This window comes from Amborella trichopoda, chromosome 10 (assembly GCF_054954075.1).
Source record: "Amborella trichopoda isolate Santa Cruz 75 chromosome 10, AtrichopodaSantaCruz75HAP2 v2.0, whole genome shotgun sequence".
Classification (NCBI taxonomy): domain Eukaryota; kingdom Viridiplantae; phylum Streptophyta; class Magnoliopsida; order Amborellales; family Amborellaceae; genus Amborella; species Amborella trichopoda.
In genome coordinates, this window is record NC_142345.1 from 26,138,379 (window position 1) to 26,210,467 (window position 72,089).

The window sequence follows — 72,089 nt, forward strand, 5'->3', positions numbered from 1 at the left end:
CACTCACAACTTCTACAAGCTCAACGACACTATCGAGTCCCTTATCAACAAGGGCCAGATAAAGCTCGAAGAGTTGAAAACGGCATTCGAGACAGCTGAGGCATCTCATATAGTCACGATCCAAGAGGACGACGGGGCACCCTCTATTCTTCGTGCATTTTTCTCTATAATGCTCAAATAAGGGATCGCCACCCCAAAGCCGACAAAGTAGCCAAAGTTCCTACCTCCAGGGACCGAGAACCTCTACCATCAGATACGAGGTCATGACATCAGCGAGTGCACCGGCTTTCATAAAATCTTGGCGGAAAAGATGCAGTAGTGACTTGGCAAGACACCCTCAAGTCCCTCTCCCGCTTGTGCAAGAAGACCCCTTGACGCAAGCCCAACAAATTATTGAGCAAGACTCTTTGCAGGAAATGCTCCAGCAGGGTCCTGTCACCCCTTGACGCAAGCCCATAAAATGCTTCAGCAAGGTCTTGTCACCCCCAAGTCAGCCAGACAGCCTAAGTGTCTTGCCCGGGGCACGGAAAAACTCTAGTGACCCTATCACCAAGTGTGGGGTCATGAACTTAAAGAGTGCACTGGGTTCGAGGCCATAGTCGTGGAGAAAGTTCAGCAAGGCCACATCGTTTGTGCGGTTCTCTCAGGACACGTCCAAGACCTCGCTCCCATTCAAGAGGAAGCCTCGCTACAAGCCCTTCATGAGCATACATTGACCCTTTCAGAGACCTCAGCCTCTCAGCCCTGGGAAGTCTACCATGGGTGAAGTAGGCTCAAATCCCTGAAACGTGAGGCAGTCTACCATGCTAGGGCCACTCACCAGCCTGATAGGGCGATCCAAACACCCCCTCAGGAATCCCGAAGGAGACAACAAGCACCTAGGTGAGCCCGCCGAAGGAAGCATCTTCCTTAGCCACTAATCGAGGGAGAATTCCTCAGGCCCCTTCCTCCGCTGCCGACCTTGCGAGATTTCATCTTGGGTACAGCTCGCCTCATCTTATCATCCAATCAGGAAGACGACCTTGAGTTATCAATATCTTAGGAGTCGACCAAAATGGGTGATGATGTTAAAAGCACCCGACAACGGTCAAAGCCGGGGCATGACCTTAAATACCCCCTGCAAACGTCCAATTCCAGCAACGACGTAAAATCTGTCCGGGACGTTCTAACTCTTCTTATCCTCCCTCATCTTCTATTTCTCCACAGGTGCATCTCGACGATGCCCAGATTTCGACACTCTAAACAAAGAGTTCGGAGGCACCAGCTTCACCACGCCACAACAAGAACGCCTTAGAGAAATACTGGCCCAGGCAGCGGGATTCTCTATAGTCAGCGATGCCGTGTCAACTCGAGCAAAAGTTGGGTCATCTTCAGACTCCTGTTCCAAAGAGGCCTCCCACAAGGTGCAAATCTTAGAAGTACCAACTAGCATGGGGCAAATGGGTCTAAGATCGGGAAAGAATCTACATCCCACATCTCAAAAGCTAAAGGTCCTCAAACTTCTTGATCCTTCACTTTCCCCTAAAACTAAACCTCAAACCTCCACAGTCCTAATACAAATTCCTATTACTATCTCATCAACCCAGACCGCACCGGTTGAACAAAGTCAGCCAGTGTCACAAACTAGAACTCAACAAAAGCTTGTTCCTAAGACTACCCTACCACCTACACCAATGACTGGATCAGGAACACTGAAGACAAATGAGGATAGAGTGAAATACGGTGTAATTGGGAACCTGAGAAAGCTTGTAGCCCTTCTAAGCATCTATGATGCTCTCTTGTTGTCTAAAGATTACTGTATGGCCTTGGTGCAAGCTCTTTCTAACCCAGAGGTATACGAGACCGAAGTGGCACCCGCCATCCTAAGTGAGTGCTTAGCAATCTCGTGTTTTGAAGATGACCTTCAGTTGGGAGAAAATTTCCACAATCACCCCCTCTTCGTGAATGGTGAACTGCACGCCTGCCCTCTCAATCGGATCATGCTGGACGGAGGGTTAGTAGTTAACCTGATCCCAAGAAGCATTCTCACCCGATTGGGATTAGGGTCAGACAACCTCACTCCTACCCAAATCATTGTGCAAGGGTTCAACCAGCCAGGAGAAAAGCCAGCTAGCAGAGTGTGTTTTCGCCTCAAGATTGGTGATCTCAACAATTACGCTCAGTTCCACGTAATCGACATTGATATCTCTTACAACGTCCTGCTTGGTCGTCCTTGGCATCACAATAAGGTGGTGGTTCCTTCCACGCTCCACCAACGTTTCAAGTACAACTAAGATGGAAGGCAACACATGGTCTATACTGACAAAAGACCGTTTCTCGTAGCTAAAACTCACTACGCCGATGCCAAGTACTATTTCACAGACCTTCCAACACCAGAAAAGCCAAACGATAATGATCGAAAGTCTGTGAGAGAGACAGGACCTTCGTCTCATGATGACGTTGAGGATCTGAGGCGAATGATCGCGGATATGTTCAAAGAAGAGGAGAGACAAGGCAAGACCCTCCCTTTGACCCCCAGTCACCCAAGTATACCTTGCCACCTCTCCAAGGTCATGATATCCTCTCCCGAAGAAGAAGCTTATCCCTTTACTTTAATTCATCAGAACAAAACAATGAGTCAAAAGTATCCCTTGAGCCCGAGGAAGCCCTAAAGGTGCACCCTCTAGCACCAAGGGTCACTTATACATCAAACCAGCAAAAAGTTCTGCATGTCCATCGCTCTCCTAGAGGCAGAATTGGCGCACCAACTGCAGCGAAAGGTGCTCCAAATTCCATCCTCCTTGAATAAGGAGATCACCGGCAGCCACAAGAACATCCTACACTTCTCTGGGGTTGTCGAGGAAGTGCAGGTTGACAAGAGTCAACCCTCTGGCTCTTAGAAATAAGACCCCATGGTGGAGCTAAGAAGCGGGGTGTGTAACCTCCAGAATTAGCTAAAGGCTATGCGCATCGCTTCAAAGCACTTAAAGGAGTTTGTCCCTGAGACTAAGACTTATGACGAGCTCAAGACCAATGCACCTCGAATCGAAGCCAAAGCTCCCTCAGACTGGAGCATTTACAGCAAGCAGGCTCATCGAACCATGAGAACCATGAATTATGAGCCCCTCTCCAATCAAACACTCAGCTCTACTACCAGCCCCGCCTCTTGCTCCATCAAGGTGGTCGCTTCTCCCAAAGAATGTTGGAAGGCCAAAGCATTATCAGAAAGCACTTTATGCTTTGCTTCCCAATCCGCAATCTCTTTCTCCATCTTATCAAGCTTTTGCGTCAGCTCTAATATCTGCGCTCTCAGAGCCATCACCTTGTGATGGCGGATGATGGCCTCATCAGCAAGTCCTGATCTCTGGAATTTCACGGCATCCAACTGTTGCAATTGAGTGTTTACTAATTCACGATAGCGTAGAAGAGAAGACTCCAAAGGGGGCAATCGCAAGCTTTCCAACCGTTACACAGTTGCTTCTTCTTGCTGGTCAATCACCCTCCATCCCTCCAGCTCATTGACAACTCTGTCAAAATAAGGAAGGACTTCGGGCGCATTCCCTAGGGCAATCTCCCTCAACCATTGGATCGTCGCTCTAAGCTCTTCAAAAGACAACTCCTTCAATTGTTGGAGGCATGTTTGAAGCATCACAAAAATGATGCCTAACAACTCGCCAAGAGAAGGCTTGGGCAATGCAACAAGAGCAACCATAGCAGGAGGCCAGCTACAACCAAGGTCTCAGGTTCCTCAGGACCAACCTCAAGCTGCTCTGATACCTTGGCAACGGCTTTATCGCTTTGGCCCCTGGACATGACCACGTCGAGCTCGATCCTTTCATGTCCAGGTACCTTCACCTCATCCTCTATAAGCACTGCAATCGTAGTTGGGGCAAGGCTGGCCTCCTCACATGGAGCCACTTCCTCAATCTCGGGTGGCACCTCGGTAGTCTCCTTGCCCGGGGCAGTGACCTCTCCTTTTGTCCCCTCCTCCAGAGCCATCTTCGCCTCGAGAGGTTTGACTCCTTCTCCCTCTCCTTCTTCTCCCTGGTCTGCCACAACGACCATTTCATCAATAGGCTCTCCCACGGTGCCTACCTCCTCTGCAGTCACAAGTGCCGCCTTAGGGCCCGGTGAGCTTGATCCCTTAGAATGTCTTGCTTCTCTACCCCCCCCAGATCTATCGCTCGAGGCAGCCGTCTACTGCTGCTCGGATGGTCCCTCTTCAGCTCTTGGAGGTTCGTCCTCTTCTATTATCACAACCTTTATCGAGGTTTTCCTTTCCTCGACAGGCACGATGACTGTTAGAATTCCAGAGGCCCTTGTTGCCTTTGCCGCCTCGTCAAGACTTGCATCACGTGCCTCATCAGAAGGCTAGTGTTGCACGCCCCATCAAGACATTTACCAAGTGCCCCAACCAAAGACTATCACCACACATCTCGTCTAGAGATTAATACCGCACGTCTCATCCAGGGGTCATCGCCGCGCGCGTCTTGTCTAAATATCATCGCCGCATGGAACATCGGAGCCTACTGCCTCGTGCTTCACCAAGGGACCTAATGCATCACCTAGTTTTACTGATGCATGTGTCACTTAGAAGTTCATTCCTTGCATCACAACCTCACTCCTCAGGGAGCTCAGTCTCTAGTGACGACTCTATTCCCCATGAAGTCGCACTTCCTCACCACATACAAGGTCCATGCTGCATGACCCTAAACTGCACACCCATAGTTCTTATCACATGACTCAAAATTGTACGACCATGGTCCGAATTATATGACCTTAAACTGTAGCGGAGGTCTAGTTGCACGACCTTAAACAACAAAGTCATTGTGACATGACTTTAAACTTATGACCATGGTCCAGCTATGTGACCTTAAACCATAGTACACGTCCTGACTGCATGACGATAAAAGGCTTAGCACCATGGTCCAAACTATACGACCCTAAACTATAGCGGAAGTCTAGTTGCACGATCACAAACTGCATGGCTCTAGCTGTATGACTTTAAACTTCATATAGTGTGACAAATGGTCCATACGCATAACTACAACTACACCCCAAGTGGAGTTAGATTTATACAAAGGTCATACTCACCCCATCATCTACAGAGCTTATCCTTTCAACCAACGGTGGGGTTCATCCGTGCTCTAGCCTGTCATAGTTCTATGTACATCGGTATTCATTATCCCCATGAAGTCGTACTGGCCCTCCTAATCCCCATCGAAGTCTCTTCTGCCTACCACTTCTCGAGTGCCACCACCTTCTTTATCTCTCTATTGGTGCGTAGCCTTAACTATCCTTATCCCTAGGGAAGCAGATGGCTATCCACAAACCAATCCCTCGTGGAGCTTCATCTACATGGCGATCCACACTCACGGTCCAAACTATATGACATTAAACTGTAGCGAAGGTCTAGTCGCACGACCTTAAACTCCATGGTCCAGGTGCACGACCTTAACTACATAGCCATGGTCCAAACTATATGACCTTAAACTATAGCGACGGTCTAGTTACACGACCTTAAACTATAGCAAAGGTCTAGTTACATGACCTTAAACTACACGGTCCTAGTTGCATGAATTTAAACTACATAACCACAGTCCAACATATATGACCTTAAACCATAGTGCACATGCTGGCCACATGACATTAAACTGCTTTGCCTTGGTCTAGGAGGCATGACCTTAAAGACACCCCCACATATGCGCACACCCCCTTTTACATGCATCGTCATTCATGTCCTTCCTAACCGCCCGTTTGTGTGCACACACCACCTCCATTACCTCCCCAGTGAGACCACACATGCACACACCCTTTTTACGTGCATCTTCGTGCACATCTTCCCTAACATACCCGTTCGTGTGCGCGCACCACCTTCATTACCACTTCAGTAAGCCCATTCATTATTACCATCTTTCACCATTCCCTAGTGAGTCTTACCCATGCTCACAAGACAGTGAGCCATCTCGCCACCATACTTGCTGTCAAGCTAGTGGGTCACCATTATTCACCCACCATCCATTCATCATCAACTCTTCATAAGAAACCTCATGCCATCTTCCCATGTGAGTCAAATCCATCTCCATACTCGCTCTATGGCCTCTACAGATTGCCATTCACTTCAATCACAATCCAATTGTATGACTCTGAACTATAGTGTACGCCTTGACCGCATGACGTTAAAAGGCTTCGCACAGGTCTCAAAGGCACAACCCTAAAACATGCCTTCTCTAAAAAAAAAATGGGCATGGTGTACAGTTGGACAAGGGAATGCCATGAGCAAAAATAACAGATGGGCATGGTCACGAAACCATGAGTAAAAGAGTTCCATGGAAAAAGAAACCCAGGCTTGATGAAAACCCCAAAAGGGCACCGTGGGTAAAAATGAATGAAAAAGGTGGACATGACCGCAAGGTCATGGGTAAAAGAGCCCAGAAATAATAGAAGTTGGTGAAAACCGTCTTCATAGTGCCACTTCCCTTGTTCAAGTGTGAACTCGTGAAAGGGCACTTGGACCGACAAGAAAAGCTGACACATGACTACAACCTCAACCGACAAAAGCCATCATCTAGTCGCAGGCTAGATGGCTCATCAAGGAGTGAGAGCCTCACAAGATCTCCCTGATTTCATGGCTCATCAAGGAGTGAGAACCTCACAAGATCTCCCTGGTTTCATGGCTCATTAGGGAGTGAGAGCCTCATAAGATCTCCTCTATTTCATGGCTCATCAGGGAGTGAGTGCTTCATAAGATCTCCATGTTTTTATACCTCATCAGGTAGTGAAAGCCTCATAAGATCTCTTCGGTTTCATGGCTCATCAGAGAGAAAGAGCCTCATAAGATCTCCCTAGTTTCATGGCTCATCAAGGAGTGAAAACTTCATAAGATCTCCCTAGTTTCATGGCTCATCAGGGAGTGAGAGCCTCATAAAATCTCCCCGGTTTCGTGGCTCATCAGGGAGTGAGAGCCTCATAGGATCTCCTCGGTTTCATGGCTCATCAGGGAGTGAGAGCCGCATAAGATCTCCCAGTTCCACAACAATAAGAGTCCTTGAGGGTGAGGACGATGACCAAAATATCCCTCAGTAAATGCTAAGAGCCATCGTAAAGGCAAGAAACTGATGAATCCAGGGTCTAACCTACCACAAGCTTCAGCGTAGTCTTCACAAAACCCCTTAGCCTACATGGGACCAGACTTTCGGGATGGGTCAAAAGCCCCCGACTGGACCCCGCTAGACGGGACCTATAGGAGATACTTTGCGCATCAAAAGCAAACCTGGTGTAGCAGCAAACAACTCCAATCGAAGGTTCGTAGCTTTTAGCCTTCAAAAAGGCCCGGTTCTGTACGGGGAGGTCTTGACAAAGGCCTCATGGTCCAGAACCACAGATTGTCTCTTGAGGGTGCAGACTTTGACAAAGATCCCTCAAACTTCCTGAATTATTGTACTTCTCAATTCTCTCGAAGCACAACATTCGGCGAGACATGCTGTTGGAAGGCATTTTTCATCAACATGGGGCCCTTGCTCAATAAGGGCCTAGCAAGTAGTGGAAATTAGGACAGCCTTAGAACTGGCCAAGATCTTCATGAGGTCTCTCAAAGAGTCTCCTGCCAAGTTTCATCGCATTCCGACATGTTTAAGCCTGTGCAGACTGAGAAACAATTCCAGCAGAATCAGCCTCTAACACCCTGAAACGGACCCCTATAACTAGAGCTACATTTTCAACATCTCAAATTAATGTGGGACAACCACCATTGGATCCAGTACAGTTTAAAACCCCCGAGGGTTAAGTTTTAGCTCAAACAGACATTCCAGGAAGAAGTTATAGGTGAAAGAGTGAAACATAAGAAGCCGCACGCTATTCCCGTGCGGCCACCCTGCAACTCTACACCATTGAAGGGATAGTCACGACCAGTGACTTTCGACACTCATTTCTCACTCGTCCTAAGTTGGATCACGCTCAAAATTGGTAAACATGTTCATTTAGCTAAGACGAGCGATTCAATATGTGGAATGCCTCGTGACAATACCCGTGCGCGAAGAAAAGCTAGAGAGAAGTTGCTAATCCGTGAAGAAAACTGCAGGAAATTAAGCAGTGTCGTGCCTCGAGTGGCCAAATCATGCCGCTCGTGAGCCCGATCGACAAGAGACCAATTCCATTGCGGGTGTAATGTCTCGGGCCATCTCTAACCCAAACCCCGTACATAATCTAAAGGTCGGATTCTGCACACGAAGCCGATGAACATAGTGCAAATTCCGTCACTGAAATCCTTGATTCCGGCAAAAATTCCAAACTTGCAAAATCATTGTTCGCCCATGGAATCGAGTTGCATTTGGTGCCCCGCGATAGTAGTGGCATACTCAGTGTGATCCAGTGAAGAAAACATAGAAAAATATCAAGGAACGAACACACTATCGATCCAAAGTTTCAAGATCTACTCAAATTTCAAGTCACGTGATCGTGCACCAAAAACACGATCCATGGCTTGAAGTTGGTATCAAATCGATCGCCATGCCATGCCATATAAGAAAACAATTATCTTACGATTAACTAGGTACCAGAATGACCCTGGATCAGCCATGCAAGATCACGCAAGTCCTAGGGCAACACAGGGACTGTTCTGAAATTCCACAACTTGTTAGGAAGGAGCAAATCTGTCATTTTGCACCCTATTTTCTAATTTCTTTTAATTCAATTTAATCTAAATTTTCAGCAATTAGGGTTACTTTTGATCATCCACCCATGTTTGGGGCATACATTTATATATATGTACCATCATTGTACGCAAAAAAAGAGGCAGAGGCATACACACAGTATCTAGATTCATTGAATATGTTTGGGAATGGGCTGGAAGATGGCCACAACTCAAAATTCAGGATTTGGGCCAATCTTGCTTGTGCCGCCCAGACCAAATCTGACTAAAATAAAAAATTTCGATAATACCTCCTAGGGGAGGTGATGCCAGAGGTTGTTCAACTGTTGAGTGAGCTCTTTTCTCTCATTTCTTCTTCTTTTTTCTCTCTTCCTCCTCCCCTCCTTTTTTTTTCCCTTTCACTCTTCAGTATTGCTTTAATCACCTCTCATTTCTTCATCCACTCTTAAACTATTCTTTAGGAGGCTCTTTTGAGGCATATTTCATCTGGTTTCAAACCAGGCTGTCTAGCAACCTTAAGAATCCTCCGAGGTACTTAGGCTTCACGCATAGTACCCTTTTGTTGCCTCTGGTAATACGTCCTAGAGGAGGTGACACTGGAAGGCTGTCCGACTGTTAAGTGGTCTCTCCTCCTTTCTTATCTTTTGTCTTCTCCTTCTCTCTTCCCTCTCATTCTCTTCCTCTTCTTTTCTCTCTCTTCTCTTGTTCTTGTTCTCTTCTTAAGCCTTTAACCCTCAAACCCTCATAATCCCAATCCTTACCACTCTCTCAAAACATGAAGGATGAACCCTCTTTAAGCCATTCTACAACGTGTGTGTCAAGGCATAGCGTAGTGCAAGGGAACTGGAGCCAAACCGAGACGAGAGGCCAAGGGGCTTTCCAAGAGGAAATCTAAGAAGTCTTTTCTTCAAATACCCCTATGTGTCACAACCCCATCACATGAGGTAAGTACTACCCCGCCACAAAAAATCTTTCTTTTGTTGGTTCTAGCCGCACTCTACTCCCACACGGGTGTGTGATATTTGAGAAAGGGCTCTCCCCCAAGCCAGCCCCCCTGGGTTCTTGGGAAGGGACGAGAACCAAGGCCGATCAATCACGAAGCCGCTCCTTTCACTCTATGGTTTGGACTAGGGGCTAGGTTTGGTGTCTTACCTTTGGTTATAATGACTAGAACTCGAGTGTCTCGCGGGAATCTTGTCTGTGATTTTTAGGTCATCCATACATTCTCCCTTATGAGCGAGACCCCATGTCCCAACGCATGGGATCAAAAATGAATTTTGTTTTTTATTTTTAATATTTAATTTAAAATGATATTAATATGAAATTTGTGTTTTAATTTTATTTTTAAAGTAAAATTGAATAAAAATAATAAAAATATTGATAAAATGAGTTTAGAGGTATTTCAGTCATTATTTATTTAATAGTTTAAACTATTTTATTTAAATTTATTTACAAAAAATAACCTACAGCCCAAAATTTAGAGAAATATCTTATTTAAATAAAAATAAAAAATGAAATGCTGAAATTAATTTTTAGCCATTAGATATGGCCGGTAGAAAGTTAACTATTGGAAGGGTGCATGTGCACCCTCGCACAAGTCCAAATGATGTGGATGTGATACTTTTCGTTTTGAAATTATATAAAAGGTATCGGTAGTTCATCTCTTCGTGAGTAATTTGATAAATTTCCGTATATTTAGATTAAATATTATAACTCTAATTTTGGTAGAAATAATGATCGACACTACGTGATGTAGAAGCTCACTAGCCTGCCCATATTCCCAAGCTAAATTAAATAATCTCGTCAGTTTTCGATAAATACTTCCCCTCAATGTATGTGAGGTCATCACATTCTTTTTCCTACTTTAAGAAACAAAAAGTACATAAAGAGGCAACCTTTTTTAAGTGCTTCATTAGTACTTTGAATGTTAATATTGGGACCTAGCAAAAATTAAATCTAAAGTAACATTATGGCACCCCAACCACCCTCTGGAGCATTTCCCCACTTAGAAAAGGAAAAACGTATATAAGGTTGAGGCTCTAACAATAAAAAAAGCTCACATCAAAAATTCCCTAGAAGAAGTTCACATCAAAAATTCTCTAGAAGAAGTTGTTTTGACACTGAAAATTTCTCAAATCCAATCATCTCAAGTTTGAGATACATGGACATAAAAAAAATAAAACATAAGTCATGAAAAGCCACGAAAATAGTGCAACTTTTTAAGCTTTAAATTTTATAATTAGATATGAAATTAAGTTTTTAAGCCATCATAAAGATTTTTTATATTGAAACATTATTCGACACTATTTGAAGATGTGCCTTACTTTGATTGTTTGGTGCTTCAGCTTTATATAAATCTTACGAGTTAGGCGCATCGATCTCGCCCTCTGGATCTGAATGATCTGGCAGCACGCGTCTCAGGTTTTGGGGGAACCCAGGACTTTGAGATCGCTCTCTCGGGAACCTTGATAAGAAGCAAAGGCAGGTATACCAACCGATGAGAGAGGAATTTAAGGTGGGTTCGAGACTTACTCGGGCTGGCTCGCGTGGGCGCCCTCTTAGATCACGAAGAAAGCACCCCAATCCTACAACTGGTTCGGAATCGCCTCCCTTGGCCTGTATTCCCTGTTTCTGCAATCACATACATATGGTTAATTTTATAAGAAGTGGGTCGAGGGACCCCACCTTGTCTTTGAGTGAATATACACGTGTGAACATTCAAAGGATAAAAGAGAAGAGATGATGAGATGAGGGTTGGAAGAAAGAGAGAAGAAAAGATAAGAGAGAGGCCCTTGACTGGGTGACTAGCCTAGCATAGTGGCTAGATTGGTATGATAATTGACATGTCGGGGTAGCAAGACGGGTACGGTAACTTAGACCAGCACAACGGCAATACTACTCGATGACAGAACACCGACACCGATCAAACTGGCACAATGGCTAGTTCGACATGGCAGCAAGACGGGCACGGTAACTTAAACTGACACGACGGCAATACTGCTTAACGACGAGACTACTGTGACAGTGCTAGACTTGTCCCTCGATCAAATGAGAGAGGGAGAAGAAGAAGAAAGAGAAAGAAGAGAGATAAGAAGAGAGAGAAGCATGGATGGCGATGGACTTCTGCTGTCCATGACAGAGAAAGAGGAGAGAGAAAGAAATATAGACGGCGATGGACTTTTGCCGTCCATGATAGAGGAGAGAGAAAAAAAATGGACGACGATGAACTTACACCATCCATGACAGAGAACGAGAATGAGAGAGAAAGGAACATGGACGGTAATGGACTTCTGCTGTCCATGATAGAGAAAGAGAATGAGAGAGAAAGGAACATGGACGGCGATGGACTTCCGCCGTCTATGATAGAAAAAGAGGAGAGAGAAAGAACATGCATGGCGATGGACTTCCACCATCCATGACAGAGGAAAGATGAGAGAGAAAGAACATGGATGGTGATGGACTTATGCCGTCCATGATAGAGAAAGAGAATGAGAGAGAAAGGAATATGGATGACGATGGACTTCCACTGTCCATGACAGAGGAAAGAGGCAGGAATGAGAAATGAATGGCATGCGCGGCGATGAGCATCACCGTGCACCACATGAGAAAGGGGAAATTTAGACAGAGGCCCTGCCCACCACTCGGGTTAAGGTACGACTGGAGAGGAGAGAGCAAAGAAATCAGAGTGAAGGCAAGAAAGATAGGGAGGAGGAAAGAGGGTTTTAGTAAACAGGAAGAGGAAAGTAAAGTAAAAAGAGAAGAAAGGAAAGAAGAGAGGGCAAAGGAAAGTGATGAGAGAAATTGGGGAGATGGAGAAGAAAGAAGGAAAGACAGGGAAAGAGATTAGGAAAGAGAAAAGAAGAATAAGGAAAGAGAAGAGGAAAGAGGTATGCACGATGTTGCCATCACCGTGGGTGTCAGAGAGAGAAGAAAATAGAAAGAAAGATTCGTGCACAGCGTTGCTATCGACATGCTTCTTCTCTCCCCTCTCTCTCTCTCTCCAAGATGTACCCACGAACTCAAAGAAAAAACGTGAACTTTATAGATCAATTGAAAGTCTGAGGGGAATTAAGCCAGCCCTTTACAATTAGGAAGGACCTCCTTTACAATTATGTTTAGCACGTATTTATAGAATTGGGCCAAAACATGGATGGATGCCCAAAAACTATCTCAATTGATGATAATTACAATTATTTTGAATTAAAATATATTCTAAAAATGGGTGAAAAATGAATGTTTTGCCCTTACCTAATAATTCATGGAATTTCAAAACAGTCCCTACTGCTGCCCTAGAACGTACGTGATCTTCTGTGAATGATCTGAGGTTAGTCTGGTGCCCATTCATCCGAAAGATGATTGTTTTCTTGTAGGGCTCGACATGGCGATCGATTTGATACCAACTTTGAGCCATGGATCGTGTTTTTAAGCCATGATCATGAAACTTGAAATTTGGATGAATCTTGAAAACTTCGAATCAATGGTGTGCTCGTTCCTTGATATTTCTTCGTGACTGGATTATACTAAGCATGCCATAGCGATCGCGTGGCAATAAATGCAACTTGATTTTGTGCTTGGACGAAGATTTTGCAACTTTGGAGTTTTGGTCGGCATTTGGAATTCTAGCGTCGAAATTTATAGTCACTTTATTGGCTTTGTGTGCGAAATCCGACCGTTCATCATGTACGGGTTTGGACCAGAGATAGCCCTAAACCTTACACACACGATGGAAGTAGTCTCGCATTAATCCGATGCGCGAGTGTTGTGATTTGGCTGCTCGAGCAAGGCGTGTCACTGCTGATTTTCCTGCAACTTTATTTTCTCCTTGTTCGGGCGTTGTCATGGGGCGTGCCAGATATCGAAACGCTCATCTTGACGAGATGAACACGCTCACAAAATTTGAGCACGATATGACTCGGGACGAATGAGATATGACCCTTGAAAGTCACTGTCTAAGACTATAAAAACAACTACTTGTAATGGTGATTTGGTGCAGGGAGGGCGTACGGGAATAGTGTGCGACCTACCCTTTTATCGTCTTTTACCCATAATTTTGTCCTGGAGTGCCCGATTAAGCCGAAACTTGACCGATAGGGGTTTTCGATTGTGTTGGATCCAATGGCGGTAGTTCCACAATAATTTGACATACTGAAAATAAAGCTCTAGTTATGGGGTCCGCTTCTTTGTCTGCACTGCCTTCGACATGTCCGATTGCAATGAAACTTGGCAAGTGGCCTTTTGAAGTGCTTAAGAACATTTTGACTTGTTCTCGAGTAATTCTGAGACTGTCGAGAATGCCACTGTATGTTAAGGCTTTATTAACTGACTTCCTCTTTTTTATTCCACATAGGGGACCTAAGGTGCTGGAAAATGTCTTCAAACACTCACTCATTTAAAATAATTCCTAAAATAAGTAAGGAGAAATATCACTGTACACTATCTTTTTAGGTTTTATTTCTCAACAGACCCAAGAGATCGTATAAATTATATCTTTTAAACGCTAAAATAACTTCACCCCTTTGACCCCATTTTTTTTAGCCCAAACGAAAGCTTAAAAGACATTATTTTTTTTATTCTTTTCCAAACCACTTCTCTCTCTCTCACCAATCCTCTCTCCTTTTTTTCAATATTAAAAACAAAGAAGATATTTTTCGAATGATATTTTTTAATATTTAAAAAAGGAGAGAGGTTTGGTGAGAAATCCTAAATGAGAGAGAAAAGGACGTTTAAAAAGGAATAAAAAAAGGAACGAGGTAAAAAACAATAATTTTCAAATTATCCAATAAAAAGGGATATTTTCAAAAAAATCTCTGTTTACAATAATCCCATTTTTTCAAATGATACACAGGTTCTCTATGCGGCCAAATATATTTTAAAATCTTGTGTCTATTGAGAACGGGATTGTATACAATGAGACCATTTACCTTTTATATAAGGTGGTCACAATTTTCTTACAACCATTTGATGTGAAATTTGATAGCTTGGATGTGTCACAAAGTTTGAGAAATTTTCTTTTGAAATTTGAGCTTGGTCAATGGAATAATTACAGCCACCCAACTTTACATCCAATGGTTAAGATTATTGTGACCACCATGTATAAAAGGTAAAGGAAAAATTACAAATAACCTTCCCAAGACTAGACTTTCTATGCAATTTACACTCAAGCAAACTTTTTTTCTCACTTTTTACCCCAAAATATACTTTCGTAGTAAACACCCCAACTCCGAAAAAAAAAAGTCTAAACTACCCTCCCTTATTTTTACCCACGTCACTCTCTCCTCTTTTCCATGAAAAAGCGGTCTGACATATTTTTAGGCGGTCTGGCAGTGTAATGTCGGTATGGTAAATAACAGCAGTGGTCTGGCAACAGGCTTATGCAGTTCAACAACAGGCCCATGCGGTCCAGCAATAGGCTCATGCGGTCCAACAACAGACCCATGCGGTCCAGCAGCATGCCAAAGTGCAGCCCGACAATGTCAAATATCGTTCGACACTTTTTTTAGTTTAAAGAGGTCTAACAATGTCAAAGAGAAATTCGATAGCCTATGTAAGCCCACGTAAACGTCCGGCTAAAATTAAATTTTTATGTATGAAAAATGGTATTTTTGTAAAAAAATGTATTTTTTTTACTTTGGGGATATTTGTTTGAAAAATATATTTTAAAGAAAAAATGAGAAATAAAGCTTCATTGAAGATAACTTGCATATCCAATCCTCGAGGTTATTTGTAATTTTTCTGAAGGTAACTCTTTTGGGACTTCATTAGCGCGGGTTAGGGACGAGTACTAGCGATTCTTTTACGAAAGAGTAAGCAACAAAAGGTTGAAGATTTGGTCAAACATTCAAGATAAAGAATATCGCTGGTTGTTAATGACAACCGTTACCGTCAAAATCATCAAAACGTAAATTACGAAAAAAGAATTTGAAATATAAAATGACACACTGATAAATAAAACCGGCAAAGAATGGGAGTGGGGGCAATGCAAAAGTAGGCTCGACGTGGGACGCTGCTGCCCTCACAAGCACCGTCCTCTCTCCCTCTCTCTCTCTCGCTATATCTCTCCACAAAGCCGCCACCGCCACCACCACCACCAAAAGGAAAACCCCAAACTATAGAGAGAAAGTGGAGAGAGAGTGAAAGAGAAACACTGACGCGGGAAACTCTAGAGAGAGAATAGAGGAGAGAGAAAAAAATCAAGTGGCAGCGTCCACGAGGCCCCCCGGCCAGACGCCGATGAGGAAGAAATCTGCTTAGCGAGCGTCCATGGCGGAGGGCTCTCTCTCTCATCACTCCACGGCGGGGGGCGCGCTCGTGCCCTCGGTTAAGGGCGAGCAGAGGTCTGGCTCTGCATCGGCACCGGAGGCCGATGAGGGCTTGGGAGTCGGGTCGGGGCCAGGGGCGGGGGCGGGCTTGGGCGTGGAGGTGGATAAAGATTTCCTCTGCCCTATTTGCATGCAGATGATCAGGGATGCCTTTCTGACGGCCTGTGGGCACAGCTTCTGCTACATGTGTATTGTGACGCATCTCAATAATAAGAGTGATTGCCCCTGTTGTGGCCGATTCCTCACCAACAACCAGCTCTTCCCCAATTTCCTGCTCAATAAGGTTATTTCTCTCTCAATTCTCCACTTCTCTGCTCAATAAGGTTAGTTCCCCTCTCTATGAATTCTCCAATTTCTTGCTCAATAAGGTTATTTCTCCTCTCTCTCCACAATTCTTCTTTTTCTCTCTCTGCTCGATTTCTTTCTCCAATTTTTTTCTCGTTGTCTGCTCAGAATGAGTTCAGTACTCTCTCACGCTCTCTCTTGTCCTTATTCTATTATTAGGTTGGTGCAGGCGCTCATTGGGTGTTTGTGCTTAATGGAGTTTTTATTCATGCGTAAAAATGGGATTATTGTAACAGTGTTGGAAAAATGGGACCAGTGGGTTGAACAAATTATCCGGTTCCGAGTCGAACTGGCTGACTGACAACTTGGTTTGGCTGAATTAAAAATACAGAAAAAGACGAAAATTGTAAGCAAAATTTTAAAGTTTGGAATGTTTAAACGTGGGTTTAAAAACCCGGCAGTTTGACTTGTAACACCGCAGTCGAACTGGAACCAGCATGTAGCCGGTCCCATTGTTTCCACAGCTCAGGACTTAGCCTAATAAACCAAAAATTCATATTTAAAGAAGCCTTTTATTTATATTTTTAGAATGTTTTTGAAGTAATCTTGGTTGAACATTTTAAACTTTTAAAATTTCATGTAAATTTATTTTTCTTTATTTATTTTGGCAATGACTGGCACTGCCTGGGCTGGTTGGATGTGAAACCTCCTGATGGTCCGATTTTTCGTACATTGGTTTAAACAAGGTTAAGGAACCATAAAAGTCGAGATTCCTCAAATAATAAAAAAAAAAAAACAATCCAAAAGTCGAGATCATTCTAAAAACAATAGTTCTAAAATAAAAAACCCTTCCACTTTGGTGTATTAGGCTAAGTCCCGAGTTTGGGAGAAAAATCGGGTCAGTTTTTTTTTGAGAAACGGTTAACCGAAACTTGGGCCAGTTAACTTTCGGTACCAGGTCACAGGCAGTTAAGAGGCAAACCACGAACTTTTTAACACTGTTCAGTATTGTAATATATGTAGCTCATAAATAACATGCTAAACAGATGCTCAACTTTCCATCATATCTCACATGTATCCCCAACCTGCTGTTTTCAATGAATGGGGGTTTGAGATGAGCTGGTTGTTTCTATTCTTTGATTGTGAGAGTGTTTGTCTCAGCCACTTGTAGCTGACAGTGACGGTTGGGGATATATATAGCACATACTTCATGTACCATGGTACACTTTATCCTTATATTTTTCTGTTCTATACTCTGCAGTAGTCCTCTGCTTAATACATGAGATTGTCTAGTACATTTTCTACTTTGGCCAAAAAACAAAATTAGTTGCCGAAGCTTGCATAGCATGTCAGTGCAATTTGATCCAGCAAAATAGTCTTACATGTTTATTTTCGTGAAATTGGGGACCTAAGTTTCAAGATCTCCGAGTCGACTCAGAACTGCCCGGGGACAGTCCATTTCCCCACCAAATCAGGCGAGTTGTCCAATTATTGTTCAAAACACCTTTTTACCCTTTTGGTGTATTATTTTTCATTCGTAAATGCCATATTTGAACCTATTTATATCCAAATTTTCCCAAATCAATTTCCTTGGTTTGGGATTGTCGAGTTTGGTGTTGGAAACTTTTTTTTACCTCCAGAAAGCACTCGCATAATGACTCCTTTAATCAGTTAATATACCTTGAATCTACTTCCTGAAATCTGCTGTCTTTATTGCCAACCATGTGTGCATTTAATGAGTGAGCATTGTAGTATAAGTTGGGGTGAACCTAGCAAAATGTAATGGTATAAGTTGGTGTGGGCTAAGTAGTATCAAGAAAGCTTATTTATGCTTTTTAGAGAATTAGAAATGAGTCAATGTTAAGAAGAGATAGATGGGCGGCACATCGAAATTCATCCCACAAGTTTGTCTAGAGCACTTGTTAAATTCTCAAATGACCTATTGCTTGAAGGGAGCATGCTGGAATTGTATGAATTCATTAGCTGGAGTAGACTTTAGAGTGGGGTTGTCTATCATAAGTTTAGGGGAGCATGCTGGAATCATATGAATTCATTAGCGGGTTGAAGTTTGTTATGTATTTCCTAAGTATCCAGATTTGGTTATGTATTTCCTAAGTATCCAGATCAATGTCATGTTGCTTATTTTCATGCAAGTCGAATTTATTCTGGACTGTAGTTTTAAGCTTTTGAAGTTGCTTCTTATGGTTCTTGGCTTGCTGTTGGATTTTGTCTTTCTGCATTTTGTAAATTGGTATTGTAACTGTTGTTCCAACATGTGGTTGTTGAGCCAACTTAGATGACAGATAAACTTTCGGGACAAATTAGCCGAATTACACCTTTCTTTTAAGTGTTTCTAAATTATGCCTGGCAAATGTGTGGAATCTTTTTTTTCACCATTATTAGGAGAAAACTTTTTATTCATCAATGTAGTGATAAATGTTATGTGGTAGAGGTAGCTCTGTCTGTTCTATATGCATTTTGGCGGAGACTTGGTTAAGGGATTGCCAATGAGTGATCTTATGGAAGAATAGTAAGTATATGTGATCATTAATAGAATATATACGTTTCTGTTCTTTTGTCCTTTGAGTTGCATGCTATTCAAGTCAAAGGTGTACAGCAATTTTTTGGAATGTGACGCTGGCCATAGTCAAATGACATTTAGAATGGAGTGATTTGACTACTACTTAGACAAATGCACAAATAACGGAATTTCGATCACTCAATGGTGATTTGTTGAGATCCACTTAGTTTGAAAGGTATTGTGAAGGAACCGCAATTAAAATATCAGATACATATAAAATCCTGCTCTCATCTCACTGGTTAGAAATGTTGATCATTCTGTATGTTTAGAATGTGAGGTTGTGTTTTGTCTTGGGCAAACATTGAGGGTGAACTACTCATGGAAGGGCGAAAAATTTAAGTTATTTTATGTTGTGTATTCATTGTCATGGTGTATGCTGAGTAGATTCTTGGTAGGTCATGTTGAACTTATGGCTTCTGCAGTTTCTACATGAAGCCTTGTCCATTTCTTGAGTCCTTAATATTTATTTTAACTGTAGATGGTTACTGCGCTTAGGGCAGTGCAGAATAGAGATCACAGCATCTATTGTTGTAAGTCATGATTATGAAATAGAGCTTGCTCTTTTAAGAATCATGATCACCATTTGATATGCTCTCTTTGTCTTGGTTAGCATCATTCACATGGCTTTCTGAGACATTATTGTTTTAACAGACATATATGTGGATGGTGTTGGTATATATACCAGGGCTAATATTGATGGCATATTCTCTAGGGAGATTCTGAATTTTGTTTTTTGGATGTTTGAATCTGTTCTACAGCTCTTAAAGAAGACATCCGCATGCCAAATAGCAAAAACAGCTTCTCCTGTAGAGCATTTGCGGTTGGCCCTTCTACAGGTTAGTCAAAATTCTGTTGAGACTTTGTATGGAGTTTTTGTAGTCTTTTTATAAACTTTATGAGACATGTTCTAGTTGGGTAACTCTGAGTGATGTTATGTTGAAACTTACATTAAACGCAATGTTTTTATTTTCCGACTGCACTAATTAGCTGAATTACGTTCTCTTTGTTTTGTCTATTACTCCTTTGATAATGGATTTGGAGTTCAAATAATTCAATGCTATTCATTAAATATATTGGCAAGAAATTCTATGAAAATATTCAGGTGCCATATGTGAAGTATTAGCAGCCATCTCAATGGGAGAAATTTGATACCATTTCTTGAGGGGCATGTAGACAAAGATGTGTGGGTTCTAATAAGGAAGGTGAGTCTTAAGAAGTAGAAACTTTTTGAATGCGGGATACATCGTCCGTGAAGTCTCCTTTGGCATTGATTGTCATAAAATGAAATGTGTTACATCATCATCATCATTGTCATCATTGTCAAAACCTTTTCCTAACTAATTGGGTTCGGCTACACGAATCTTGGTCTGCCATTCTGCTCTATTAAGGGCCATACCCTCAATGCGGCTTTAAGTCCCTCATATCATTTCTCACATAACTTTATATTCATTTATGTTGAAAGCTCCATTTTTTTGTTTCATGGGAAATTCCCCTGCATAAAGGGGTGGTCTTTTTTTTCTTTTTTGGTTTGTTACCCCTGCCTAATTGCCTTATTTTGGGATTTCAATTACCTATTTCGATTATTTTAGTTTTTCATTTTGTTGATTCTACTTCCTTTTCGATGATCTTACAGTTATTGTTACTACCAATTTTCTAAGCATGGTCTGTTCCTGCCAAATTATTTTCATTCCAAAAACTTTAATTTTTACTTCTTGTTGATTCAAATAATATTTATCTGCAATCTTGCGGTCTGCGTGGACCTTTGGAGTATTCGTAGCCATTGTTTGCAGTTAGCAATTAAGTACAGCAGAAACATTCTTCCTCTTACGCATGAGTTACTTGGATCGTCATTCTTCTTGTGCTTTCTAGACATGTTCATGTTAACTTCTTTAAAGCTATATTACTTGGACATGGATATGGTATTGGTGTGAGATACTAGTCTAGGGTGTCGGATTCTCAATTAGATGCAAACCAAGATACTCTTAACTCTCTCTCCAAAGGAGTATAGAGTTGGGTATTGTTTTTCATAGCACAGTTTTCGATCATTAGTGGCAACAAAGTACAAATTTAGAACCCAAGGCATGATTGTTTCCGTATTACCTCGTCGATATGTGGTTTACTTTGGTAAGGTAAAATAAAATGTTAGTTCATTAATTTATGAAAAGTAAGCATGTATGAAAGATGAGTTAAGCCAAATGATCAAATTACCTCTCCCAATTGAACTAACTGCGATTGCCTCTCCTATCGAAGATATAGAAGTTGTTCTTGATTGTGAAACAAAAGGTTAATAAAGTCCAAAGGATCCACATAGGTGTTGGAAGTATGGCCTTTCAAGGCCTAGTTTGCAATGCCAGCACTATTCAGAGTCATTGTGGAAGTGACCAGGAACATAGTGGCTACCGAAACCTTTGCATACTGGGGTCCGGATAATCCGAAATAACCCTGATTGTATGAGGTGAAATTCTTGGACCATATTGTGAAGTGAGAGGATTAAAGGTTTTCCTGTAGTCAGGGTTTGTATGTTTGTGTTTGCCTCGTGTTGTGAGCCAGGGCTTAGGGATCAGTGGATCCCGGATTGTGTGAGATATTTTGTGTATAAGCCCTATGTGAGCAAAGCTAGGCTCTAAGAGGAAATAAGCCCAAATCCCTAACATATGTAGCTCGCTCACAGTGTGTGCACGGACAGTCGCATTTGGGAAGTTGTTCTGATGAGGTAAGATCCACTTATTAGAAATGTGCACACGTGTTGAGAGAGGAACCCCACATCCATAAGAGTGTATGTCCTTGGGGTGCACCTGTAATCCACTGAACACCTTGGAGTCCATGCACCTATTGGTTAGCTTTGATAGGTCCACTAATGTCCTGACTGAAGTATGTGACTCATAGGGGCATGTAGGGTTGGTTTAAGAAATTGGATTGGGTTTTTGGATCTAGCCTAGTGGAGTACCATGTAGCCCGACCTCTTGTGGGATCCTGTTTTCCCTATCGAATTTATGAGAAGTGTCAGTCCATGATATTTTGATGGAAAATAGTAGAAAACGATATCTTTCTAGATCATTTATAATATCTACAACCCCTTCTCTCTTTACAACCCTCCCTTGCTTATCTCCTACCCATTGGACCTCCAAACCCATCAAAACAAAGAGGATACAAAGTACTTACTGTCTTTTCAAAATTTTAAAGATAAAGAACATTGAGAGAGATGTTGCACATAGAATTAGAGCTGGGTGGGCGAAGTGGAGATGTGCAACTGGAGTTTTATGTGATTGCCGCATATCAATGAAGCTGAAAGGGAAGTTATATAAGACAGGTATGAGATTAACATTGCTTTATGGGGTGGAATTTTGGCTGTCAAGAACTAACATACCCATAGGATGAGTGAGATGAGGATGTTGAGATGGATGAGTGGCAAGATAAAAAGGGGTAGAATTCGAAATGAATACATTCAAGAGAACTTAGGTGTGGCTCCAATAGGCGATAAGATGAGAGAAAGTAGACTTAGGTGGGTTGGGCATGTACAACGCAGACCCAGTGCAACACCTGTTAGGAGGTGCGAGTTGGTTTAAGTAGAAGGTTAAAAAAGGGTAAGGGATAGGCGCAAAAGGACATGGTTGGAAGTAGTGAGAAAAAATATGGGGACTTATGGTCTCATTGAGGGTATAGCCATTGATAGAGCAAAATGGTAGACTAGGATTTGTAGCCGACCCCAAATAGGAGGGAAAAGGCTCTGATGATGATAATGAGAGATGGCGAGATCTTTGGAATCTTAGAGTCTACTTATCCGTCGCCTCTTAAGGCGGAGAGAGGCCCAAGATTACATTTTCCCTAAAATCAGAGTCCCAAGTTTATAATCTAGAGAGCTCCAAAAGCTTAGAGAGACCCAAGATTGCATCTTTTCTTGAAACCAAAGGCTCAAAGCATAGAAACCTAGAGAGAGAGCTGCGAGAGAGAATTATGGCATCATTCTCCATTTCCCTTAATGCAACTCTTATCTCCAACCCGAAAAAATAGATCAAAGCTTAGTTCAAACAGAAAGAATTTCTCAAAAGATTGAAGAAGTTCATTAGGGTTCTACCGGTTAACACTGAATTTATTTTTAACTGAGTCCCATTTTAAGAATCAAGATCAAATTGAAGATTTAGAAAGAGTTTCTTAATGGCTTTGGTAGTCGTCAATCAAAATATTATTAATCAAATGACATACAGTCCTGAACTAGATTGGCAATAAAAAAGTGTATAATATAACAGTCCATGTTTCATTAATAAACACAAAATAAGAAAAAAAAACAAGAACTTAACCAGATGGGAATCTGAATCAATAAGAAGAGAAGTTTGATTCCTGTTTGAATTTGGGTTGCTTCACCTCTTATCATCCCTTCCATTCTAAATCAGACAAGTAGGCTCACTCCTATCATTGGGTGGAGTTGGAACCAAACTATAAATTGCTTCTACATCTGAACGAATTCAGACAAGCAGGCTCACTCCTATCATTGGGTGTAGTTGGAACCAAACTATAAATTGCTTCTCCATCTGAACGAATTGTAATCATGCCTATGACTTAACCCCCCAGTAAATTCATTTAAAAAAATAATTCTAAAAAAATTGCCTAATTAGTCGAATTCTTCCCAATTACAATTATAGGTATAAGTAGTACTTTCCTTGTCATAATTTACCCAATTTATCAAGAAGATCTTATTTGCCTAATTAGTCGAATTCTTCCCAATTATGATATTGTTAGATAATTTCCCATGTTAGAAGATTTGCAAGGGAGAATTTAGAGAGAGAGAGAGAGTGGAGGGTTTTAGAGAAAGGGAGTGTGGAGATTGAGAGGGAGAAAAGAGAAAAGTGGATGGTTTGAAGATTTGCAGGTGATGATTTTAGAGAGAGAAGGGGAGGGTTCTAGAGAGAAAGCATGGAGAATGAGAGGGAGAATAGAGGAAAGGGGAGGGTTTCAGAGAGAGTGCAAGAGAAAAAGATTCACAAGTTTAGGATATGAATAGAGTAAGCATATTTAGAAGGGAAATTTTGGGAGAAAGAAAGTGAAAACGGGATGGGGTTTTATGGAAGGGCCCCCCTAAAATATTAAACGAAATTACTGGGCCTCCCGAAATGAAAAAAGATGGAAGGTTTTGTTCTAAGATAATTTTTGGGGGTTCAATATGAAAGTTTCCCTCTTTTTTTTTTTTCTTTCTTCCTTTTAAACTCTACTTTTTAAGGGATTTTACAATTTGTATTTTGTAAGAGCCCTTAAACGTAGGAATTCAAACCAAAAATACAAAAAAGATATGCAAACAAATTTTTTTTCTTTACTTTTTCTGTTTTCTAGGGGATTTTGCAAATTAGAGGCCCTTATAAATTTCCAAATTTTACAAAAATTTGTAGAATTTGACAAATATTATGAATAGTTTGAACACTGAAAATGAAAATATAAGAAAAAAATGCTCAAAACAAATTTTTATTTTTCAGGTATACTTTTTAAGGGCGTATTTAAAAATTGTAAAAGCCCTCTAAAAGAGTAAAAAATAAAACTTGAATTTGGAAAAAAAATGCCCAACTAATTTTTTTTTAAAGCCCTAATTTCCTAAACTTCAAAAGGTAAAAATAAAAAAAATTCAAATTTTTTGCTTCTCTAAATTCCTATAAACAGAAAAAAAAAAACTGAATCGGGGGTTGAATATTGAATATTTCGTCCTGTTGCAGGATTTTGTTCAGAAAAGTGTTGGGATCTGACTGCAAAGCTTGCTTTTCTATTGATTTAGTGAGGGGGGGAGGTGAAAAAATCACAGCGCCTGTCTCTCTCTATCTTTGAAATTGTGTTTTATACTTCCAGAAACCATAAAGATTGAAATTTCCTAAAATGCCCCTGTAGAAACCCATAAGGCTAAAATCCCTCCCTAAATACTTATTTTGGTTAAAGAAAGCTCCCCAAAAAAGGCGAAATTGACCTTTTCTTTTGCCCTGTTAGGACCGGCCAGTTAGGTCTTGGACTGGTGGAACCGTCAGTCCAGATGCTGGACTAGCTGGTCCACCGGTCCATGACATGTTTGATGGCCGGTGTAGGAACCTGACTGGATTGGAAAGATTACCAATTCACTGGTTCTTGGTTCGAACCAGTCGGTCTGGTCCTGTTCTGAGAACATTTTGACGTAGAAATTGCTTTTTTACCATGCCGATTCTCTGAACATGATGTGAGTCTCTTGCATTTATGTAAGTATTGTCTACCCGTTTTTTGATTTATGATTAGGAAATCTTGATAAGTATATGATAAATAATGGACGTGATTGAGCTTTCTATGGATGACATGGAATGATTGCAACATGTTTATTGTGTTCTGCATGGTAATCACATTCCTCTTATCATTTGACAGTGATTTATGTATTGCTAGTTGAGGTCCAAATGATCTGCAGAGGACCTTTAATTGTGATGATTCCCTAAGATTTTTAGACAGGGTGCAGAAGTCTCAGTTAAGGAGCTAGATGGCTTGTTGTCTCTTCTGGCCGAGAAAAAGAGGAAGATGGAGCAGGAAGAGGCTGAGACGAACATGAAAATTCTGCTTGATTTCTTGCACTGCCTAAGGAAGCAAAAGCTTGAGGAGCTGAAGGAGGTGAGCATCTGAACTTTCTTATTTATGTGCAATGGCTTTAAATGTGATTCTTTTGCAATTTCTATCCTTTTTTATTTTATTTTATTTTAATTTTTCTGTTTTTATTGTTTAGAGTTCCGATCCTATCCAAATTTTATTACATTATGCTATGTAGAATAAATTGCAGAATACCATGGGGGTTGGCATTCTTTTTTATTCTTGAGGATTTGTGATTTGTGATTTGTTCTCGTGTATTTTCACTATTGTGATTCACTTTCTTTGTGTTATCTACAGGTGCAAACTGATCTCCAGTATATAAAAGAAGATGTAAGTGCTGTGGAGAGGCATAGAATTGAACTATACCGAGTCAAGGAGAGGTATTCGGTGAAATTGCAGATGCTTCTTGATGATCCCATGGCTGCAACAGGCTTCCCTACCTCAAGTGACAAGCATAATAATGGCCTTTCTTCTAATGTTCATGGCACCCAAGGTGTGGCTGTCTCTGAGAGTTTTCAGAACAAGAAATCTGAAGTCAAGGGACAAGGCAGTTCTCAAGGAATACAAAGAAAGGATACATTTAATGGGTCAGATTCTCAAAATGTTCTTGGTCAATCTGGTCTGGCTGTTGCAAGGAAGAGAAGAGTTCATGCGCAGGTCTTCTTTTGATTTTTGATGACCTCCATTTGTGTATGGGTGGAAAAACGATCCTCAACAGCTTATCCACCCATTTGAAACTTATTCACTGGCTTCGATTTTACTTTTAGTGGTCGTAACTCTCTTTTTCTATACTTGGGAGCTGACTTCTATTTTCGTTTCATTTGTGATAGTTTAATGATCTCCAAGAATGTTATTTGCAAAAGAGGCGTCGTGGGGCTGGCCAATTGCCTAAGCCAGAAGAAAGGGATGGGAGTGGGGTAAATAGAGAAGGTTACCATGCAGGTCTGGAGGATTTTCAGAATGTATTGACCACCTTTACTCGATACAGGTAATGTTATGATGGAAATGTTCATTCAGAACATTGCCCTAATTTCATTTACAGACAGATTCATAAATAAACAATGGAAACTATATCATGCACATTCTGTGTAGACTACGTCGTACATGTCTGGGTAGCTGCTGTCCATCCTCCATGCTGGACGGTGGTGGTTAACTTTAATTGGGTGAATTATCTTCTTTAGAATGTAGACAGAATGCCCTGCTTTTTGTACTATGTTCATACACAGACTCTGTGTGACATAGATCCCTATTCTTAAGTATACAAATTTGGATACTAGACCTCTCAGATTATTCTGGTTATGCACTGATTTGACTATGTTCGTTTATCAGTCGTTTGCGTGTCATTGCGGAGCTTAGGCATGGGGATCTTTTTCATTCTGCAAATATTGTATCAAGGTGAGGAGTTCTTGAAATACCTCCACTTGAGTAGACACATTCATCTTGTGTATGCGTGCATGCGTTCATCTATGTTGCACACAGACATACATTATTGAGTGTGTGATTGTGTGTGTGTGTGCATGCGTGCATAGGTGCATTTATGTATTTTTGTGTACATATAGTCAATGTAATATCTGTTTATTCATCTATCATGCACCGATTTATATGTATGTGCGCACCTGTGTGTGCACGTGCACACAGACACCTAGACACAAACTCACTAGGGAACATGTGTATGCTTTGTATGTGTATGATTTTTCACTTTTGTAATACATATCTTGTAATCTTGGATTCAAGGTCAAGAATTTTGCAATTTTTCCTTTCTAGTATTTTTATGTTCATTTTGTGGAGTTCAGTTTGGAATTTTGAATAGTTTAGGAGCTAACATCCTCATGGTTCAATATTTTTTTCAGGGGAGAGTTGATTTGATGCTATATTTTATTAAATTGATCTAGTGACATGAGGAGAAAATTGTTGGATTACTTTCATACTAGTGTTTTCAAAAGTTTTTTGGCCATACACCCGTGATGAAATAAGGAAACTTGTCTACAGTGAATTGAGGTTTACGGCATTTTGAAATAGTTGCACCAACTAAAGTTCCTTTCTTGATGAATGTGTGTATGCACACGTGCTTATTTGATAAATCACATGTTGGTAATGAGGCCGTACTATTTCATTCGAAGACAATTGACTTATTATCCTTCATTCAAAAACTGTCATTTATCTGAAGATATAACCAAGGTTTGGGGGATTTGCTCCATGTCGCATTTGGCTTGAGGTAGACTTCCATACCTCCTGGTGGGAAACTGTGGGAGTATGAGATTCTACTGCATCACAGGGGCCCCTATTAAGGTGGCCGGAAACCTTACTGGAAAAAACTGTCAGCAGCCAAAGAATAGCCATAAATAAAAAAGCATTTTGCTAGAAAAGGCAGAGGGCTCTCCTGCCATCACGCATTTCCCAGCAGCTGCCCATAACCATCCCGTTCATCCTCCATCATTGACCAATGATCATGATTTCCCTCCTCTTCTGAGCCTTCAAATCGCCGCGTACTCCAGCAGAACCACCTCGTTCATCTCTCCTACCGCTCAATCATCTTCTTCCATCCGCCATCACCTTCCCCAAACCCGAACCTTCTAGAGCCTCAATAAAAAACCACTCCAACATCGAGATCTTCTTTGGAGGCTTAAATCTCCCGTTCATCCTTTCCCTTGCCTAATCTAGTCCAAGGGAAGCTAACAGTCCAGTTAGACAAGGAAGAGGTCCTATAAGCAAATACTGACTTGCAGAGTACCTTGATAAGGATCCTCGTAGAATCTAGACTTCACGGTATTTATTAGATACAAAGCTCAAGAGCGTTTGGGGAATCAAAGGGAAGTCAGACATCATTTTTTTTTTGGGTAATTCAGTGGGGAAGACTGGACCCTACCCTTTTTTTTCAATAGATTAGGGAGTTACATTTTGAAGGTTGTTAATTGGGGGTGTTAGCGGAAGGAATGGATACCATGATGTGGTAAGGATGCTACCACCACGACCCCAGCCCCTTTCCGAAGTTAGACATCATTTTCAAAAGTAATAATTACATCCTCTTTAAGTTTGAATTAGAAGAGGATGTGAACAAAGTCAATGGAGGAGTCCATGGTACATAGGGTGAAAATCTCTATGCCAACAAAGATGGCAGGGAGGCTGATTGCCAAAAATCGAGAAGAGAATCGGTCGCACAATGGGTAACACTACCAAACTTGCCATTTTATTACTGATCTATAAGTCGCTTCCACGGTTCCACCATGGGCTTATCAATCTCAATGAACGGTGCCACGAGATCGGAAGGAACTCAATTGTGCAAGAATCTGTATGGATGTGCAATCAGAAAATCTTCCCAAAATAGGTTTTTATTGATGGTTTTGATGTTGAAGAGTTTGTCGGTCCAGTTAATTGAGTTTGAAAGAATTCCACTTTTGTTTGAGACATGTTGGTCTGTTCGACATGATAGCTCTACCTGCAAAAACCAAAAGTAGAACCAAGTAAACCAGGGTCTAAGCAACACTTAAGTGCTGAGAAGGGGAAAAGAGCTTCAACATCAATCGGGATGAGCTAAATATCCAAATGAAATATTCTTGGGTTGAGCAGAAATGGAACACAATGAAAAAATGGCTGAAGCAAAATAAATGGAATGAGGTCAAGAATCAAGCTACAAGTCTCAATCTATACGAAACGCACAGGCCTTTTTGTCTCGGTTTCATTAATTATGGTTTTCGGTTTCTTAGTAAAGCGGATTTCTCCCTTGACTCTATCTATGAAGTATGGAATTCTCTCCCGAACTCACTACTACCACAAATCCTCCAACAGGCCTTGAAAGCGGACAACATAGGGGATTGAATCCATCAAAAATTGATCAAGAGGGTCAGCAAATGACAATGAAGAATATGGATTAAATGAGAAAAGTCATGGAAACTGGGAAAGTGGTCAAGATCCTAAAATGGGAAACAGCTGAAAACAGACCCAAAATTTGAAGAAAATAATGATGTGGCAGAAAGTACTGACATGGGAGCTGAGCACAATAGGAATCCATTGAAAATGTCCTACTCCAATGAATTGTCTCAGGTTGGTAGAGACAAGAGACGGTATTTTTGATACGGTTGAAGATGGTAAGTCAAATGACCAACTTGCCATGGAAGAACAACAAATGGATGGCCCTGTTCTATTGGAAATCTGACTTCAAATTTTCAAATTTTCTTTTCCAAATTTTTTTTGTATGATGTACTATTACCTAAACTTGGGTCGTTGAGTTAAATTTGAATTCAAATTTTCTGTAGAGCTAGACTTGCTCATATCTGAATGTGAGTACAATTGTAAGGTGGGATGCTTTCGTATTGTTCCATTTTCTTTGGTATGTAGTACTTTGCATGACGCCATTGTCCTTTATCATAAGCCCTTTACTATCAGTTCTAGACTTGAATGTTCTTTGTGAACCTAATCCACCTCATTTTAATTAGGATTTTTTCATTGGCTTCCATCTCTCTTGTCAGCTTTCACATCAGTAGTAGGATCCACATCAGTTCATTGGCTATGCCATCAATTTGCTCTGCAGTTTGGGCCTGTTTATTGGTGTTTCCAGCTTTAGGACTCTACTAAACTTTGCCCTTCCTATTTTTTTTTTTTGGAAACATTTTCCTTCATCTTAATAAGCTAGGGAGCTGAATCTTGTGTCCTATTGACTAGTTTTGTGTTTGTTTGTTGTCTTTGTTTCCCTACTGCTTGTTTTAAGAGTTCTTTTGAAAGGCCTGATTTCTTCATGTATAGCCTTTGTTGTTCTCTTGTCGAATGTTGTGATTGATCTATTTTGTTGACGGAGTGGTGGTTGTGTTTTCCACCTTTTTCTAAAGCTTGATTTGCCTGCTTGCTTCTATGATTTGTTTGTTGCAGTTTGATCTCTTTTGCCCAGTAGACCAACAAGTTTCACTAGATAATAGGATTCCTTCATATTCCATCGTGTAAATAACTCATCATCACCTCTATTGATGCAAATCTCCAATATCCTTGGAGAGCTTGTTTCTGGGTTGTACATCCATATGAACTCATTTACATTCAAACTGCTTCTAATATCTAGTGGCGCTATCCATTGGGATTGAATTTCCAATAGCGGAGGCATGTCGGCCTAAATAGTAATGGTAAATTTGCTATGCTTACCTAATGAGCATTAATCTTAACTTTGAGATTTCAGGTTAAATTTTCGCCATTACTATCATTGAACATGTGGAAAACCAACCCCCCCCAACCCCAACAATAAAAAACAAAAACCAGGGTCGTCCTACACTGACCTCGATTGCAGCTTTTTCTGATTCGAATCTGAAAATATATACATCCTATCTTTAGAAATAACATCCATCATGACTCAGATGCTCTTGAGATGTTGAAACTCTATTTAGGCCCTGGTTCTGCAAAGTACCCTATCAATGTGTTTTGGAATTCCATTTTTGTTTGTAAGGCCTCTTCCGTCTCAAGCGGTACTGTTAATCTTCCTTCATGAACATTATGTTAAAGGTAACATACATTTGGTAAAGGTAAAGGTCTCAAGTTAGTGGTCACAATCTCTGAGAATGATTTATCTTGAGGCAGGTTGTTTTTGGATCTTTTACGTTATTGTCACTGCTTTGAGGAGGCAATGCAGTATGTTGAGTGGGTTGAGCAATTTCTGAGGTAGGGGGGTTGAAGAAAATGGTGGAGTTGGGCCAAAGGAGGATGTGAGGGATGAGAAAAATGGAGTTAAGGTTTGGCAATGATGGGAAGTCTAGGGGGTTTGCAGGAGCGTGGGAAGCGGGTTTCTCCGATGCCCATAATTCCCTACCTTGAGAGCGCATTAGATTGCTCTTCTGGGAGCACCCATGCACGCACATGTGTGCGTATGGCTTATAGCTATGGTATGCCCTGAGCTCCAAAACAGTAAGCTAGTGGGGTTTTTCTAGGTTGAACTTTTTCACATGATAGATTCAAAAAATGAAAAACAGAAAAAAAAGAAAAATCAATATTGAGTTCTTTAAAGGCTAAATCTGCTATCCACAGTATGAATGGCCTGTGTTTAGTGAAAAATAGTGTGTACTAATTTTCCCCCTTTTTTCGAGTGAATTCAGTTTTTCTTTTCAATCTTGCTTGCCAATTTGAGATATAAAAAATTTGGGTTCTGATGGAACCTTAAGTTTCAAAATTGTTTATGCTAATTTGTCAAAAAAAAATAATCTTATGCTATTCTATAGACCTGTTGGCGTGTAGATGCGTGCTTGTGTATACTTGTGTGAGTGCATGTGCATGTGTGTGTATAACTGTGTATGGGATCTCGCTGCTGTATGTAGAGAGGTTGATGGAGCATTATATGCCCACGACCACGACCCAAATTTAATTTTGGCTAAACAGGCGACCACTAATCATTTGGTTTTTTATGTTTTAACTTTTTTACAAATGCTTTCTACATAAAATTTGGTGCGTCCTACATCAAGATAGGCACACAATTAAAAAATAAATAAATTCAAATAAACAAAATCAACTAAATACTTAAATTATAATGGTTATTTTGGTCAATTTGTTTTATTTGAATTTTTTTTTTTTTACATAGGGTGTTCCCTATTTTGATATAAGGATGCCTCAAGTTTCATGTAGAAAGCATTTGTAAAGAAGTTAAAAAAAAAAAACAACACATCTAGGCTATCGAACAGCCCAAATTCAAGTTGGGTTGTTGGTTCACTTGATAAGATAGCCCTAGTGGGTGTGTGACTTATAAAAGGCGTCAACCTTAAGGAATCAAAGTAAGGAACACCTCCAAACCATGCTAGAAGATGCAATTTTGGTGCATGAAAATCTATTTTTACTTCCAAATCATGCTAGGAGATACTAGCAAACCATGCTTGAAAATCTATTTTCACCCCTGATTGTGGAATGTAAGGCTTCAAAAATGGTGTCTAGTGATTTGATGTATAAACACTTGATGCTAGGAAACCATGCTTGAAAATCTATTTTCATCCCTTATTTTTATGGTATTCCATAGGGTCAGTATCCCATTAAATAATTGAGATTATAGGAACGTGACCAGAATGGGTTCATGATCCTTCATGCTATAGGAATCCTATTCTAAGTGATGGATGATTGCATTCCCCCCAAGGTACTACTGCTTCCATACCGCCAAATTGGGGTTTTGGACATGACCACCTATGGCCCCGCAGAGCTACCCAGAACTATGGCTTGGTCCTTCAAAAGGGCTCCTCATCCAAAGTAGGCATGTACCATCATTCTTCCCTTAAAGAAGTGTCATTGTTGCTTGACATTTTGAAAGCACCAATCAAACATAAGAAGCAGGCACAACCTGAAATAGTGGGAGCTCAGGAGGAGAAGATATGAAAGACAGCAGAACAAGAAAAAATGAACAAAAAAAGAGAATTGGAAAGGGATTACGCCTCCACAAGCTACCAGAGTAACAATGATTCAGAAATACAAACTCCAGTGGTAGAAGAACAACTGGGAGAACAATGGAAGCCTATTAAAACCAAGAAGACTCACGTGAGGATGAGATGGATGGATCAAACACAAGACAAAGATGGATCAAACACAAGACAAAGGCTATGTGTGGATGACATGGATGACTCACATCATTCAAAGGAGTGATGTGGAGGAACAAGATAACTGTGCAATGAACGAGAGGGAATAGAAGATACATATGACCATTAGTCATTTGAGAGAACATGAAATAGACGAAGAGAGCACACAGGAACATATGGAGCACTCTTGCTTATTCAAATGTGGAAACGAGCGAAGTGGAGGATGATGTGGAGTCAAGAAGAAGAATGAGAGATAAAAGTGGATGACTTGGGTGCACCTCATGACTCTATGAGTGAGGTGGCAAAAACTGAGATGGATAATCACTAACCACAGCAGTAGCCAATGAATGCTATTTTGCTCATTGCACATTGGAATGTTAAGGACAAACACTGGTTAAAAGGGAAGACACAATATCTCACCCAATGAAGCTGATGAGGAGCAAGAAGAGTATGGGTCTGAGGAGGTGGAAATGGAAGAATGGGAAGTGACCATCCAAGATCAAGGAGTGGTGAATTGCATTACTAGAAACATCAGCATTTGTGTTCTCTTTATTGAAATGGACACTCGGTGTCTAAGGGCTGGGAGGTGTCGAACAGCTTTGACATGCATACACTTGTTGATACATACAAATTCATGTCACACACATCAACCATTCATTTGACATGTGTCTGGGTTTTGTCCCTCATTGTTGGAAATGTGTTCTAAGACGTACTTTCTAAACAAAAGTTGTGCTTTTATGTTGCAGTCATACATGTATGAAAGATTTCTGCATACAAAAGGAAATATTGACGTTGTGCTTTTATTGTTATTTTATAGAGAAGGACTCCGATTGCCTTTGCTAATTCTTAATGCAACTCCTAAATTAGTTTATAAATGTTCTTGTTCTTTGCATGCTTTGCTTCTATTCCTACACAAACCTTACGATAGAAATTATGAAATAATAATATTTCTAGTCATCACATCGTCATTTGAGCCTCACCCAAACTATTTGAGATTGGCTACATGAATCTTTATCAAGGGTCATATGCTCAGTCATACAATAAGTCACCATATCTTTTCTCATTATTTCCAGCCTTGTACTTTGGGGTCTTCTCTCTTAGAGCCTTCCACTTAAGCCAAATCACCCCTCCTAACGGGTGATGTTCTAGGTCGTCATTGCACATGACCAGACCACCTAAGTCTACTTTCCCTCATTGTATCGTCTATTGAAGCTAGTCAAGTTACATAAAAAAGTCTGTCCATGCAGCTCTCTACCAAGTTTACCATATAAATTATGAAATGCTAATTGCTCTACGAAAGTTACAATAAAAAGTAGTGTTTCAAAAAGCGGCCCGCCTAGTCGCCTAGGGACTGAGTGATCCATGGGCAAGGAGTCCCTGGGTGCTAGCTTGGGTGAGCTCCCAATGCCCAGCCTGGGCAAGCACCCATGGACTTAGCCCCTCCTAGGGAAAAAATGCCTCTTATTGAGGTGCATTTTCGTCCTTTTCTCCCCTAAATAAGGGGAAAAAGGGGGGTTTAGGTTATTGTGTTACCTAAACGCCGTTGTTGACCTCTTGGAGTGGAAAATAATTTGAAAAAAGTCATTTTTTGGCATTTCTATGAGATCAATCAGGTATTTCAGAATTTTGAAAAAATGATCCAAATATCATCCTTTTGGTTTGGGTTTGATTTTGTAGATTTTTTTAATCTTATTAGAGGGTTTTTGGGAAGTATTTGAGATTGGGAAACATCTCAAACATTGAAGATTGAAGAACGAGTAAAAAGGTTAGTAAAAAGCTTCATATTTGAGATTTTATTTTCTATTTCAATGTCTGGTGATGTGGTTGGAAGTATGGTTATAACCGTAATCAAAATGACAAAAATTGTATAAGATATAGTTATTATGAAAAAGATACTAACAGGGGTATAAACTGGTTCAAAAAACACCTTGTCGGTATTAAGGAGAAATGTTGCCCTTTGTAAAAATGTTCCTAAAGCTATTAGAGAGGAGATTAAGCAATATATGAGTTCGAAAAAATACAAAAAGGAACAAAAGGAGCCTTGTCATTTGGATAAGTCTACTTTTGGTTCTTCTAAACGTGGCGATTCCTGTTGGAAATATGGTTATAACCCGATTCCATATGATAAAAATTGTATAAGGTGTAATTTTTGTGAGAAAGATACCAATGATGGTATTAACTGATTCAAGATACACCTTACCGGTATTAAAGAGAATGTTGTTTCTTGTAAAAAGGTTCTTGAAGCTACTAGGGATGAGATTAGACAATATTTGAATTTGATAAAACCAGAAAAGGAAGAATATGAGCCTTGTTATATGGAAATATCTTCTCCAGGTGCTTTTAGAAGTAGTGATCCGGGTTGGAATTATGGTCATAACCCGGATTCGAATGGAAAATATTATATAAGGTGTAATTATTGTGGAAAGGATACTAATGAGGGTATTTAGCGGTTCAAGAAACACCTTGCCGATTAAAGGTGTAATTATTGTAAAAATGGTCTTGAGGCTGTCAGTGAGGAAATTAAGCAATATTTGAGTTCAGTGCTTTAGTAAAACACAATAAGCATGAAAAGGGTGAAGAAGCACTAGGTAAAGCAGCCAACACTCCTAGGGCGTCTAGATCATCTGCACAAAGTAAGAGGGAGGTAGAAGAAGAGGTGGAAGGGGTAGATTCAAAAAAAATAGAGGAGGGAGGACAAGCGTTATGTTGAAGAGGGAGATGATTGTGATGATGATGGACTCGGCTCTGATGCATATTATGAGGCTTATCCGACTTTCTTTGATGTTGACTGAAGACTCTCGACTCCTTTAGTCTTAGACTATATATTTTTTTCCCTTATTTTCTACTCGTATGTGTTGTATGATTGTAAAGAACTATGGATTATGGAATGGTATGGGCTATGGAGCATTGAGTATGGTCTACGGAGTATGGATTGTAATTTACTATTATATTTTATTTTTGGTTGCGCTAGTAGTCTATTACAGGAACTTTGGATTATGGGATTTTTAATATTTTATGATGTATACTCATATTCCCCTGCCCAGAAATCTAGGCGCTTGCCTTGGCGTTGGGCGGACATGACCCCCATGACTGCCTAGGCGCTGCCCGACATTTTTTGGAACACTGTAAAAAAGTCTCTCCATGCGGGTCTCTTCCAAGTTGACCTTTAAGGAAGTAATCTATATAAGGTATAACTTTTTATCCTTGTATCATAGACAATAACCTTTTTCCTTTCCTGCTCAAAGCTTCTCTCTCTTCCCCGAGTAATCTAGCTAATTATGCAATAGTATTATAGACATATACACTTCATAGACAGTTTGGTTGTTTCGTGTGTATGCCGTTATTTTGAAGTTTACATTCTTACACTCACATTTGTGTCTGCCATAGACACGCATGTTGTTTCTTTATAGCATGGATATACTAACTTTCTGTGGGGGCTAATTTGATTACAGTTAAATTTTTTCCATGCTCGTGGACGAGTGATCCTACCATGTACTAATTGCACAGCTTCTCCATGGTTTTTCTTCTCCATTTTTCACGATATATATTTCTGACAATCTCTTTAAGATTAGCCAACTTTTTTCATAGGGGTCCTTAAATTCCAATACTTTCTTTTGCAGTAGCATTTCTTTACTTTCTTTGAGAAGTAGGGACTAGGGATAGATAAGTCCATTCCAATTTTGCTCGACATCTTGTGATTGGTTATAGCATTTTCATCTATGTGGGACTAAATTGTGTTTAATCTTCAAACAGCATAGAATTTGATCGTGATGATGAATTGTTTGCCACTGCTGGAGTTTCAAGACGTATTAAAGTGTTTGAATTTTCCACTGTAAGTTTTAGGGTTTCTATAGACTCAACTCATTTACTTTAATTTAGAAGAACTTTTTCTTTAGGTATGAGTAACCTGATGCATTGTGGCTAATCTCATGGCAAATTAGGTTGTAAATGAACCTGCAGATGTTCATTGTCCTGTTGTGGAGATGTCCACTCGATCTAAACTGAGTTGCTTAAGTTGGAACAAGTACAATAAGAGCCACATTGCAAGTAGTGATTATGAAGGAATAGTAACTGTCTGGGATGTAACAACCCGTCAGGTAGTTGTTACTGTGATCTTTTCTTCTGAATTGCTAAAATGTCTTAGCTAGAATGTTTGATTTCACCAACTTAAATGCCTTCACAAGACAATAACTCCCTAGTGATGCCTTTTCAGAGTGTTATGGAATATGAGGAACATGAGAAACGGGCATGGAGTGTTGATTTCTCACGTACTGAACCTTCAATGCTTGTTTCTGGGAGCGATGACTGCAAGGTTCATATTTCTGTCTCATCTTAGAAGCATGGATTCAAATGATTGATTGCTTCCATTGGCGTACAAAGTCAAGCCCATAAGAAAAGGCTTGCTTTCTTTTCTTGGAATTGTAGTTTTTGCTTTCGTTGAGTTTGGTGTCAGACTGATTGTAGTAGCATGAGTCATAACAGTGAACAGTTAAAATAAGCAATTGCTAGTGCGAAAGTAAAAGTATACCATTCATGACCTTTGTTTGGTATTTGGTACACACCCAGCGAATTCACTGTCCATTGTCAATATTGGATGGTGACAAATCTCCACTGTTCATCATGGACCGCATTTTAGTGGATATGTTCCAATGCAAGCTGTGTATAGAAGAGTTCAATGCAAAAAGAACTATCTAAGACACCCATTTTACTATCTTAGGGTATCATAGCCTATGATTATACAAAGTATTGAGTCGTCCAATTTAAAAGGTGCTCTTAGCCAAGATTTGCATGGAAACTCTAGCTGTATGTGTAAAATAATCATTAATTCTGTAAATCACACTGAAAATTTGATGAAAATATTCTGAGTCTTTGACGGTAGCAATGTTTGGAAACCCGGTGATCCGGATCAGGAATCGTTGAACAGAACTGGGAATAGGCTAGGAACCCCCCTGGTCCTAGGTTAGCGATCCGGGGATCTGACAAATGATTTGTGTTTTCAAACACTGGACTGGATAGTAGAGGGTTAAATAGACAAGGATAGTATGTTAAATAGACAAGGTTCATGGGTAGTTGTGGATGGAGTATTGGCATGTGATTCTGACTTATTGCCTGTAGAGTTCCATTGGCCACTCTTGAGCATAGATCCGTTGACAAATTTAATCACTATTTTTTTCCTAGGAAAGATGGGTTGATGAATTTGAAATTTCTGTCCTCTAATTGGTTTTTTTGTTTTGTTGCTGTTTTAGTTCTCCTGGGTGTTTCCCACCCCCTTCTCTTTTGTTGTTATTTTAGTTTTACGAGTGTTTTCTCCTTGTTTTTCTTTGGATTTCTCTGTCACCTCTCTGGGTGACTTTTCGCCCCTGGGCATTTTGTAACTGTGTGTATTCTCCTTTCCATCAATACAATGTTAACATCATTCAAAAAATTGGTGTTGATGTCCTCTCCATTTTTATTTTTTTTTCTTCCCCCGCTCTCTAGGTTAGTGGAGGTTGTGCAGGGACCCCACCAATTGTACTGATCTCATCAAAAGGAATTTAGGTTTTGGTCTGTGTGATGGGGCCAAAGGATAGAGAATTATGATAGCTGGTTTAACTTACCAAGCTCATTTACAACAACATCCTCGCAGTTCGGGGGAACTAAACACACACACACAAGCACACGCACGCACTAGACATCATTCGAGTTCAAACCTACCCCTTTCTAGCATTACTGATCTCAGAATTTTTTTATTCCTTAAAATAAGTACAAAAGATGGAAGTTTATTTATTAAGATTGGGAGTTGTGTGAAACTGTTTATTTATTAAGAACGTGTATCAGCTTTTCATGGTTGGCTACTGTTGTGTCTGCTTGCATATTGACCAGCCATAAGTATTTGATAAATCATTACAAGATTGATCCATGATTGTAGTTTCTATGAAAAAGCGCAAGAAATTGATATCGAAATGGTACTCATAGCTTTAACTATCCATTCACTTATTTGATCGCTTTGATATCGACTCAAAGAGTTACTGCATTTCTTTGGTTGCTCGTTATTACACAGGTTAAAGTTTGGTGCACAAAGCAAGAAGCCAGTGTTCTCAATATTGACATGAAAGCAAATATTTGCTGTGTCAAGTATAATCCAGGATCTAGCATATATGTTGCGGTATCCATTCACCTTTTCCTTGTGTGAACCAAGTCTCAGTGGGAATATATAGTGTGTTAACTTTGTGTCATATTGCAGGTTGGTTCTGCAGATCATCATATTCATTATTATGATCTGAGAAACATTAGTGCTCCAGTACATGTTTTCAGTGGACACAGCAAAGCAGTTTCTTATGTGAAGTTCTTATCAACTAATGAGCTTGCATCTGCATCCACAGACAGTACATTACGCTTATGGGATGTGAACGAAAATTGCGCTGTACAAATCTTATGCCTCATTGCTCTTACATTCCTTTGTTTATGACTGCAGATATTCATAAATAATAAATATTATGTATCTTTATCATTTCTTAACTTATTTCAATGCCATTTTTTTAAATGTATGATTTTATGCCTACTTTGACTTTTTTTCAAGTTACATCTTCGAAAGGAATTAATTATTCTTGATCTAGAAACTTCCAAACCTGTTAGATTGGTTATCCTTTGACATTATTGAGAATATCCCCAAAAATTGAAGTCATGAGGATTCTTTTACTACCATCGGTTCTTGAATATAGCCATCTTGGCTTGTGTCTGGGCTGGAAAGGGGAACACATTATGTTAAGTGAGCTTCTTGGTAAAAATGGTAAAAGATTTACCTTGGGTTACTGATATTTCTGGATGGCGCCAGTAGTACATGGAAGAGCAACTTGGGGTTCACTTTTTCAACACTGACAGAGTAACCCCAATGGGAATTAGTGCTCTAGTTTCTGCTACAGTGATAGTTTCAGCTTATTCACTCATCTGTTCTTCTGGTTACTCATTTGTAACTGCATGATCAAACCTGCTGCCAATCAGTTCTCTCTCTTTTTCTGACTCCTGATGAATATTGTGTACCATAAACCAATCGACTAGAGTCATCACCGACCATTGACGCGTGGGACGGTGATGGTGAGAGCGTGGAATCCTCGTCCTAGGGTCCAGTTTTGTTCTGGTGGCTCTTACCATCTCCATCACCATCACCATCACCATCAGTCACTTAAATGGACAGTGAGGACCCATACTGGTATGATTTTTCCAAGGTCCATTGGGTTGTATTATACTTCCCTTTTCTTTCTTCCATGTTTCTTTTTTCAACATTTTGGAGGCTGTATCTAAGAAAATGTGGTTTTGTGGCTGCTTCTTGTGTGTAGGATGCACCTCTTAATATATTTTTCTTTGCCTGTTTCATTTCATTGTTTAATGGGATTTAATTGCATTCAGAGCAAGCTGGTTTCTACAGTTCATATGCAAACCCATTATGAACTGCTACATATCTTAAGTGCCTCATTTTTGCACCGAAAAAAAAAATGCCTAATTCTACTCTGTTCAATCCAAAATCGCCAATTATGAATTCTTTTAAAACATCCAACTTGGTTAGATATCAATTGTCCAACTTAGAATGAAATTATAAAGTTGAGGTCTGGCCTCAATTTTGTGTATTAAGCAGTCCTTGATGGACATCAGTAGTGCACCCCGCTGTGATTTGGAAAGAATTCCTTGTCTTTTCTTGATGGTTTACTAATTATAATTCTATGTTTCGAGATAGATGTCTGCTTTCATGTTTTTCCTTCCTGCCTTATGAAATCATAACTCTTCCAGATCCTAGAGGTTTTCAGTTATAATTTTACTATGATGATTAAAGTATTCTAACCCTTTCTCCATATTTTTTCTCTTTGATGATATGGAGCTTTATCTCTCAACCCTGGAGTTTGTGGAAACAGAATTATTGACTTCTACTCATTCTCACTCATCAACTTGAGATTCATTCCAAGATATACTGAAATGTGCAAATATGTTGCCGAGGGCAGATTTTTTCTTATACTAGCAAAAACATTTTGGCTCAGGAGTTTGGCACACTTCTTTGTTCCTAAAATTTTGGCTTCATTTTGTCTGCTTCCCTGTCACACTCTGAAGATGCTTACCCTTGTCGCGGTTTTATATTTGCTTGTTACAAAGTGGTCACCTCATGTTTTCTACATATTGTTTGCTTGTTACAAAGCTGTCACCTCATGCTTTTGAATTGTTTGTTTCAATGAGAATACAAAGGCATCGATTTACCACAAATGTATAACATAGGGTTCAATCATTATCATGCTGTACATATGGAAGTATGTACAATGAGACCATTTACTTTTAATACGAGGTCACAATCATCATTGACCGTTGGATTTGAAACGGAGTGGTTGAGGATGTGTCATTGTTTGGGCACAAAGTCCAATATAACATTTCTTGAATGTTGTGACGCTTTCATCTATTGGGTTTCATAGCCAATGGTTGAAACTGATTGTGACCTCCTTGTACCATGAATAAATGGTCTCATAGTATACAATCCCTTATACATATTTGTCTTAAACATGGGCCACTTTTGCATCTTCACCCATGCTGCATTGACGAAATGGATTGTGTTTCTATTTATTTATTGGTGAGCAATACATGTCCAGGTGCGGACGTTTAAAGGACACACGAATGAAAAGAATTTTGTGGGTCTCACAGTGAACAGCGAGTACATAGCTTGCGGCAGCGAAACAAACGAAGTTTTTGTGTACCACAAGGTAATAATTAGCGATATGGACATCAATTACCACTTATGGATGCTGATTATTTAGAGTGGGATCCACTGGGAACATTCACCTGGGTTCACTCGGGTACAAATAATATCCAACCATCCATAGAACTGTGTATCTATCTGAGTGTCATACATCAGACCATTGAACTACTGTGTACTTCACCTTAACCGCATGAAGTTTCTTTATTTCTTGTGTATTTTTCCTAGAAATTATCCTATGATCTTATACTGATCTGGTGAAATATGATTCAGGCTATTTCAAAACCAGCAGCATGGCATAGGTTTGGTTCCTCTGAAGTGGATGACAGTGATGATGATGCAGCCTCACATTTCATAAGTGCGGTGTGTTGGAAGAGCGATAGCCCAACAATGTTGACTGCAAATAGTCAAGGAACAATAAAGGTTCTTGTTCTTGCAGCGTAAGCTTGATTAGAAGGCGGGTTTTCTGTTTTCCTGGCATTTGTGCTATTCTTTAAGTGAACAGGTGAATTCTTAGTTTGTTGCATTCATGATGGTGTATAAAATTGGTTGCACATAGAAGGGAAGGTCCTAAGAAAGTACCTATGTGATATGTAGAATGTTAATCTGATCAATATAAGAAGGCTCATTATTTTGTTTCCTTCGACTATGAGAAAGGAACCATGCAGGTTGCTCTCTTTTGTACTTTAAGCACTATTATCAGATTGGCTTTAGCTTGTCATTTTGGCCAAAAAATGGGAGGGCTTCGGTGCTTGGGCCAATTTTGGGAGTAGCTATCTATTTAAATACAAAAATAACAACATTTTGAAGAAATGTACATGTGGGCTTTTTAATTGTTTCAGATATTTTTGAAAATATCAGCCATTTATTTAAACATTCCAAATACTGTCGCTGATGTATTAGAAAAGTTGGCTATTCTTTCGCTTTTGCTTATCCACTTGGCAACATTAAGATAGATTCGTTCAAAACGGAGGAAATCTGACGACATTAGTTTTGGGGGATCACGGTTTTAAAAGTGCAGTTAACTGTAGTGGTGATATAGTACCTGAGCAGTGGGTGTAAAAGAATGTGATTGGGGTGTAAAAGACGAAGATTGAAGACACCTAATATTTGCTGAGGTTGGCTACAGCTACAATGTCCTCTCCAAGTAGGCCTAATATTGCCTTCCATATGCTATGGGTAAGCTTGGAGTTGCAAAGTGGAGTGCCTTCCAGCTGAGATATGGGCTTGAACCAAGCTCATCTTGCTCTTCAAATGTGATTTCTCGAAGGAAAAAGTTTATGCAAGGTTGCTGTTAAGTAGAAAGAAAGTAGGCAGCACCTCGATTACTAGTTGAGAAGGATTGGTCACCTCGATTACTAGTTGAGAAGGATTGGTCAGGCACTAGAAAATCCTCAATTTGGCAGATCAGCTTGGCCTCGAGTATTATCAATTTGGAAAGAGAATTTCAAGTCTTAAATATAACATATTGGAACAAATCATCTGGATGGTACATTTTCAGATGTTCATGGATTTGTTAGATCTACACAATTTTTTGAACTTTAAATTTCATAGTTAGGAGTGGAACCATTTCATGCCATCATATTGGGGTTTCTTGGGCTGGAATAACATTTTCTAGTGGCGGTTGGTAGTGCTGCACTACTAACATTTTCTAGGGTGTAGGGATTCTTTTTTTGTCGACTTTTTATTTTTGACAAAACAAAACAAGCAGACATAAGGGTGGCAATGGGGATCCGAAAAATATTTTATGGGACCTGACCAGACCCGAAGTCATTAGAACTAGACTTGGACCCGGACCCGGAATCGAAGTCACTGGACCTAGACTTGAACATGAAAATATAATGTGGGACCTAAATGAATCCAACCCAAAATATTAAAATATCTCTATATTTAAATATATTTTATAAATTTGGATATGAAAATATCAAGTAGGACCAAGACCCGGACTTGAATAGTGTTCAGGTCCCAATCTTGGATCTGGACACAACCTACCGGGTCCAATTTTTAGATTCATACGAGCGGTCGGGTCCATACGTCAGGTTCGTGGTCCATTGCCTCCCCCTATACACTTAACATTGTTTTTTGTATTTTTGACTAAAGAAGACCTAGACTCACTGCTCAGCAAGAAACAAAGTAGAAAAGGGATATAATGACAAAAATGAGAAAAGAGCACCAATGAATATGACAACTCATGCAGAAAGAAAAAAAAAAAAAAAATTATTATTATTATTTATTTTAGTTTATCTTTTAACTTTAAGAAGTGCGCAGAAGTTTGTGTGTGAGTTGATATTTATGAATTTGAGTTAATTAGTTATCAATTGGATTGGGTTAGTTTAGGAGTATAAATAGATAAGATTAAATTAGGGGAGCCAGTTTAAGAATGTAAAAGGATAAAGTTAAATAAAGAGTAGTTTTTAAGCTTTGGATAAAAAGGATGGTACGTGAGGTTAAAGGAGGAGAGAGAAAATAGGGAAGAAGAGATAAAATAGGAAAAGTATAGAGAGAATTTTTATTGTTAATGTTTATCTTATTTTTAAGTCTATTTAAATGGAGGTTTCCCTTCATTGTAAAGGGGAGGTGAATGAGTTAATAAAATTTGGTCTCGTGAAGAAATTTTTTAGGTGGATTCCCTTGCAAACCTTGAAAGAATGTATATTATCTCAACGTTAGGGTAAATTCCCTTGCAGACCTTGAGAGAGGGTATATTCTCTGAACTTTTTATTTTTATTTTTATTTTTATTTTTTTCTTATATTATTTTTTTACATCAATTTGTATCAAAGCAAGTTAGATCAGAGCAAGTTAGGTCCATCGTTTACAATGCCACCAAAAGCGAGTCAAGCTAATTCTGTTCCTATGGATGATCGTTGGGGGCAAACTATAGAAATTTTGACTAAAGCCCCAGAGGATTTTCGAATTGAAGTACGTGAGATGCATCAGGAGATGAATCAGATGTTGCAGCGGTTGGAGAATCAGAGGGTGCAGTGGCTGGAGAGTCAAGAGATGAATCAGATGCAGCGGTTGGAGAATAACCTTCCTCGTGAAGAAAGTACTAGCAACCATATTAATCTTGCATAAGGAATTCCGCGACAAATCTAGGGTGTTGATTTCGAGTGTAACAAAGATTACTGGCCAGATCCGCGTCTTATATAGTGACCACGAGAAGATTATAGGCCAAATTCGCATCCTATAGAACGACCACGAAATTTTGGTATTAAAGTCGACTTCCCAGAATTTCATGGTATGCTCCACGTCGAAGGCTTTATTGATTGGTTAAGTGCAATTGAAAATTATTTTGAATGGAGTGAATTGTCAGATGAATGTAAGGTTAAACTTGTTGCTATCAAGCTCCGTGGGTATACTTCGGCCTGGTGGGAGCAAGTTCAACAATCCCGATTTCGTAGTGGAAAAGGAAAAATTACTGACTGGCAAAAGATGAAAAAGAAATTGAAAGAAAATTTTTTTCCTGCAGATCATAAAGAAATTTTCTTTCAAAAACTCCAAATCTTTGACATAATGAAAAAAAAAGTAGAAGATTATATGGGGGAGTTTTATCGATTAGTTGCTCGAAATAACCTCTAAGAAATGGAAGGACAAAAGATTGCTCGATATGTAAATGGCCTTCAACCTAGTATTAGGGATGAGGTTTTTCTACATCATCCATGGACTTTAAGCGAAGCTTTTCAACTTGCTTTACGAGTAGAAACGAAATATCAAAGGAGTACCGGTAAATGCTTTTACCTCCAGAAAGAAGTTTTACGCCAACCGAAATTTAATGAAAAAAAAACAGATAATGTAAAGTTTATGTATTATCGATACAACGAACCATGATATCGTTCGTTTGAATGCCCAAAAAAGAAGATGGAGGTACACTTGACTAAGGAAGAAGAAGACGTTCCAGAAGATCAAATTCAACAAGTCGCCCTCCATGGTGATGAAGAAGGAGATCTACTTTGAATCAAGCTCGAGGTCGAGCTGCTTCCAACTCCAGGAGAATGATGCAGAAAGAAAATATATATATATATATATTATTATTTATTTTAGTTTATCTTTTAACTTTAAGAGGTGCGGAAGAGTTTGTGTGTGAGTTGATATTTATGATTTGGGTTAATTAGTTATCAATTAGATTGGGTTAGTTTAGGAATATAAATAGATAAGGTTAAATTAGGGGAGCTAGTTTAGGAATTTAAAAGGATAAGGTTAAATAAAAAGTAGTTTTTACCTTTTGGATAAAAGGGGATGGTACGTGAGGTTAAGGGAAGAGAGAGAAAATAGGGAAGAAGAGATAAAATAGGAAAAGTGTAGAGAGAGTTTTTCTTGTTAATGTTTATCTTATTTTTTAGTCTATTTAAAGGGATGTCATTGTAAAGAGGAGGTGGATGAGTTAATAAAATTTGGTCTCGTGAAGAGATTTTTGGGGTGGATTCCCTTGCAGACCTTGAGAGACGGTATATTCTCTCAACCTTGAGGTGAATTCCCTCTCAGACCTTGAGAGAGTGTATATTCCCTCAACATTTTTATTTTTATTTTTATAGTGTTGTTATTTCTTTGCATAAATCTGCATTAATTCGTATCAGAGCTGCATCAGCAACATACGTGCCAATAATATGCTTTTGGACGTACGAAATAGACATGCAAAGCTATCTGCCACCAATAGCTCTTGAGAGAAAAAAAGAGGTCGATTTTTGTTTTTTGTTTTTTGTTTTTTTTTGTTTTTACCTAATACAGAGAGAGATGAGAAGCGGAGTCACCTGCTACTTGATTCTTTAGATGAAGTTTTAAATAAATGAGAGACAGAACCAACCAGCCATCTGCAGGATCTCGGGAAGGAATAGATGAGAAAGAATTCGAACAAGCTGTCTACAAGTCTTATTAGGATTTATAGTTTTGCAAAGTTTAGATGCAATCTTCCCCAGTAAACATTCCTAGTAGTATCAATCACAATCATCTTAATTCTATTAGGAAAGGATCTTAAAAAAGGTAGTTTTTTTTTATTAACACATCAAAAAGACGATATTTTAACCGAGACAAATTTTCTCAATCAAATCTTGTTTGCTTTCATTTGAATGCTAAGTTATACATATGTTTATAGGGTCAAAGAGAAATCTCATACCACCTTTACATCATTTCAAGTAATTTACAACAAATAATGAACAAGCAAAAAGAATGCATTTATAATAGTAAATGGAATCTACTTTGTAAAAAGCAAAAAGAATTTTTACATAAAAAAGGACAAAGATAATCTACTTTTTTAGCGTCTTGAGTTATCTTCAAAGTTGTAGACATTTTTTTCATCAATTACTTTCATTTAGTTGAATTTTTTTATCATTATCATCATCAAAACCTTTTTTCAACTATTTGGGATCGACAACATGAATCCTGATCAACTATTCTTCACTATCAAGGCCACGCTAGTTAAATTTCTTTATTTTAGAAATAGCTTGAATATGTTTTGGCACTTTAGCTGGACATTGAGCTACCATATATCCTTGCCTGCAAGCAAAATAAGGACCTAAAAACGGGTTTTTTCCCATTTTATAAAATTATTATAGGGTTTATAAGACCTTTTTGTAGAATTTTTCTTAATTTTTGAATGTTGAGGTCTTAACAACCTATATTTACAGGCTTTAGGACCAATTTTTAGCAATTATTTTGCTGCACCAATATGATAACATAATCTTTAAATTTTGATTCAGGGAAATCCGACCACATCAGATAAAACTAGAGATTTCAAGGCCACTCCTTTTATTGAAGTTGTTTCCATTACCTCTTTCCAATGCTTTTTGGAAGAGAAGCTAGGTTAGTAGTATTGCACATGGATGCTCTATGCAGTCCTAACCTACAACATTCATTGCTAAAATTGTCAGAATGAATATCAAAGTTATCCATATCAGTCAATCTTCTTCTTGATAGTGGCACCATTCCATTGTTGTTTTTCCAAGGGAGGCGGGTTCTAAATTCCGCAAATGACTTTGATCCTAGTTCATTCAAACCCTTGTCTCGAAAGATATTACTTTCATCTTCTATGAGATTATACCACTAGTACCGAGCACTTCCTTGTGATAGTCCAGTAGCTCAATCAACAGCATCCTCTTCCACCCATTTTTTAATGGACAAGTTTTCCATGCGGCCAACCCACATGTTATAGAAATGCGTGCTTGGTAATCTTTAACATGGAGATCATGAATATGAAAAAAAAAATTGAAAACTAGAAATAATAATTATATTATGAAAACATTTGGACCGTTAGTTACATTTGTTTTTAGATGGACCACCTATTTGCATCCATCTTTAAGATGGATGCTTTATAACTCTGGACCGCATATTGTAGAAATGCGGTCTAACCTGCATGAAACAATTTTCCGTTCCTAATTTCTTGAACCAATTTACTTTTATTGATCCCAACCACAATATCTTCGCCGGCCTTTGCTGCGCTTAAACCATTGATATCTGATACACCTATATCTCTCAGGGCTGAAACTTTCTAAAGCTCTAATAATTTCATCTCCTTCCTCACGGATTTGGTGACTTTCTCATGGGAGTGAAGAAGGATCTACATTCTTCCACCTTTTTCTTATAGGCTTCTCTATTCATCATGAACATCTGTGATCTTTTAGTTTCTTTTTAGTGTTTTTCTTTCTTTTTATTGCTTGACTTCTGGTAATAAGTTGTGATTTTTTATTAGGGCAAGCTTTCTATGCTTCCCATAGCATAAAACTCGTATACCTCCCTTTATCCAACCGTCCATTTTGAATGGAGGGCTAAGATTGTCCCAATCACAATATCACATCCGTACACTATTTTATTTTTAATTTTTTTCTATAAACTATTTTAACACCAAAATTTGGACGTCCAATCCTCTATTGAACTCGCACTAGAGAAAAATATATAAAAAATATTTCCAATAATATAAAATAACCAATACCCTTGAAAGTATTAAGGGGTATTTTAGTCATTATATTTTATCAAAAAATTATTTTTAATATTTTTTATTGGTGAGCCCCAATGCGAAGATGACACCTACCAAATTTTATATTATACAATTTGTATTAAAAAACTAAAAATAAAATATTTTGAGACGTCGGATCTAAGGTCAAACGGTGAGTGACTCTCTTGATCAAAATTTGACGGCTGGATGGTAGGGGAAACATAGATCTTCTATGCTGCAGGGGAAGTATAAAAACGTTTTCTTTCTTTTTTAATCTCTTTCAACTATTTTCTAATGTCTGTAGTCATTTTTCTCAACAAAAGAAGTCTAATGACTTAAGGGCTCATTTGACTCCATAGGTTATAAACCCACGTTTTGAATCCATGTTATGTCAAACCTTAGTTATGTTAAAGCTTGGTTACTAAAACAGGACTTGTTTGGATAGCTTTCAATGGTAACCAGGTTATGTAAATCTCATATTTTGATCTTTTTTTTTTTTTTTTTTTTTTTGAAGAACTTGGTTTACTATTCTACACAGAGAGAACATATCAAACTTGAAATTTTGAGATAGTTTCTTTCTGTAATAAATTTGAGATAATTTCTCTTTTTAAAAAATTAAAATTTGATATAGTTTACCGCTCCAAAATCTTTTAGACAATTGACAATTTCTCTCTCAAAAAATTTTGAGATAGTTTCTATCTCTAAAAATTTTCAGGTAGTTTCACTCTCTAAAATTTGATATAGTTTCACTCTCTAAAAGTTTAAAATACTTTATCTCTCTAAAACTTGAAATTGGATATAATTTCTCTCTAAATTATTTTGAGATAGTTCTCTCTCTAAAAAGATTTAGGTTGTTTCTTATATAGTTTCTCTCTCTAAAACTTAAAAATTTTATATAGTTTCTCTCTCTAAAAATTTTGAGATAGTTTCTCTTTAAAAAAAATTTAAGTAATTTCTTTCTCTAAAATTTGATCTAGTTTTTCTCTAAAATTTTAAGATACTCTATTTTTATAAATCTTAAAATTTGAGTTAAATTCTCTCTCTAAAAATTTGAGAAAGTTTCTCTCTCTAAAAATTCAAGTATTATACTTTCTCTATCTAAAACTTGAAATTAGAGATAGTTTCTCTCTCTAAAAAATTCGGTTAGTTTATCTCTCTAAAATTTGGTATAGTTTTTCTCTCTAAAAATTTTGAGATACTTTCTCTATCTAAAACTTACAATTTGATATACTAGTTCTCTCTAAAAAATTTTGAGATAGTTTCTCTCTAAAAAATTTCATGTAATTTTCTCTCTCTAAATAGTTTCTCTCTCTAAAAGATTAATATACTTTCCATCTCTAAACCTTGAAATTTTAGATAGTTTCTCTGTAAATATTTTTTGGTAGTTTTTCTCTCTAAAATTTGATATAATTTCTCTTTAATATTTTAAGATATTTTATCTTTCTAAAACTTGAAATTGGATAGAATTTCTCTACTTTCAAGTAATTTCTCTTTGTAAAATTTGATATAGCTTCTCTCTCCAAAACTTAAAATTTGATGTAGTATCTCTCTCTCATTTGTGGGATGTTTTAGCATACTTAATTGTATTTAATAAAGTGGGTCGGTGTCTGAAAATAGTATTATCATCAATTGTATTACATTGTATTCCCTCTTTCAAGCTTACACACAAGTCACGCTTTGAATAACCCAATTTTTTTTTTATTTTGTGTACCCATGTTTTGGCCCTTTCTTTTTTTGGTTACAGAAAACATGATCATGTATCTAAAAACGTTGCCAAACATATTTTTATGCATGGTGCCCTGGGTATCCAAAACCATCTTATACTTGGATACCCTAGGATCCAAATGACCCGTAAATAATTCAATAGCTGGACTTCATTCTTTTAAAACCTTCATATTATGAAGCAACACATAATTCTGGTGAACTTTTAAATTTGGGCTTTCTAATTGAAGTTGATTGGGATTAGTAGTACATCGGCCATTTTTTAGTGGCCACTCCCCATCTACAATCAAATTTTCTTCACTTCCTCTTCAGATTTTGCAGTTTTGACCATTCTAGCCTAGCTTGAATTGCTGTTGGGAGAGTCAATGATATTTTCCACTGGGGGGTTTAATTGAATAATGGATAAGATGTGAGGGGAGACAAGAAGACTGAAGAAGCTATACATTGATGGGGTTTATGAGGCACTTGAGAGACTGTAAAAAAGCGAATATGGGATTTGTATGTTTTTTTAGAAAACAAATTATAATCTTCTTTTCTTTTGAAAACTTTTTGGATCGTAAATATTCTGTAATAACATGGAACCTTATAATAAACCCATTAATATTTACAATAGTACATACTTCATGTATATAATTATGATATTTTGGAAGATGAACCCCATAATAACAAGTGAATTCACTATTAATTAAATGGAAAATACTTCTGGATGCTATGATTGCATATATACACCTAGGTAATAAATTTATACCCTTTATTTCTGTACAAATTTAAAAAGTTTTTGTTATAAATTCATCACTTAAACATATATAAAATTTTGGTTGTACAAAAAGCAAACCATTTTAATCTAGACGATCTCTAAAATTGACATAGTAACACTTTATCCCAAGCTACATGTCTAATATCTCCCAAGCTACATGTCTAATATCTAGTAAAGAAATCAAATATTTTGCATTTCAATTGAGGATGGATATTTTTTTGTCTATCTATATTTTAACTTCATCTTTTTTAGATAATAAATAAAAATATTGGACAAATCGCTTGCCCTTTACTTGAAGATTTACTTATGTTTTTCTAACAGACTTTGGCAACCTAGGCTCTAAAAATGGAATTTTACATAAATCTTATAAAATTTGATATTGACATACTTATCTACAAAACCTTCTTGTTTCATAACGAAAGAGTGAAGAGAATAAGTTCTAACTAATTGAGACAAAGAATTTGGATTTTTTGGGTTTTCAAAAGAAATAGTTTTTTTGGGGATAGAAAATCAGAAGCTAAAGAAGACGAATGTCTGGACCAATCATTTTTAAGAGGAAGTGGAACTCTCATCAGACTCATCCCTAGGTTCAGAAATTGAACTTTGCTCTTTTAACAATTCGTTTAACAATTGAATTTCCTTGTTTTGCTCGTACTCATCAAGTTTAGAAGGCTCCTCTTGTGTCAACTTCAATTTAAATTTTGATTTTTTCTTTTTTGCATAAGGCTGCCGCATAATATGAACGACACCCTTTTTTAAAAGGGATTGTGTACAATGAGACCATTTACCTCTGGTCTAAGAAGGTCATAGTTACTTCCAACCATCCAATGTGAATCTGGTAGCATAAATATATCATAAAGTCTAAAAAAAATTCTTTTGGATTTTGATCTTAGTCAATTGAATAAATTTAGCCACTCCATTCATATCTACTGGTCAAGATTAAATGTAACTACCTTGTTCCAAAGGTCAATTGTCTCATTGTATACTTTTCATTTTTAAAAGTTCTCATAGTCTTAGGGCACATATGTGCTTTTGGGACCTTGGAGAAGTTCATCCCTTCATAGTGCTTTACATTAGCTTTGGAAAGTGTTTTCTTGCTTAAATAAGTATGAAATCATATCTCGCATGAAGACAAAGTACTCGAAAAGGTTGGTAAGCGCTTTCCCAGCCTCTACAATGACTACCGCTTTACCAGAAAATAAACATGGGAAAGTGACAGTCCAGTAGGAAAGAACTCTCTTACATAATCCTTTCCCACAAAAGAATTATGGCCTTAAGGATGTGCAAGAGCTTTTTGTCTTGGCCTTGGTGAAGCCCCAATCTTCAATTGTGTGACACTCGTACACTCATCTTTTAAGGAGAAGTCAACCAACCCACGCAAGTACGCACAACCCAAAACCAACACACATTAGAGAGGACATGACAGAATATGAAGAATTATATGCATTATAATGCTTAAATGCTTACAACTCTATAGGTACCTCCAAAATGAGGGATCTTATGTTGGAAATATGACCTATTAGGCCTTTTTATCTCGATAATTTATTTTTCAATAATGGTACATAAATCATATTGTATAGTATATATGAAATCTTATGTGGTTGACATGAAGTAATGCTATACTAAGATCCATTTTTGGAGCTTTATAGGATATTGCACTGGAAGAAAAACCCATTGATGTGTTTGGATTCTTTGTAAAAATTGTTTTTCTATATTATAGATGTATAAAATTAATTAATTTCTAAATATATTTTATCAAATTATAGAAATGCTTGGATGACATCCTATTAAGTGAGTCATTAGCGCACTCATGACATTCTTAACTCATTATATAGGATTAACAGTTTGGTGACAACTTGTTAATCCTAATTAGCTGCACTTAAGGGAATTAAGGCAGGAATTATACTTGGATCTCAACTCCTATAAACTATGAATATGAGAGTTAGAAACTTAATAGTTCTCTATAAAAAGAGGTTAACCCCTCAAGACAGAGGAATATAGAAAAGAGCTGAATGAGATTCATCAAAGAAGACTCTCAAGGTTGCCTGTCATCGGATGGTTTGGTCTATATGATTTAGTAGGGAACTTTAGATCCCTCGTGTGATTTAAAGACAAATTTGAGTAAGTTTTTTGTTGATTTCATTTTATTTATTTATTTATTATTATTATTTATTGGGACTAACATCCTCCTCCTTATATATATAGGCGTCTAGCCAACTCCTTGGAACTATTGTACAATATATGAATACAGCATTGTAGGGACAAGCATTGTTTTCTTGGTGCGTCACATCTTTCTGATGTGCCGGTGAGTTGAATGCACACATGTGCACCTATTTATCTTTGACTATATTCAGGTCTAGATATTATCATTGTGTCATTTGTATTTAGAGGAAGGACTACATAAGCTAAGATTAACAATTATGGTGTGATTGCTCTGCCAGATTATCGTCTCGTCATAATCTCATTTTGTTAAGCACTAAAATGAGTTTAGGGGGTCTAGACCATTTCATATGGATATGGTATAGCTTAAAGAAAAGGACGTTTCGTAGGTTAAATAAACTTGGAAAAACATAGTTACATGGTTGGTGTGGATTTCAAATGCATAAGAAGTTTGTTAATGTTAAACATAAGCATATGATGGAAAAAACCTAATAGGTATTATATTAAAGAGAAAATTGATACTACTCGACGGAGGTTGCATCTGATTGATCAAGAGATCCAGGATAATAGAAATATTACATTAGAACATGGGGGGGGGGGGGGGGGGGGGGGGGGGGTGTGGCAAGTAAATAATAATATGCACGAGTTCTTGAGATTAGAGGAGATCTACTGGAAACAAAGATCTCGAGCGAAATAGTTAAAAGAGGGTGATTTGAACACCAAATGTTTTCACTCTATTGCTAATGCAAGGAGGAGGCAAAATGATATTTATTGTATTCGTATTCAAGGTATTAAAAAAGATGATATTAAGGGTTGGGAAAATGCTTTTTCATTGGAACAGAGGTTCGATGTCTACATGAAGGGCAGTCTTTTAATAAATTATCCTAACAAGGTACAAACCAATTGAAGGACTGATTGATAATGGAAAAACTGAAGAGGGCGATTTTTTCTTTGCCTAGAAGGAAATCATTAGGTCCCGATGGCTTCCCATTAGAATTTTTTTATAAGTTTTGAGATGTCATTAAATATGAATTAAAGGTCATGATGGAGGAGTTCATGGAAAGGGGTATTATTGACCAGGGGATCAATTCTACATACATCAATTTGATAACCAAGAATGATATCTTTTTTGATATTAATAATATGAGCTCTATCAGTTGACTCACTAGTCTATATAAATCATTACGAAAGTTTTGGATGAGATGCTGAAAGTGATGTTTCCTTTATTGATATCAAGGGACATCTGTGTGTCAATAATAAAACTATTATAGTGTCCTTATTGCACAACAATATGTAATTTCTAGGATGAAAAGTGACGAACCTGATATCCTGCATAAGAAGGATATAGAAAAGGTTACAATAAGTTCGAATGGCTGGTGTGGTAGGAGGTCATGATATGTATGGGGTTTTGGAGAAAATAGAGAAGGTGGGTCATGGGCTGCCTTTCAAGTGCTCATTTCTCATGTTAGTTAATGGCTCTCGTAGAATTTGTTTTAAGTGTCTAGAGGAATTAGACAAGGTCATCCTTTATCTATATTCCTATTCACTTTGATAGTTGAAGAATTTATTTGATGTTGTCCAAGGTGGAATGGTTGGGTAGATCTGGGGGCTTTAAAGTCTCTAGTAACGACTCTTCTACTTTTCACTTACAATATACTGATCATATAATTATCTTTTGAGATGCCAATGCACAGTAAATCTCCTACATTTTTAACTGTTTTAGGCAGGGTTTTAAAAAACGCCGAGTCGAGCCGGACTCGCCCTGTTCGACTCGAGAATCGCCACAGAACGAGCCGGTTCCACACATAAAACGGCAGGGTTTTAAAAAACGCCAAGTCGAGCCGGACTCGCCCGGTTTGACTCGGGAATCGCTACAGAACGAGCCGGTTCCACACATAAAACGGGAACCGCCCGTGTTTAGAGAGAACCAGGCGGTTTTAAACAGTAAACCGCCCGATGACATCATCAACCGGCGGTTTTGACATCACCACTCCGACACGTGCAACAAGTGGACACGTGCACAAGGACACGTGCAACAAGCGGACACGCGCGACAAAATCGCGTGTGAGGTTGCCCCAATGTTTCCCCGCGAATACCTTAGTTCATATTACATAGGTATTTATATACCAAAGTTGAATGCCCATCTTTCGATATGGGATAATTCCCAAACATCATTGAACGAAAACGGAATGTAAATATATTATATTAATCAGCAACTTATAATCGCTTGTGGCGAGATAGCGGGATGGTTATGACCTTTGTTACTTCACTTGATGTCCCAAGGTCGAATCCCCTTGGGCGTTGCATTTTAGTTGTATATAGTGGTATAAGTATTTTTGTAAATAATACAAAAGGCATAAAAAAATGAAAAATAAAAAAGTTAATTTTTTGTATAGCAGTTAATTTTTGTTGTATATAGTGGTATAATTATTTTTGTAAATAATATGAAAGGCATAAAAAAATAAAAAGTTTAATCTATTTGAAATCTCCATCTTTCTACTAACAATCTCTTTCACTAAATTTATTATAGAAACCTAAGAAAATAAATTTTTGAAAAGTTGAAGTGTTATTTCCAAAATTTGTACGCATTTTATTATTTTTTACATTGATAACCAAATCTTTTATTTTATTTATTAAATTTTATATTATAAATAATGTAATGTACTATTTTTCTTACAGTTGTCAATAATACATTTTAAATTAGATAATATTATAAAATATTTTTAATTTTTTATTATTTGTCTAATAAAATAATTATAAAATGTAAACTAATAATTAAAATTTTAGTATATAATATTATAATTAGTTAGGTTGTAATAACTTTGGATTATAGTTAGTTAGGCTGTAATAATTTGGGTTTTTTTAGCGGATTAGGGTTTTTTGCCAAAACGAGATTTTAATGGCCATCCTTTCATTGATTTAGTCTACTCTTTATTATAGTCCATGTATAATTATATATTTTATCCATGATAACTCTATGATTTTTCTTTTATGTGATGCAAATTTAATACTTAAGTTTATATAAGAGCATCTCAATATTCACAAATTGATGAAGAAAATGAAAGTTAATAATATAGTACCCTCATTTCTTATTGGATTCCTAAAAAACAACATTTATAATGAATTTTAATAATTTTTATGGATTTTTTTGAAGCTTTAATCCGACCGATTCAGCCGATTTTCGATCCGGATCGCCGACTCGCCGATTCGGATCGATTTTTGAAGTGCTCGATCCGGATCACCAATCCGCTTTTTAAACCATTGGTTTTAGGTGCTATGAGGTTGCTTTAGGACTCAAGGTTAGTTTTAAGAAAGGCATCATTGAATGCAGTAAACTGTTCAAATCATGTAGTGCATTCACTTGCATCCACAGTAAGACGTCATGTTGGATTTTTTACTATCAAATACCTTGGCTTACTCAGATTGCCGAGATCAGTTTGGGATTCAATTTTGAAGAGGTTCCATGTAAAATTTGATCTATGGAAGACACTTTCTTTTTTTAGGTTGTTGGATCACATTGATTAAATTTCTGCTGGCAAACCCTCCTAGAAGTCTTTGTTAAACATGCCAAGTAGAGTTACTAAAGAGACCGAAAAATATATGAGGGATTTTTTGTGGGGCAATTATAATGAGAATAAAATATACCATTTGGTAAGTTTGAACAAGGCTTGTGCACCTAAGATTGAAGGTGGGTTGGGTAATAAGGGATTGAAGGTTATTAATAGGGCTCGTTTAGCTAAATGGTAGTGGAGGTTTTTGCAGTATGATGATCATCTTTGGAAGTGGGTGATTTCAGCTAAATATATAATCGAATCAATTTCCCAAATCATTGGCAGATGTTGAGGAAGTTCAGATTGCTCTCAATTTTGGAAGGGTATTTGGGGTCGTAAGGAGATTGTGGTAAGGAACGTTTGGTGGGTATTAAGGAAGGCAGATAAAGTAAACTTTTAGGCATCATAAATGAATAGGGGAGGCATCTGTGAAGACTAACCCAAAATTGTCTAGTGGTGAATCCCATAGCAAAAGTTAACTTTTGTTTCTCAAGGCTCTAATCATTTTTGGAGGATTGATTGGTGCATATAATATGGTTGCTAATGTAGTCATTGAAGAGTTTACTATGTTGTTGGCAGACCTACATTTTGTATATATCTCACAAAACCTTAAAGATAAGGTGGTTTAAAAAAGAGAGAATGATGACATCTTTTCTGTTAAATCAGCTTAAAAGTTTATTTATCATGACTAGAGTAGATGGACTCAACCTTCGCTGAAATAAATTTAGAATTTTTTCCATACCACATAAGATCCATGCTTTTTTGTGGATTGCTGTGCAAGGTGAATTACTAACTATTGATGATCTTATGAAAAAAGGTAAAATTTTGGTGAATGTTTGTTTCTTATGCAAGGAGGAAGGAGATAATGGGTTCACCTTTTCTTACATTACTATTTTGCTTGGGCTATTTGGGAGCCTTTAAGTTAATGGGTGTTCAGATGTTATCGAGAAGACATGAAAATTTCCTGCGGCAAATGGAGCTGTCAGGTTTACCAAAATGTGGACAGATGATATGGAGGATTTTTAGAGCAGCTGTGTTATGGGAGACATAGTTGGAGACAAATAGGTACTTTTGAAGATGTGGGGCTTGGTCATGAAGCAGTTCAAAATAAGAGCCTACAGAATGTGTGGAGTATGTTGTCAGTTACCAAGGAATGATATGGGACGTCAAAGGCTGACATTCTCGTTGATCTTAAGAATAATATGAGTAGCGTGTCAAGTTTAGGTAAGCCTAAAGGGAGGTTGAGAGCACCATTGCTTGGTTGCATTAAACTCAATTTTAATATAAGTTCTTTAAAAAATCCTAGGGTCCCTAGGATTGGTGGTCTAGTAAGAAATTCTAATGGTAATATTTTGTTCTCCATTGCTGGACCTTGTGGCATCTCTACTACAAATAAGGTGGAATGTTGTGCTCTTTTGCAAGGACCGTAGGAAAGAAACTTTCTTAGTTGTTGTGTGGTTGAATGATACTATTAAAATGTTATCTATTGGTGCAACAAATGAAGCATACCTCCATGGACTTTATTACAAGATTGGGCTGAGATTATGGATATAAGTAGTGGAATCGATATTTATTTTTGACACGTCGACATAGATGTGATTGATGTTGCAGATGCTTTGGTAAAAAAGGGACAATTTGGCCTCTCTTGAGGTCTCAGTTGATCTGTTGTTTCGAATTTGTTGTATTTGTTTTGTGATTAATAAAGTTAAGTGTTGAAAAGAAAAGAAAAAAAAGAGCCCTTGGGCATCACTACCTAATTAGGGTTGTAAAGGGATTTTTGGGTTAATACATTATTGGGTATAGACACAGTTTTTAAAAACATTTGGTGTTTTTTGAAATTCTGAAAAATATAAGGATATTAAAATATATATAAAAAAAAAAAGAAAACTACAAGACAAGATTTTGTGGCCTCTAAGGCCAATGCATATTAGTTTTTAATTCTTTTGGATAATAAAACAATGTGTTTCGAAACGCTTTATAGACTTATTAAATCGATCAAAATATGCACACAATTTGAGAGAAGAAGTAACATTCACCAAATCTGCATTTTGTTATTGATTTTGTGCCCCAAAGGAATCAATTAAAGTTGTGTGTGGGAGTGCATACTAAATGGTAGACCTGTCTGGTTCCAGTTACACACGGTCTATGGATGGTGAAGATGAAGTTGAAAGAGGGGTAGTCGTTGAGTCGGGCATGGCTGGTCTTTGTACCCTATCTAATGTTGTTCAAAAGTATGTATTATTCAGTTGCAGGAAGTAGGATGTAGGCGTTTAAGCTAATTACGGGGGAAGCAGTTCAAAATACTTGCGCATTTTTTATCAATGTTGATCAATTCTTGACAAGGTAACGTAATTTTTATTAATGCAATTCTTGTCAACATTTTGTAACTACTGCCTTCACTATCCCAACATTTCTAATCCCAACATCGATAACAATTGCACAATTCTTATCTTCTTCTTTTTTTTTTTTTGGGTAAATGACGGATGAGGAGCCCTTACCCCATTTTCATTTTTATTAATAAGTCTAAAAAAAAGCTACATGAAGGAATTATATATATAGAAACGTTACACAACCCTTGCTAGGGGATGTTGGCATAGTCCCACAAAATGTACCACCTTTGTTTTGTCAAAATTTTGTAATTTTGTATATATCTATATATATATATATATATGAAAACTATACGATGAGACCATTTACCTTTAGTACAAGGTGATCACAATTGATATTGACCATTAGATGTAAAACTCTGTGGTTGCATTTATTTCATTGACCAAGTTCAAGTACAAATGAAATTTTCTCAAACTTTGTGACACACCTAAGTATCCAATTTCACATCAGATGGTTTTTAAGTAATTGTGACCATCCTGTACAAAAGTTAAATGGTCTCATTGTATACAATCACATATATATATATATATATATATATATATATATATATATATATATATATATATATATGGAAGATACTACAAAATGCCTATAGGTAAAAATAAACAGTGATTTTTCCTACCCTCATCACCGTCCAAAGTTCATCGCACGGTCACGATTGTCCGGTAGTGTTTCATTTATTTATTTATTTATTCTACAAATTGGAATGATCTAAAATTTGGAGAGTGAGTTCATCAAAAGTAGTCGAATCTAATAAAAATATCAAAAAAATATTTTACATGAAATAAATTAACCAAAATACCCCCGAAAAGTTTAAGGGGTATTTTGGTCAAAACAATTTGCGAATTGTTTTTCTATATGTTTTTATTAGGTGTGTCTCACTAAGATGTACAAACTCTTCATATTTCAGATCATTCAAATTTGTAGAAAAAATTAATAATAAAACATTATTGAACAATCGTGACCGTGCGATGAACGTTGGACAGTGATGAGGGTAGGCGATATCACTGTTTCTTTTCGCCTATAGGCGTTGGGAAGACATATATATATATATATATATATATATATATATATATATATATATATATAGTTAACAACCCCTCAAAATACAAAGGTTAAAATTAGAAGGGATTGTGATAGGTGTATTGATAAAAAAGATCATTACTTTTAGTTTAAAAAATTGTTTTAATAGATAACTTAACTATCAAGTGAAGATAAATTTGAAATTTTTACAAAAGTACAATGGTATTTTGAAAGTTAGTGTCCTAGAATTTTATTAGTAGACTGTCATTGTCTTTTAGTAAAAATTTCAACTTTGCCCTTCATAAAGAGGACAAAAGTACCCATTGTCTTATAGTAATATTTACAAACTTTCTCAGAAAAAGTAATTTTTTTCAAAAAATAAACTATAAACTTCGTAAATCCACCCTTCAATCTTTAACCTTTGTAATTTGAAGGGTTGTGAAGTTTAGATTATCCATCTATATATATATATATGGAAGATACTACAAAACGCCTATAGGAAAAAATGAACAGTGATTTTGTTAACCCTTGTCACCATCCAATCTTTATCGCACGATCACAGTTGTTTGGTAGAATTTTAATTTTCATTATTTTTTATTAATCAGAATGATCTGAAATTTGGAGTATATGTACATCTTAGTGAGACACACCTAATAAAAATATGAAAAAAAATAATTTGTAAAATATAAATTGACCAAAATACCCTCGTAAATTTTTCGGGGTATTTTGGTCAATTTATATTTTACGACTTATTTTTTTTCATATTTTTATTAGTTGTGTCTCACTAAGATGCACACATGCTCCAAATTTCAAATAATTTAAATTTATAAAAAAAATAAAAATTGAAACACTATCGAACAACTGTGACCGTACGATAAAGATTAGATGGCGATGAGGTAGGCAAATCACTATTTATTTTCGCTTATAGGCGTTGGGCAGAGTTTATATATATATATATATATATATATATATATATATATATATATATATATATATATAGGACACGTGTTCCACCAGCCGACAGCATCTTACTGTAACCACCAGCCGACGATCCACTGTAGCCACCAACCGAAGGAATATCACTGCTGTGTCGGTGCGGACTTCAAATATCTTCAAATCCGCTTAACTTCAGAGGCTATAAAAGAGGAAGGACTCCGCTCATTTGAAGCATCCAGAGTTTTCCTGAGTTTTCCTAAGTGTTCTCCTCTCTCTCTACAATTCTCTACAGTCTTCTCTCCCTCTGCAACTCCCTACAGTCATCTCTCTCTGCAACTCTTTATAGTCCTCTCTCTCTGTAACTCTCTACAATCCTCTCTCTCTGCTGCTCTCTCTCTACTGTCTTCTCTCTGTATATTAGGTGGCGTATCAAGCCATTCGGATTTTTATTTAGTTTCGTTACTCTAAAAGTGTGATATTGTTATGTGTTACTGTTTTTTGAAAGAAGTTCTTGACTACATCTCGGAGCAGCTAAAGTTATTCACCAGCTTCTGTATTTGTCAAATGTGAGTTTACCTTTTATGTCTTGTATTATGTTATATTTGTTATATGTTAATGTTTTACTGTGTTTGTTTGATGTTAATGTTTTACTGTGTTTAATCTTGCTTTAATGTCTAATTCCGCTTTATGGTATCAGAGTCAAGTTTATATTACAGTGGTCTAACTGTATCACCAGTAGAAAATTGAACTATTAAATAGAATTCTGAGAAAAATTTGCAGAAGTAAGTTCAAAGTTACGGTGACCCAAAGATCACTAAGGCCAGGAAGAGATAGAAAAGTGTAGGGATTGTTTCCAGTTGACTCGAACTGCAAATGGCAAATTTTATCAGAACTTTATTTAATAGGTCAGCTACTACTAATAATACATTACGTGTTAATAATAGGGAAGAAATAATAATAGATAACATAGAAAAGAAAATTCAAAATTGGAATATACCAAAAGTTCCTATAATTGATGTTTATAATAAATAAACGTTTGATTTTAAAAGTAGCTTTTCTATTAAAACTAATGAGTAAAATATTTTTGTAAAGGAAACTCAGGATAAATTCCAATTATTTTCCCCTAGAATGATTGAAGAACATAAGAGGAAAAAATACAAATATTTGCATATTGGTTTGGTTCAAATAGCTGTTAAACCATTGACAAGAACAGAATTAAATAATTTTATTCTACTCTATCTAAGAGACAACATGCATAAAAGATTCACTGATTCCTTGTTAGGAATAGTAGAATCCAGTCTTTATAACGGCCCCACTTATTTCAACTGTTTTTCAAATTTCTCGGTGGCCTTAACAGATCCTTATCTATTAAAGGTTTGGACCCTAAACCTTAAAACTCAAGGTTTTAATATGGACCCAGGTTCTCAAAATCTAGCATTTGTTTACCGAATATGTTATAAGTAATGAATACTTTATGTCCAAATGCTAGGCAAATGGATTCAAAAGGACAAACCATATTTTTCCAGACAAACATGAAAAAATCAAATTTAGTCATACCAAAGTAAGTGGCATGGTCTCAGGTAAAATTACCAGAAAGATAGTCCTTACAAACTGAATCCCAAATTAAAAACCTTGAGAACAAAGACCCTGAACAAATAATAAAATATTCAGATGAAGAGATATAAATTAGTTTTCCATCCTCCAAAAGGACTACTTTAAGAATTGGTGAACCTAGCATTAGGGATCTTCTTAAAAGCTCTACCTCTTCGCTCCCACAGTCAGAATATGAAATATTACCCACTCATAGGAGAGCTATTATCGAAAGACTTAATATGACTCCAAATCAGGTTCAACAACTAGTCTATAGAGTAGATACTCCAGGTTCTTCTGAAATAGAAGAACAAGAGCCAACACCCTCTGATCTGGACTTTGATGTAATGTTATTCAAAAGGAAGAATTTAAGATTGACAAAGAATGGATCAGAAAAGATTTCTACTCTGAAGAAATTAGATTAATAAGAGAATAGTTCTTCAAAGAATTTAAAGAACCACAGAGAGATGCCTTTCTCTTAAAATTTAATCGTTTAATCATAAAACATAAGGCAACTGTCAAGTTTTTTAAATAGTTAAAATACATAGCAAAAGACTATGGAATAAAAATTCCAAAATTTGAGGTAAACATGGTCGAAAAATCCTTTCAAAACTTTCAAACCACCAAAGGGGAAACAATTAAATCCATTCATCCCCTTGAGACTAGCTTACAATTTAAAGGAGAAAAATTAAGAGAGAAAATTGAAATTAGAGCCTCACCTCTCAAAATAGGACCTAAAGAAAGCGACCAAAGTATGGCTAAGCTTGATGGAATACCTCATATTATTGAACAAAATAATTATACAACTAATAGGAGACCGAGGTGGAGATTAGATCTTCCTCTATCTGTAGATCTACTGGCGTAGGTCTAGGATAGTACATTTGAGTTTGGGATACTGGTTTTACTTTTCTTCCATAATCAATTATATTTATATTTAAGCTTTCAGTTTTAAAAGCCTTTTCCATTTCTTCAATTTCTTTATCAGGTGCCTTTTGCAGAACCTGAACATCCCCTTTCTGAGTTTTAGAGGACTGAGCCTTTTCATTAAACGTAAAAGGTAAACTCACATTTGACAAATACAGAAGCTGGTGAATAACTTTAGCTGCTCCGGGATGTAGTCAGGAACTTCTTCCTAAAAACAGTCACACATAACAATCTCACACTTTTACAGTAACAAAACTAAATAAAAATCCGACTGACTTGATACGCCACCAGATATACGGAGAAAAGACAGTAGAGAGAGAGCTACAGAGAGAGAGGAGTGTAGAGAGTTGCAGAGGAAGAGAGGATTGTAGAGAGTTGCAGAGGGAGAGAAGACTGTAGAGAATTGCAGAGAGAGAGGAGAACACTTAGGAAAACTCAAAAAAACTCCAGATGCTTCAAATGAGCGAAGTCCTTCATCTTTTATAGCCTCTGAAGTTAAGCGGATTTGAAGATATTTGAAGTTCGCACCGACACAACAGTGAGATTCCTTCGATTGGTGGCTACTGTGGATCGTCGGCTGGTGGCTACAGTAAGATGCTATCGACTGGTGGCTACAGTAAGATATTGTGGGCTGGTGGCTACAATAAGATGTTGTCGGCTGGTAGCTACAGTAAGATGCTGTCGGTTGGTGGCTACAGTAAGATGTTGTCGGCTGGTGGCTACAGTAAGATGCTGTCGGCTGGTGGCTATAGTAAGATGTTGTCGGCTGGTGCGACACGTGTCCTAGATGGCTTGGAGTCGTTCTGGTCCCTCTGGAATTTTTTTTAATTTGAAGGAAATTCGATTCCGGTGCAATCGTCACCGTTCATTGGACTATAATCTTCTTGATCTTCATTTTGGGTAGAGGTGGACATTATTTCTTCATTATTTTTTATGGCATCCCAGAGTTTCTTTTTAAACTCTTCTTTGGATAGTTTGGGGTTTTGTTGCTGAAATATTGCAACATATTTTGATATTTCCATCTTTTGGGGTGAAATTGAAGGTACAAATTTCATTTTTATTTTGTCTGGATTTAAGGATACATTCTTATAACTATCCCACAATTTGATATAGATTTGTCTTTGTAATTCGGGAATATAATCCCATCTATCCATATCATCTGTTGAGACGTGATACTCCCATTTTAAAATCCATGGGACCTGATATAAGGTCATAAAATATATGTAGTAGTCTATTTTTAGACTCTTTCTATTATACTCAGAGAATTTTCTCTGTGAAATTTGTAGTTCTTTCTGTAGTATTTGGTTTGTAGATCCCCAAATGGAGAATCAATTTTTAAACCAATTTGGAAAATTATTTGGTTTAGTTATTTTGAATTGAATATACCAGCTATGAGAATTTTTTGTATTCTGGTATGAAAAGACTTCTTCCCAAGCCTTTTGTTATTCATAGTAATGGTAAGATTTTATTTTAAATCCTTTCGTATTCATGATCCTCGGCTTTAAAGGATCTGATCCACATTCTTTGTAAGCAATAACTTTTTTGATTTAGAACTTTGAATATGCTATTTCATTATCATTATTTCTAGAATGGCGAACTATAAAAACTGATCAGGTTTCTATCAGGATACATTCGTACCATTCTCTGCATTTTTCGCCCATATTAGGATGCATATGCTGCCTGAGGTATAAAACAACTATTTCAGTCGGATGTTTGGACTGATGCTCATTTTCTATGATGAGCAAGGGAATATATGTTGTCTCTAAGTATATGGATTTTGTACTAGAAGTTTGAGTGCTTATTGGTGTTTGGAGGGGAGATATATCAATATCTGTTATTTACCTCCGTATTAAAGCATTTGGTGTTGATGGAGATGCCAAGGATGATCCTAGACTAGGAACTATTTCCATTATTTGTTTTTGGTTTTGCTGGCTCCTTCTGCCCTCCCTGCAAAAATTCTCGAGTCAATTTTGTTTAGGAAACCGGCATTTGTTGACAAATCAAGATAACCCAAATCCCTACTTGATGTGGTGAGCACCTTACAAAAATGAATCTAACATCCAAACAAAAATAAATATCTATTTTGAAACAACCAATCTCTCTCTCTCTTTTTCTCTCCAAACACACAACACACATTTTGATATCTGTTTGGAAATACCTCTTTTTCTCTCTCTCTAAACTTCTTAATATCTATTGAAAAATAGGAAAATGTTTATATACGGTTGCAAAATTAAAATGTAGAATTAAAATATCCATCGGAACAGGTTGTTTAATGTTGAAAACCCTCTAATTGAACATCTCACAATTTGAGGTATGTGTATGAAAAAAAAGAAAAGAGGATTCTGAATCTAAAAAATTATGCATCTTGCAATACTTTATCTAAACCGTCCATTTTCAAGATTTTCATATGTTTACAGATCTACTTGATTTTAAGCATTTTTAGAGTTTCAAATTTTATAATTAGAGATAAAAATAGATTTTAAGATAATATACCAGAATTACATGTTATGATAAAATTTGGAGGTGCACCTTAATTGGATTGTTTAAAGTTGCAAACCTTGGAGAAACCACACCCTTGAAAAAAATACCCTCTCAATAATAACTATTGAATAAAGAATCTCTCTCTTTCTCTCTCACGCACACACACAGTGTACATCCTCAAGCAAAAGTCCAAATTTGTTTATCCTGAAGAAACATAAACAGAAAAGTCTAACCCATGCTCCTGAACACCTTTCAAGGACCAGGTTACCACGCTGCGCAATTCTCATAAATGCTGGGAACTTGGGATAGCACATCCACTTATGACTGCCACTTAGAAATGATAAACCATTACCATGTTGCTTGAGTTTACTTACTCCATGAGAAAAAAATACCATCAGCATTCAGAAAAAAATGAGAAAAAATATCATCAATTGCATTAACCTTTGTCCACTGCAATGCAATATGATTCTAATTATATTTCATGGAAGCACACCACTATCACAAATAAACTGAACGCTTTTAGGCCTTGCCTAAAAAGTTTATCAACTTCATTCCACATAATGTACATCGACACTACAAATACTAATAGGGAAATCAGATAAAAGTTACAGCTTTTCTTTGCCTTAATGATAAGCACAAAATAAAACCAAGGCAATGAAATATTACTAAGTATTTTATGAAACTAAGTGACAAAGCTCAGGAGGAATAGAGTCGAGTAAATAAGTTGTATACGACCCAGGATTGCATGCCTAGCGTACGGCAGCAGGTCGGGCGCACAAAGATAGGAAGAGAAGAAATCCATTGAATTTGGACTTGCAAGGTCAAGAAAAAAGGGAACCCACCCCTTCTCCATCCAATGTGGGCTCAATCACAACAAGCTCAGGAAAGATAGCACCATATTGGTTTACCCTCTTCCTATACAAGTGGGTGGCCTCTCTTTATTCATTATGGCTCCAAGAGTGATGAACTTTAAAAAAAACTTTCCAGTGCCTCTTGCCTTCAAATAAAACATTGGGAAGGTGGGTTGAAGAGCCAAGGCACTCTGTTCCATTGCTGTGCTTCTGAGAATCTCTCTCTCTTTTGTAGCAGGAGCAAAGGTGAAGCTCTCTCTCTCTCTCTCTCTCTCACTTGATGGTGAGAAAAAAGTAAAGGAGGAAGCTCTCTCTGCCAATATATATTGCTTTTCTTTGGAAAATGAGACTCTCTCTCTCCTGTGAAGGAACTTATGACATTAATTCTTTCAGCCTTCCTCAACTAGTGAAGGCTTCCCTTGATGTCATGAATGCTTTACTGCCTTTTTTTCACTAAGAGTCAAAGGGACCATGCCAAAAAAGAAGAATGTGCTACCCACTTACTCAAGAACAAAATAATATTAAAGAAGTGGGGTTTGTTAAATAGGTTGTCGTTTTCCCGAAGCCCATCCCACTATTTATGATGCATGGGATCACATGGGGGGCGTTTTACTTTTCAGCGTATATCATGCACCAACTTACTTTGACCTGTAGCCTGTAAGACCATTTCTTCCTCACTTTCTTTTTGTCAAGAGATCGTGGTCATGCGGGATCATACTCTCAATTCACTCCCTTTGGTGAAATCATATTATTATTATTATTATCATAATAATAATAATAATGATAATTATTATTATTATTATTATTATTATTATTATGAATATTTTATTTTATTTTTGGTTCTCATCCAAGAGATCTAACCTCCTCAACTTTGGAAACAACCTCACAAGAAAAAAATAAAATTAAATTAAATTAAAGCAGCTATATGTGCCTTAAAAAATTAATAACCTAAAATTGAACAAGGACTATTGGACTAACACATCCGGAGAAAAAAAATAAAATTGAACAAGGACTGCAATTTTGGATTCTTAGTTCCATTATTTAAGAACTCAAAATTCAAAACCAAAAAATTTTCTACTCCTCTAGTAGTATACTATCCATCTACTCCCTCGAGAAAAACTTACACAAGAAATATCTTTTTGATCATGTGATCTCTAGAACCTAACAGCCAACTTCAAATAAAACAAAAATAAAAAATAAAAAATTCAACTCACTCTCAATGTCTATTAAAAGTCCCGAGATTGCAACCATCCAATTTTTAGAGGGATAGAGCTAGATGTTTAAGAACATAAAATCCAAAATTACTTTTTTGAAAATAATCATCTAATTATAACTAGATAGATCTAGAAATTTCAAAAAAAATAAAAAACCCAAGTGTTTTGCTCGAGGCAGTAGATGTATAGTATGCTCCTGAGGGAGTATATTATACTCTCTCAAAATCAAATACGTTTCGAACCTATTCATGGTAACTCCAAAGTGGATACCTCAGGGAGTACATGTACAGTTTGCTCTCCAGTAGGAGTACTCCCTCTTTTCTTTTTCACACCATGAGCGTTCGTCATCTATGCACCCCTCTCGCTGGACTGTGAACTGTGGACAAATGGTATATGGAGGAGTGTCTGCATTTGTCATATACACAAAAATAATGTAAGCAGTGACTGCAACAATTGTTCCTTTTGTCCCTCTTCTTCTGAAATTAGATATGCACTCAATTTTTTCGAGCTCAGCTTTTACTCTCTGCCTCTGCATCCAAACAAAATGTCGTTGTCCCTGCATTACACAAGTCATAAGAGAGAGGGAGGGGTTCACCTGTGCTTCCACATTGTTTCTACTGAAACTGCTACAAGAGACTCTCTCTCTCTCTCTATGTTCAGGTTAGTAAACCAAGAGAGAGAGAGAGAGAGAATCAGGTGGCTTTGATATATCTCACTAAAACTATTGCACCAGTCTCTCTATCTTAAGGTTAATGGAGCTTGGGCCTATTTAATGCCTTTCATGGCCGTTCTTGTGTGTCTGTATTGAGGTCAGGCTACGGGGTTGCAAAAGTTGGTAGGAGATCGTCCCACTTTCACATAAACTCTCTCTCTCCTCTCTGTCTTGTGAGGTGAGGGGCATCTCTTTAATGAGGGTCATGATGAGGAATTCAGAGTGCGTAAGCATGACGGCATATGAGGAATCACGGGTCCTGCTAATTGCCATTAATATATGGTAATTATTATTCTTCGCTTTTTGGGCTATGAACTCTCCTTTGCATTTATTTAGTAGTGGAAGAGCAAAAAGTCCATTATTTTGTTTGAATGTTAACTTGGGACCTGTTCTATTTGATTATTTGTTTTCGAAAAACGATTCGATTTGATTATTGGGGCCTCTTTAATGATTTACCTCTCGGCGTTTCACATTACAGCCGTTGGGGCCTTATACGATATGGTTTTAACTTCAAGGAAAATTACGTCCCTATTTTACTGTTGTATCAAAAAGTTAAAAAAAATATGTGGTATTTAGGCGGAAGGACAAACCCCTCTTAATTTTTGTTTTTTTGTGTGACTTTGTCTCTTGTCCTATGCTTTAAACATCCAATCACCGTTTGATTTTATTTTTGTTATTTTTTATAAAAAAAATATCTCTATATCTTTCATTTTTAAGTTTTATGTCACAATAGACTTAAAATTTTATAAAAATTTTAAATCTTGCATCTTTTAACTCTTTAAACTAACTTTACTTCTTTTTAACTTTTTCTTTTTCAAATAAATATAAAAAAAACATCTTCATTTCTCTCTCTTAATGTGATTTCTCCCAAAACCTCTTTCTCTCCATGACTTTCCCCAAACCCTCTCTCTTAGCCAACCCCTCTCTCGCCACTCCCCCGACCTCTCTCTCTCTCATCTCACCCCAACCCATCCCTCTCTCACTCCTATCCCCACCTTAACCCCTCTTTCTCCTCTTGCCCCCAAACCCTCTCTCCTTTTAGAGCATTAGCTCTGATATGGGTATCAACAATAAGAGTGAAGGGGTTGTAGAGGGTTGAAGAGTAAATTGAAGAGTGAACCCAAATCTTTATTTTTATGGATGAAGATTCTACTTACAAATTGAAGACTGAGCCCATGGAAGATGAGTTCTTGCACCAAGAAGATGTGGATGAATTTACTGTGTCATGATTTGAGTGCCGAGAACTCTGGTTTGGGTCATGTTGGCAAAGTTGCGACAAGGGTTTCAAAGGGGAATGTAGCAGCGGTGCAAGCACTTACGATAGATTTAGTGATGTTTGTGAAGAAAATTCTGAGATGATTCCATTGATAAGAATTCTGACATATTTAGAGGGGTTTGTGGTGAGAATTCTGATGTGGGTATAGCAATAATAGTTCTGATAAATTTAGAGGGGTTTTGTAGGGAGAAATCTGAGATGGGTAGCAAGGCTAAGTGTTTCCAACAAATTTAGGGGAGTTTGAGAGAGAATTCTAAGATGGGTAGCAAGGAAAGGCAATCAGATAAATTTAAGAGAGTTTGCGGTGAAAATTAAGAGATGCATGATTTGAATAAGAGCTCTAATGACCTGAGGACAAGTAAAACTGAAAGGATAGAACTTGGAAAGAAGTTTCAAACTGCAATAAGCTTTCATAACTGGGAATTTACAGAGAGTTTGCTCCCTTTGGCTGATATGCCAAGGTTGAGCGATGCTATGTGTATTGCTTTGGATTCAATCTGGTTTTTGAGGACAGAGTCAGAGCTTCGTGGAATTATTGGTTTGATTAGAATGCTTATTTCAAATGGAGCAAATGATTTCACCAGAGTGGCCTTGAGGACTTCATTTTTCGCCTCATGTGTCAGCTTGAAGGAGCCAAACAAGTTCCACTTCTATTCTTGGTTAAAGACCTGGAGAGAGAAATTGGGGAAAAATGGAGCGAGAGAGAAGGGGTTCGGGAGAAAAAAGGGAGAATTTTGGAAAGAATATATCAAAGTAAAGATTCCAAGGGTTTTAGAATGAATGTGTTTTTTTAATATTTGTTAAGGCTAAAAAAATAGTTAAAGTGAATAAAATTAGTCTGGGAGTTAGGATATATATTTTGAATGCTCAAACCTATTGAGATATAAAAACAAAAAATAAAGAGTACTTATCTAATGTCAAAAAAATAGAATGAGACAATTTATAGAGCAGTATGATGTTTCAAACATCAAAACGAATATTGTTATATTGTTATGAACAAATGTGAATTGAAACATCGAACCGATTGTGTTAGGGTCTCTTTTTGTTCTCCTCTCTCTCTCTTATCCTACTATGCGAGAGCATGCATTTGCATTAATCTGCATATGCTTCAGGCCAAATCCTTTGACTAACTTTGGTAAAAAGTTAGAAACTTGCGTTACATGCATATGGTTGTAGCCACCTCCAACAAAGACGAATGTATACCGTGAAGGCCTTTGCAAATAGGAGATACAACGAATTACTATTGAATGAACAACAAAAAGAAAAAAGGCATTTCATTAATTTATTCATTTATGTGATAAGTAATAATATTACCATATGCATGCCAGTAATACAACATTGCATGGATAAATTAATTTATTCATTCATGTCATAACTAATATTATTACCATATGCATGCCAGTAATACACAATTGCATGGATAAATGAAAGGAACACATAATCCACACATTACTTGCCACCACATGTAACACAAAAACAACTTAAACGCGGACGCATGAAGGAAAGAGAAACAAATAAATAATAGAGGAGAGGAAGAAAAATAAGGCCTATGGGAATTCTAACACTAGGTTTTTTCATATATCCACTGTCGTTAGGAGGAGAAATAATAGAATTCTCTACTTAAAAGATAATAATGACAATCCTATTTCAGATCACAAGGATATTGAGTCTCACATTATTTCTTATTTTGAGAATCTTATAGGATATGATGATCATGTCTACTCTTCTCAGGATCCTTCAGGTGAAATTTTTTTGCCAGATGGGCGAGTAACCACTGATCAATGCTTGGAGGTTACGAGGGACATATCTTTGGAAGAAATAAGAGTGTGTATTTGGAACATGAAGGAGAAGAGTGTACCAGGTCCTGATAGTTTTGGTGTTGGTTTTTCAAATTTAGTTGGGACAACATTAAGTTTGATCTTTTCTATAGCCTTAAATATTTTTTTGGGAAG

General features: G+C 37.5%; 1 protein-coding gene across 6 annotated transcripts; it reads left to right on the plus strand.

Moving 5' to 3' along the window:
- The first annotated feature begins 15,583 nt into the window (after positions 1-15,583).
- Positions 15,584-42,267, plus strand: COP1 (Transducin/WD40 repeat-like superfamily protein). Of its 6 annotated transcripts, none has more exons than XM_006829427.4 (13): positions 15,584-16,231; positions 19,573-19,650; positions 25,262-25,417; positions 25,691-26,050; positions 26,224-26,381; positions 26,723-26,788; positions 36,670-36,748; positions 36,858-37,013; positions 37,130-37,228; positions 38,957-39,061; positions 39,140-39,319; positions 41,523-41,633; positions 41,900-42,267. In XM_006829427.4, exons 1-13 carry the CDS (start codon positions 15,890-15,892, stop codon positions 42,068-42,070), a joined length of 2,061 nt encoding a protein of 686 aa, XP_006829490.2. In that variant the 5' UTR covers positions 15,584-15,889; the 3' UTR covers positions 42,071-42,267. The 6 variants fall into 6 exon arrangements, 5 of the variants coding, with proteins under 5 accessions (XP_006829490.2, XP_020517456.1, XP_088705930.1 ...); XM_020661797.2 differs by having other exon boundaries at positions 25,269-25,417; XM_020661798.2 differs by having other exon boundaries at positions 16,092-17,708; positions 25,269-25,417.
- Positions 42,268-72,089: the final 29,822 nt, after the last annotated feature.

Coding starts and splice junctions, on each gene's coding strand:
- COP1 (XM_006829427.4), top strand. CDS start 15,890: ATGGCGGAGGGCTCTCTCTCTCATCACTCCACGGCGGGGGGCGCGCTC. Junction 37,014..37,129: donor GGGATGTAACAACCCGTCAG/GTAGTTGTTACT, acceptor ATGCCTTTTCAG/AGTGTTATGGAATATGAGGA. Junction 39,062..39,139: donor GATCTAGCATATATGTTGCG/GTATCCATTCAC, acceptor GTCATATTGCAG/GTTGGTTCTGCAGATCATCA.